This window comes from Dermacentor albipictus, chromosome 2, assembly GCF_038994185.2.
Source record: "Dermacentor albipictus isolate Rhodes 1998 colony chromosome 2, USDA_Dalb.pri_finalv2, whole genome shotgun sequence".
Classification (NCBI taxonomy): domain Eukaryota; kingdom Metazoa; phylum Arthropoda; class Arachnida; order Ixodida; family Ixodidae; genus Dermacentor; species Dermacentor albipictus.
In genome coordinates, this window is record NC_091822.1 from 187,400,605 (window position 1) to 187,472,693 (window position 72,089).

The window sequence follows — 72,089 nt, forward strand, 5'->3', positions numbered from 1 at the left end:
ACTTATAATTTTAATAAATTTAAAATAACTTGTGTAATTGTGAACAAATCAGAATGTGATTACAAGAAGTTACAAAGCTGACTTTAATTTATACTTTCCTATTATCTCCGTTCTTTATCTGATCACTTTGGTTCTCATAAAATTTGTGCTCTATGCACACAGGGGTACGCAGCTGAGCCGTTGTATCCGTGAAATGATTAACTCACTAACAAGCGATCCACATTCATCTCGAACGTAGAAAAATATAGTAAATTCATCCTAACACATCGCGCTGTACTCACTCGACATGTTCCTAGCCTACAAAGACAGACTCAAAGGACTGCCACAATTTTTCCAACACAGATCACGCTGAACGAGTGTTTCAGTTTTCAATTTCGCGACCATGAACAGAACACTATTCGAAAAGTTTGCGACTTACCCGCCGCAATGGCAACACCATAGCGCAACACCGTAGCCGCTAAGGCTATGGTGTTGAGCTGCTAAGCACGAAGTCGTGGAATCAAATGTCGACCGCGACTACCGCATTTCGTTGGGGCAAGAGGCAAAACATGGCCAGTGTCCCAGGCATTGGGGGCGAGTTAAAGATCCCTTGGTGGTCAAAATTAATCCAGAGTACCCCCTTGCTGCACACCTCATAATCAAATCGTGGGTTTAACATGTAAAACCCCAGGATTTAAAATTTTTGGCTTTGTGAGGTCTCTTGCAAAGCTTCTTTTCATAGTCAATTCTTTCTTGTCCTTTGTTATTGGCTCGAAAAAAACCGCGACCCCGTTATCGTTGGGTTAGTTCACTCTTCCAATGTCCAATGACTAGGAATGAACAGAGATCGAAGGAAAGTAACCCTTCAAAAAAGACGGTCCCCCTGACGATCTCAGATCACGTCCTACACTCTTAATCTGGTTACACATAGGTTCCTCTTAGTAAGGGCAACTTTTTTGCAAAAAAGTTCCCCTTATATATGAGTAACACGGGAGCTGGATAAATTTTAAATATGAAGAACATTGTTGCTCTTAAGTTTACAATGATGTAAGAGAAACCACGTTCCACACACTAATGTGTGGAACAATGTTCCTCTTCAGTGAAGAATGGTATAAGTAAAACCATGTTCCGCATATTTATTCCTGGAGTGCCGTTTTGTATAAATTGACTGCTATTTTTCCTGGAACAATACCACATATATATAATATGTGCAACACTATTTCAGCTAGCCAGGTCATCTATGTAGTAATAAATGGCAGGAAGTCCCCCTGTAAAGAATTCTGCTAGAAGTCTTCCCGGAAAATGTTGCCAAAAACAGAGTCCTGCTGTTTTAAAATGGAAATACACTTATTCAGTAGTACGAAACACTACTGTAATAATTACACAGATGCTCTATTTGATATTTTATTACATAAAAACTTTTACATAATCGTTCAGAACCGCAACAATGCAAAAACATCATTGCAAACTAAACAATCAAGAGACCCATACTCAACAGCAATGAACAATGAAGCCTACTGCATGCCATCAATACAATCTGGAATCATTAAAAAGAACGCTAAATAATAAAAAGCAGAGTTCTTCCTGTGCATTAAAAACGATAATAGCATATATAATAATCAAAGTCGCGCCCAACAAAACGTAACATTCTGATAACACAAAATATTCAAACATATCTAGATGTCTTAGCACCACTACTACAACAAGGTAGTGCTAAAGAAATAGATAACTCATAAAGCATTAAAAGGACACAGCTTCCTCCAAATGGACTTTTCTGCCCGACTAGATAAGACGAAACTATAGGGCAGCTTGTAGTCTTAAAAACAGGTACAGACATTGCTTCAAACTAAATGTGCAGGCAGGCATTAACCTTCCAGCATTAGCTATTAGTTATAACAGATTACAATTTACCGCTACTCAGCATTTCCTGCTGTATCATGAATTTTATCAAAACCACTAAAGCAAGCAAGGTAGCTTCCTAAATTGCCATAACAACGCTCACCAGAGCCAAGCAAGCACAAGCACTAAACAGCTATTCCACTGCATCGACCACAGAGAACAAGGAGTAATTCAGAAGGCTACAAAGAGAAAAGAACAAGATGTGTTGCCACTAAAATGAAGGCTGACGGGAATGCTTCATATAAGAGGTCGAAATTCTTTTTTAACCTTTACATGCTTAGAAGGGAAGGGCTGCCTCTGCATCTAAAACTGTTATACAGCAAGAAAACATTCAAAACAGCCGATAGAAACACTAACTTTCAGCAATCACAAAATACTACTCTCATGTTGCAAGCCCTGTATATGAGGACACACTTTTCCTCCAAAAAGCATTTCTCTGACTATAGATAAGACAACTTGCAAGTCATTCACAACTTGTAAACTGAAGGGCAGGTACAGACCTTGCTCAAAAAAACAAAAAACTGCCTACTAGCCTCATGTAGCATTTGACAATGCTTAATTTTTATGCAGGATGTCATATCAAAAAGGTTTGAAATTAAAAACAGCCTTTCGTAGTTTAAAAATTTGTCATAAGAAATGGCATTTCAGTAATGTCAGTTTTCCTGACATCTTAATAATAAGCTCCATTCACAAATTGGCTTGTTCATTTATATTTGTAGCACATATACACTAATTAAAAACTGCAGCTTAACACAATTTCTTGTAGACACAATATTAAGTCTTTATAATCAGAATATCCTGGAACTGTGACACAAGACTTGGTTATTCTAGTTCACCCAACGAATGTGTTATTGGTCGAAATTTGGGCTCGAATGTTCAGGACCAATATTTGAAACAGCGGGTTTGGCAATTCTTAATAAGTGGAAAAGTTATCATTGGTGGATGGCTGCAATTTTGCCATTACAACATACGCACAACAAATAACTACGAATATCAATGTTTAGCTACGAGCTTAGAAAATGACACTGCAAATTTGCTGATATGACAGCTATTTTCTTTTTTAATCTAGAAAAAGTAATGTATTTAATGCGAGCCTCATAAGTGTTGTTATGCCGCACTGTAGCAACACGCATTTTTCTACAAAGTGCAACAGTATCGCTTTGGGTATGCCGCATACACTTGCAAAAAATCACACCTGACATTTGTCGCCCAAAGTCAAAAAAGAAAATAGACCAATAAACAGTTGCCCTAAATGTGGTGACAATGCGTGCACATGCTTAAAGCAAAGCTGTTATGACTGACCACAACTTTAAGCAATGCGTTTTTAGAACTACCAAACCCAACAGCTGTCCTTTAGTTTGTAGGTTTGTGTGAGTCACTGCTACCTCTTTGCATTGTTTGCGCTCAAAGAAAAAAGGAGATCTTACATACAGCATCTCGTCAGCTAACGAGTTCTTGCAGGATGTTTCAACTGTTTTAAACACAGCGTAAGTTTGTGTGACATCAAGCAGCGTGGAAAAGGCTCCCTCTTAGCTGATGCAGTCTGGACCAAACCCAAAGTTTGACCAAATGCATTTGGGTACGTGATATCCAAGATAAAATAAAGTGTTACGCAAATGATTAGAGCATGCTCCAGAGATGATCCCGCAGCCAGATCAATGGTGTGGCCCTTGCAGACGACTTTGTGTCCATCTTGGGCGATGATACAAGGGCCAGGAATAGGCACACCTCGTTCATGTGTCTCCTTGAAAAGAAACTTTGGTTCACTGCACTGCAGCAAAATGCCCTCTAGCATTTGCCAGAACTGGTAGCTACTCAATTCCTTAAATAGGTATCTACAACTTCAGCAAAACTAAACAAAATGGCATCTAAGTTGCAAACTATATTTTTTGCCAAAGCATAAATGTGACTAGATCAATGACTGATTTTTACAAATGTGCTAAAGTATGGACTAGCACGTGAGCGAAGGCGTGTTAGCACGTTGAGCATAAAGAATGCTTACCAATGAGATCAGGGCAAATTCAGCTTTTTTGGCCGAAGGTACTGACCCTGCGGCCAAAGGGGCTGACCCTAAGAGGATATGCATAAACATACAAAACCTCCATATGTCAGGAAGTTTGCTTGTTGGTTACAGGCATGACAGTGTGCTGCCAACCTAAAACAAGGCAGTTGAAATTTTGGGAATTTGTATATCAACTGAGTAATACTTACCTTCTTGTGCACCCTCATAGAGGTTGACGAGAGCTCCATGTGAGACAGGCGAGTGCCCACAGAGAATGCACCAGCCAATAGGTACTTTTTCATGGGCAACTAGATCAACAAGGCGCTGAAAGCCATTGCATTCGCACTCCTTGCAGCGCCCTCTGAGCGCACCGGTGATGTCCTGTGGCACAGTTGAACATGCCATTATTCATGGACGTCTCCACCTGTGAAATTATTAACGCTCTTGTCAACCACACTAATAAACAAAACGCACACGCCCCCACAAAAAGCATGTAAAATTTCTTCTTAGCGCGCGCTATTAAAATCGGCAGACTTTTTCGTCTTCTAAGCCTTGAGCGTAACAAGGCTCAAGCGGCAATAGTGAAACTCACTGATTACACTGTGATTACGATGACAATGGCTTACTTCTTCGTCGCCCCGATAACAACTCCCCCTCTAGGCACCATATGAATTTTTAGGGAAACCGGCATGTCAATTTATTGTTCACACAATAGCGGGCTACGCCGTCGCCCCTTATAAACACTGTGCCAATTCGGCGTTGAAACAGCGTTAGAAAATTACCTGTACAGGTGAGGACACGAAAACAAACCAAAAAAGTGACATGTACAGTCTGTTTCACACTTAGGGGAAAACTCGGAACGTATTGCGTCGCGATGCGGCAGGCAATGGAGTCTTGCGGCGGCAGCAGCTCGAGCAGGCGCATACGCTCGAGGGGCGGAGTCGTGATCTGCGTCGTCTGCTACGGCGGCGCGCGCTGGCCGCATTGTCGGGACGCGTGCTGGCAGTGCACTGATTTCATCGTTACTTCGGGAACTGAGCTGATATTCTTTACTAAATGTTGTGCGACGCCAAACTCTGAGCCCTTCATTGGCGATATTGGAGTTCCACAAACTTCTTTTGACAGCATGCTTCGTTTGTTATTTCGAAAGGCAGGGGTACTGAGCGCGTGCACGTATATTTCTTCACTGTGTGTGCTACCGTAATACGCAGCGACGAGACGCACCAAGATGTGCGCGCAACGTACTCAGTCTTTATTTGACTCGAAAGGAAAATAAAGCACACAACAATGATAACTATGAGGGTCGAACACGATGAAATAAACGGATACGAATAAAGGAATGTTTTAAGACAATGAGCTGAAAGTGATTTTTCTCGACAATCATTCACTACACCAGACAGACTCTGCCCGCCGGCGGGGAATCGGACACGTCACGCTTCGAACTTCAGTTAGTGCCTCGTCATGTCCCCAGCGGCAGCGATGACAGCGCTCATGCTGGAAGGCAGTGCAGTGTAGAGTGACTTGATCAGCGATGTGTTCATTCGCCGCACATCTCCGTCGCTGACAATGGTGGATCGAAGCCTATCCTCGGGCGACTGATAGAGGGAATGGTGCGCCAGCGATACTTTCAACGAGCCCCAGACATATTAAATGATGTTGGCGCCCGGGGATTGAGGCGGCCACTCCAAGAGAGTAACGGCGCGCTCTCCCAGCAGTTCTTGCACAACACGAGCAGTGTGGATCGGCGGCCATCGTGTTAGAATATATAGTCGCGTTCCAGGAATGGGCCGTCAAGAATGTATGGAATCAGTACGTCGTCTATGACTGTCCTGCACCTTTCAGCGATGAACTTACCATCGAGGCGCATCAGGGGGCGTCGCACAACGCTTAGTAAAGAATACCGGCTCATTTCACGCAGTAACGATGACATCGGCGCACTGCCTCTGACAGTAGCACGCTTCCTGACAATGCGGCCAGCGCGCGTTGCCGTAGCAGACGGCGCCGCTCAAGACCCCGCCACTCGAGCACCTACGCCTGCGCGCGCTGCTGCCGTCGCCTGACTCAAGCGCTCGCCGCATCGCGATAGGCGCTCCGAGTTTTTCCCTAAGTGCGAAACAGATTGTACGCCGGAAACAACAAAAGAGCCGGGCATGCGCGAAGATCCTGCTCCAAGAGAGCAAGCCCGGTCTCTACTAGGCCCCCACTGTTCCCTCGGGAAAATCAGTGATATTATTTGAAGGTAGAGCGCCGTAAGGCGCGAGAAATAATACGTCACGACTGACTGAGCACGAGCGCAGCATACGCGAGTAAGTCTCTCCGACGTACACCCAGCAACAACAAAGAAAAAGAAAAAAAAAGCGCCCCGCGACTTCTACAAGAGCAGTCAGAATATAAGCCACGCACGACGGAGTACCATGCTTGAGCGAGAAAACGCAGCGTATGTGTGTAATTACTTTGCTGTCATTCCAGCTAACAGCTCAATAGAAGCTGCGGCGGTGCGGTAACGTTTCGTAAGAACTTCACTTGTTACGCAAACTGATACATATATACAACGAGGAGATTTCGTGTGCTTTGCAATGGCGCAAAAACGTGAGCGCCGTAGGTTTGCATCAAAATTGACATATACAATGACAGTAATAAGTAAAAGTGCTTACCTCTTTGTGAAGTCCGTGACGGATGCTAAAGCCAGGTCTGCTGTGACATCGAAATTTTTGAAACCGAAGAAAAAATCCGCACTTTTCAAAACAGTAACAATGCAGCATGCGAACGAACAAAAACTTGGCCTCTTCGCAGTTGGCGCGGCGCCGCTGGCGCGACGGTGTCCAATTTCGTCGCTTCCCGAGTTTGGCGCTGCGTTCGACAGTGATAAATTCAACATCGGTCGTTGCGGCTGATTTCAACTTGTCATACCCCGAATATACTATAGTTATCAGAGACACTGCCACGTCATATAACGTTTGGACAGTTTGTCCTTTTGAAGGCGGTGTGTGAAGAGTTCTCTTTTATTTAGCGTGCTACTCATGATAAAAAACATAAATGGCGCTGAAAGCTCTAGCGACAAATACTATTTTTGCTTGAGCAATCCGTAAACTTTGTGTCTTGAAAGATTGAAATTCTACGACGTTTATTGCTCACTAGCTTGGGACTTTATTTTTTTTTTACCCGGAGTTGCAGGTATAAACAAACGATGCCGTCGTATACCAGCGTAGCCGCCGAGCCATCATTCTCGTTCTCGAGAACCACGAAGGCTGACCGTCCCACGCTGGCGATCAGACGAAAAATTGCTGCAAATGTCTCATTCATTTCATATTTATCGCGAACGCCCAAACCATTTTCCCCCCTCTCGCGTGCTCAGATCCCACACTTCGCTTACGCTATAAATTCTTTGTTCAGTAAACATGGACGCGGCGCAAGGCGATTTCGTATGCGTTTCTTTTCAGCCACGCTTTGTGGCATACGGCGTAAAACTAATGTGCCTCCGATTGTTAAAAAAGAAAAGGGGGGAAAAAAGCTATCGGGCAGCGTAGCAATGCTATGCCAAGATACTCATATTCGCCCACTTAGAAGCGTCGACACGGTGGCATAGGGACATATGTCATTCGCTCGCGTTTTTCTGAGAGCATTGAATTCTCTTTATTTATTTATCCATGTTTTCAGTGTCAGTAGTCTACCCGGAACCCTCGCGCTAGCTTGTATGGTGTTGTTGCCTTGGACGGTTCAATTCCACACAATTTCAAATAATGTGTGCCTCGTGTGTTGAAGCGTTCTTTCCTGACGAACTAACCACTTTGAGTCGCTCGCTCCTTCTTGCTCGAACCTGGCGATGTTTCTTTTTATAGTTCGATTTTAGTGTGAACGGGCTCGGCAAGTTTCTCGCGGTTTAAGTGCTAGAACAAAATAAATGTGAAGAAGTAGAAAAAGGAAACGACGCTTTCACAAATAGACCTGTGGTGTTGTAAACAAACGTAGACGTTTGCAAGGATCATCCAAATTGCGGCCCCTACGCCATTCCTTTACACTTTGTAGGCTAAAGGGCAGTTGGCCACGAAACATAGCACAGATGAAATCAAACCATAAAATGGTTGCTCATGCGCGGCCTCACAGCATAAATAAGCGAATGTATTATTATAGGACGGATCTTTTGAAAAGGGTAGGTGAGTTTTTGTTTCCCAGTTTGCCACGCGGAATAAGTTGTGCAGCCACGCTTGGTCGCTATATAGTTATAACATTGACACCATAATGTGGCATTTTCGTACTTCGAAATTATTGAGCAGATCGTCATTGTCTCACCATCGCGGGATAACTTCGCCAGTTCTTTCATGGCGAATTATTCCAATCGCATCGTCCTCGAATATTGCCTGTACGTATCACACCACTAACAATAATTGCAATCATTGTGAACAAATTAAAATTTTCAGAGACTATACTGCTCTCTGCTTGCTGCGCTATTTTTGGCGTGGTCGAGAGTTACCCTCTCCGCTTCATGCAATAGCAGGCACCAAATACGATACGAAAATTGATCTAAAATTTAGAAACAAGGGTTCGCGCTTTGAAAAAAGGTTGTGGTGCAATTAATATCCATTGGAAGACGAATTGTAGATGTAATCTTGTCTACTGCCTTTCTTTGTCCTGTGACAAGGTATACATTGGGTACGATGGGAGCTGCCTGAATGTGCGCCTTCGAGAACACCACAGCGCGCTGAAGTCTGCGCCGGGGTTGTATATGTCTGATCATTGTGCAAAATGTGGCTGCGCTTCAAAATTTCCGCACACTTAAGTTGCGCATCGTAATCATGACGCGAAAACTAGGGATATAGATGATGAGTTCACAGTCTACATCACTGTTAAAGTGTGAAATTTCATTTCTAGACGGCACTTTAACTTAGTTGACTTTGTTTCTCTCGGCTACCTTCCCCTTATATTCATATTTTCCCTCGTATACTTATAGCTTGTGCGGATAAATTTGTTTCACTCTGCGACACTTGTGTCTCGCTCTGCCCTGTTGGGTTTGCGTTTCCAGATGAAACGATAAGCCCAATACCCCTTCCGCTTTTCGAAACAGTGCTAATCGACATACTAAGCAAGTAACTGTCGTGAGCTTTGTGCTCCAGCGTAACATCACGTCGGCGTTTTAATGAAGCAAAAAGTAAGGTTAGCAAGACGATTTGGTCTTTAAGTTCGAAATATTTATGCGTTCCTTTTATTCATGGTGACTGCCCGCTGCGATTGCTTGAGTAAAAGAGGGGGATCCGAAGAAAACGTAAGTCGTCACTTAGCTTCTTCGCCACTTGCTTCACTGCAATGCATATGTTTTCAAGTGGAACAGCAGAAAAAAGAAGTATCTCGCTCACAAGGTGTAAGTGGAACGGGAAAATAGTAAGGGCAACAGAGTAAGTGGAACAATTCGTTGATCCACATAACGTTTGCATGTTCCCCTTAGATGAAGAAAAAATAAAGAAAGAATTTAGAGGTTGCAATTCCTGATACCCATATTAATCGCGAGAACAGCCGGATCCACATAAATATGAGGTTCGTTCCAGTAAAAATATGTGGAACGTTGCTTTTAAATGGAACCTATGTGTAACCGGATTAAGAGTGTATAGAAGACACTTGTGGAGAGCAACCGATTACATAATACAGGACGTATGATTACTGTAACCACTCATTAACCTGCCGACCTAAATTGTCACCTTCATTCAAGAATGTTCTGCTTTGGTTCTTTTCTTTTTTTCATGCCATCCCACTTGCAACTGTCACGTTTGGAGCAAATATAATTTAAACTTTGCTTATAGTTTTTCTAAAGCGCCTTTTGAAAAAAAATAAAAGTCTATAAAATTGCTATCGAACTCAACGCACTTTGGAAACGTCACGAGCACTCACTGTTTATAAGAAAGCGTAGAGAGAAATAAAACATCCCAAACGCTCGCAACTTGCACCGCTGAAAGACAAAGCTTCCCCGTCGTGAAGCCCCATGAGATTCCATTGAACGTCTCTCGGATAGCTTGCCGCTTATATATTGGGCGGACAGCTTCCGTGCGAGAATCTCGCGTATTTGGTCGAGAATTACTTTTGTTGGTGCCTGTTTCGCAACCAGACTTGTTCTTCAGATACCACATTACCATGACGTTTGCCTTAGTTTGCTCGTTTGTTTGTATCTTTCGTCCATTGCGATGGTTTAAATATTTTCCTGAGCGCGGGTGTCAGGTGAGCCTGTTTCAAAGACACCATCTATGTAAAAAATACCTTCCGCGTGTGTGCTTATTTTGTTTCTTTTTCCACTTTTGATAACTGTTTCATACAGCGAGTTACGCTGCTTATTTATTAATGTGTTTGTTTGTATGTATGTTTGATACGGGGCTTAGTTTACTTGAACACGCTGCGAATGCAGATTGCACTGGCTTTCTGACGCACTAATGCCGTCCCTAGTGAGTCCAGAGGGAACAGATTTTGATGTCACAGTTTCAGTAACAGAAAAGCATGTCAACGAATGAGCGGACATTTCTAGAAGCTGTGAAGTGTTAGAAAACTAGTCCAGATTGAGAGGATATATTGTACGGAGCTAAATCTTGTAAAAGAAAACTGAATCTTCCTAACACCACTAACCGCTTGCTTTTTCTGCCGAATAGGAGGGCATTAAAACGAAAGCCTCCGATTAAGCTAAACTCAATTCTGCACTGATAAAACGTTCAGAGTCTGCAGAAGCTATTGCTCAATGTAATAGAGGGTGGGAAAGGGGGAGGCATTACAACCTTGAAAGCGTTCGTCAGCGGTTCATGATTTCTCGTACTCTGTGCCCGCGCCAGTCACGATTATAGCAAAGCTACTTCACAGTCTGTGCCTTCGCTTCACTTGAACACCATTATGAATGAAGCGCCTAATTTCCTAACGTCGGCTGCAGCTTCGAAAACAATGCCGGGGCATCAAAGTTGATAGAAAGAGTCGAGGGTATGTCGGAGGATTATAAGGCTGACAGTTGTTCAACGGACACATTTCACCGAGTCCGAGAAACGAACGCACATAAATGAGGAATAGAAAGGAAAGCCCAGGAAAGAAACGAAAACTTGCAGGAGCAGCAAGGCAACCTAATCGGCATCTGTAATTTCCTAAAGAAGCCTTGTTTTCATGGGAAGTGCATACCGCAACTCAATGCGCAGTGTAGGAGCAGAAACTCGTTTCAAAGCCCGGGTGTACGTGTTTTGTTAAGAGCTAGTTCTTGAAGCATGAGACTGGTGGCTGGCACGTTAGATGGAATTGGTGCAGGGCCAGAAAAAGAAAGGTAGACGAGAGGCTTTCTTCGTTGTTCCGTTCTTGCCCTTTTCAGCGAGTCGCATATATGTGGTCAAGAGACATTATACACTCGAATACTTTTGTCTTACATTATCGATTCCCCGAGACATTGACGTTTTAACCAATTATTTCATTCAAGAAGCGCTGTTACCGAGTTGAAAGTGTAGTACGCACGCCGATCGCAGAAAAAAAAACTTATACATTTGCTAGTAATACATTTTGGCATTTTATACTGTGAAAAGATGACTTTATTCGTGCTATGCATATATTTTTTTTCTCATTTTATGCAGGTGACAAGAACCGTCTAGTTATTAACTCTAAGAAAAATGCTGTTTTGTGAACTCCTTCGGTGGCAGGGCAGTATGAATACGAAAATAGCAAGAATGTTTCTAGAGCTCGTGCTTCGAGGTGCGTGTTTAGAAAGCAAAATCAATGGGTAGTGCTTGCAACACTACCCTCTGCCCCCAGCTTTACAATATATTGGGTGTTTTACGTAACTTGTGCCAAGGATCTAAGAGAAGTGGTTAGCCGCAGCTGAATGAACCCAACGGCATATCATTTCCCGTCATTTATTTATTTATTTATTTATTTATTTATTTATTTATTTATTTATTTATTTATTTATTTATTTATTTATTTATTTATTTATTTAATACATACTGCTAGCCTTATATATAAGGCTGTAGCAAGGTTGGGACACAAATACAACTGTGAAAGTGGTCTCAAATATGCTTAACAGTTTCTGTTAATAGCAATTCCAAATATTGTGGACAAAGAATAAAGGGCAGTACAGACACTTTCCTACAAATGAGGTCAATGTATGCAATTCGTATACACAAAGGTAATAATAGCACTATAAACATATTTAAAAGAAAGAAAACTTGCCACGAACTATTACTGACATGGAAAACACCGATACATACATTTATTTTTCAAGCGAATGCAGTAGAGAAATATAATTGGCTAGTCTTGAGAGAAATATATCAGTTGAACTACTACCAACGACGTGTTCAGGTAGTGCATTCCATTCTGTTATTGTCCGTGGGAAAAATGAGAACTCAAATGCATCATTGTGGAATCTATACTCTTTAAAGTGTCTACTATGTTTTGTTCTAGTGGGCCTGGTGTCTGAGAATAATAGGAGTCGTCGGCTATTTCCGTTTACTTCATTATTTATGAGCTGGAATACGAACTTGAGACGTAGAAGCTTTGCACGTTCGTTTATTTTGAAAAGACCTGCTCTTGTAAGGAGTTCAGAAGGCGAATCATGGCGTCGATACGTGTTGTACACAAATCTAATTGCTTTCCTTTCTACTGCTTCTAATTTATCTATACATCTTTTCGTGTGCGGAAACCAACCTATAATACCATATTCAAGAATTGAGCGAACTAATGATGTATATGCTAATAGTTTTGTACTTGGTGAATCAGTCCGAAGTGACCGTTTTAGCGAGCAAAGAGCGGAAAAGGCCTTACCTGAAATATATGACACTTGTTTATCCCATTTTAAGTTTGTGGAAATAATTCCCCCGAGGTACTTGTAATGGTCAACGACTTTTAACGGTACTTGATCTATTACATAGGGGGACGTCAGAGGCTTCTTTTTTCTTGATATTCTCATGCAGACAGACTTATCTAGATTAATATTCATCTGCCATGATCGGCAGAAAAGGGAAAGGAAAGGAAGCTAGAAACGGGAAAGGAAGGCTAGGTTTAAAAACGTAAAAGGAGCTCATTTTTCTTTCCTAATTCTTTACATTTATTATATTTTGAAAGTCTCACGGCTACATGAAAACGACAGCTTTTGGGGAGGCTGTGGTGAAAGCTGACCATGGTGACAGCTTGTGGCGGTTTCGCGAATGCATAACAAATGTCGACATAAGAGCCATAGCTATAAATCGCATTCACTCCGTGAATTTGTTGTCAAAGCGCCGAGGCCAATGAAAATGTACGTCATCACTGTCATCACAATCAACAACATCATCATCACCACTTGTGCTCCGTGATTTTGGTGTCAAATCGACAAGCTCAATGACAATATACGTTCTGCGGATTGTGTTTCACGCATGCAAGTGTCCTTAGGTATCCCGACAGCATTGCTGGTAGCAGCAAGGGTGTCGCGAAGCATATTCGATACTTAGGCAATCCTGTTTCCTCTTTTCACCCATACAGTACCAGGAAACTAGTAAGAAAATAATATGAAACCTTGCGTGACCAGTATTTTGAGCACCCTGGGCCCCAGCGAAAAACGCATCTCAACCTCCTTAGCGAAGGTGGCGCAATTATATGGGGATAAACTTATTGCGTAGCCACTATTGCCTGACCCCTGTCGCAACGTAATACTCTGCACGGGAGGAAAAGGTAGAGATTGGTGCTCGGGTTGTTGACACAATGCGCAACAACAATAGCCTGGACTAATGATCTCAGCGCCGGTCAGTTGGGCGCTTGAAACAATAACAATATCTAGTCGTGCTTGGGTTTATCATTTCTACCCGTAACTCTGTAACTAGTTAGTCAATGGTCTCTCGTGCCCTTGGTGAGTTAATGTGTGTGTTTGAGCTTGCAGATGCAACAGTTCTGTCTCTTTGAGCAACGGAATATAATGATTGAGGCTACGAAAATTCACGCATTCCAAAAAGAAACATCCTAAGTTCTGCAGCTGCACTTGACCGCACCAATTAGATCAAGCGTGTACAACGAAATGTTTTCATTATTAGCTCCAGGTTACTCATTATGGATTTGCACTACTAGTGCTGCCAGCAAACTGAAGGCCGAGACAATGGCGCAAGAGGTGAACGAGGACATTTCGGGACCTAAATGTGATCGTTGAAACTTGAAATATGATTGTGTTTTAAAATGGTAGAATAAGTGGAATGTTCTTGTTTTCTTCAGTCTGCGTTACGTTGCTGTTTGTGGATAAGTATGCTATTTCTTTTTACGATAGATGCACCGAAGGCACGCAGACGTTAACACTGCCCAGGTAATTCTTGTTATATGGTTTACAGCCCACTAAACCGCGCTTGCAGAATCACAAATTGAAATAGATTATTTGGTTTTACGCGGCAAAACCGCGGTATGGGTATGAGGGTCTCCATTTTGTGGGATTCCAGAATAATTATTACGACCCTGTGTTCTTTCACATCCGATTACATCTGAGTAAACGCGCGCTTTTGCATTGCGCCCTCACGCATATGTGGCCACCAAAGCCGCTAAGCTGCCGTAAAGGATGGTATCATGATTCAACAAGTTTGTTTACATGCCGGCTTTGCAGTCTAGGTTAAGTTACTAGGCCGCGGTAACTCTGACAGAGTAATCTGGCTTGAAATGTTGGGGGATTCGGGGAAGACAAGCTTTGCTTAAGCTATGCTAACACAATTACAGCCAGCGCTCAACTTCTAATGCTGTAGTTTCCCGGCGTTGCCAATAAAGTAAATGTACATGTTTCTTAACGGCAGTGTTTATAGATAACGAAAGACGGATGTTCCACATTTACAGTAACAGGATTACCTTGCTGCATCATTTTTTAAGAGATACCAAAGAAGGACGTTCAGCAAAACCGCATTGGTAAGTTATATCTAGCTTATACTGTAGGAACGTTAGTGTTACCGTGAGTGCATGGACCCAAAATTGCAGAACAAGGTTCAAGATTACCCACTACCTCCTGGTGTCGTTATGACACTTGGGCAGCGTCTGCTTGGAACTCTTTAACAGTGTCTCGATAAACAACAATAGAATTGCGTTTAAAAAAACAAAGGCTATACTTACTGAATTTATAAAATTTCACTGAAGAAAAACTGCCTTAGCATGCGAAAATACCTTGACGTGATCAACGCCATACGAACGTGTGCCGACGCAACAGTTCAGACGTGAAATTCAAGAAAGGTTTCCCCCACCAATCAACTACTCGTACATCCGGTCTAGAGGGAAGCACTTAGGAATGCGCAAAACGAGGGGTCATATGGCTGCTACCAGCGCATTATATCACAGGCTGCGGTGAGAAGAACCATTCCTTGCCGCGGTGGCAGCATTATGATGGAGCTAAGTGTAAAGTAGGCTATGCGGCTCAGCCTGGTTAACCTCGCCGCCTTTATCTTATGACCTTTCTCTCTCTGAGGAGCTAGGCAAAATGCAAAAGTGCTCGTGCATGTAAATTTAGGAGCACGTTAAAGAACCCTTGAAGTCGAAATTAATTCGGATTATTCCACTACGGTGTCGCTGGTACTCTAAATGTGTTCATTTAGAATCTTAATCCCGGTAATAAAGTTGATCAATTTTCAGTGAGGGCAGTATGACTTCCGTAAAGTCTGTCTACGTACAGTTTATTCCAATGATAAGAAGAAACGTCACACAAAACACAAGCCGGTATAGTTTGAGAGGGCAGAAGGTGAACACAGAAAAATACCTTGCAGCTACTTTGCGAAATCATATAGGTGCTAATACAATAAACATTGCATATGGAAGAGAGAAGCTGTTTGGTTTAGGAGAAATGTCAATAGTGGTTACGGCATAGCATCACGGAGAGCAGTACGAGGAAATGTGCTGGCAACAAGGAGGACAAACATAGACAGCGCGACCATAAACATGCGTGTGCAATATTTCGCCGACATCCCCGGAAATTATCTTTCCTGTAGACAGCCAGCAATTGCGGCAATCCAAGTGGGGCTGACACGTACTGGCACACGTGCTTCGTGTCGTCATATTGTTATTGTCACTAGGTCTGGAACTTGTGGCTGGTTGCGATGGTGACCGTTCTCTCTTTCTTTTCTTTTCTTTAACAGAAAGACGCAAATGTTTGTCCTCCTGCGCAAGTTTCTTGCCGTTATGATTGGTCCTTATTGCAGCTTTGAATTATCTTTCGATATTGCGTAATCATCATGAAACCGTGCCGCAGTTTTTGCAGATATTTGATTGCATGTCTTACCTTGGAATCGTGGGTGCACCGTTACTAATAGCATGCCTTCTTTGAAGTAGAATGCTTATGAGACCTTTGCGATTCTTTCACACTAAAGTACGTCACTAGATGTCATGGGAGAGGGCGTTTCATGCTCCGCTGAAATTAATTGGTTGCATGACATGGTCGCTCCGCAGGAAGAGAACGTAGAGGAGGGGTGTTGGCTGCAGGTGGTCAGAGCCTTGCAAAAGCTGCCAGTCATCGCTTCGCCTGAGTGCCACTTATCAAGTGCGGTAGGTCTTGAAGCCCGTCATCACGTACCTGTTAATAGGAGGCATCTTCTAACACAAAAGGATCGGGTAACACTTTAGGGATGGCTAATGACGAGGGCGTATTTTAACCGAGCCATAGCAGGCTGCACGCCTTCCCTGCTGTTCTACACGGATGACTTACTACTTACTCTGTCTCTGTGTAACGGAAAATTTGAGCAAGAGCCGATAACCCCTCCGTCTTAGATGACCAGTGTATTTGGGGGACCAAAATGTCGAGTAATGGCGGACGTCCCCAATTGATTAGGATATATATATATTCTCCGATTAATATAAATATATATAAATCGGAAATCGGAGAAGACCACACAGCCAGGCTGCTGATACTCTTGTGTGCACAATGCTGGCATTGAGGATAACGAAGAAGGCTCCTTAGTACGCAAGAAAACGAGTCATGAAACAGGTCATTCTAAGCCACTTCCGTTCGTTGTGGTCTCCATAGCACGAACATTGTGTCAGTAAGAAAATATGCAGAATTGAAGTCGGCCTTCTTTATTGCATACGCATAGGCTCGGCGCAAACTTCAGCGTTCTGGTTCAAGACAGGACTTGGCGCCTCACCATAGTGTGCGCAAATACTGAGACATTTGTACTTTTCCTACGTGTTTGGCTGGACGAAGTATTTTAACTAGACATAAGTTTTATTGCTTGCGACATCAAAACGCAAGCGAAATGCACCTTTTTCACGCCGTTTTAAGCAATGAAGTTATTAGTTTTGTCTCCTTTTAACTGTTATTTATGACTATGTTACATAATTGACGGCACTGGCACTTTGCAGATTTCTTCCTGGGTGTAAAACACAACTTTTCTCAGCATTAACCTATCTCATCCTGCACACGAGAACGCTTTGTTGTACGCACTTTCAGCGTCAACGTAAAGTGCGATTTTACGGACGCTTAAAGTAGGTTTCCTGTGTTGTAACTGCCTTCTCGCTTAAACAAGGCACTTCCCGGAGAGTATTGTTGGCTTCAGCGTCCTTTGTCCAAACAAGCTTAGCCGTGTCTATTTTCGAAATAAACGAAACAGCGATTTTCGCAGAAGGCTTTACTAAGACTTCAAAGCTTTGTTCGTCCGCAACATCAAGTTGTACAGATCTTATTAACCTAATTCATCTATCGTTGTCTGACTGTATTAAATTATCATCTAACAAGACAACTGAAGGAAACGCTTGTGCGCACAAGTTATAGGAACACGAATGGGTTCAATCATTTCCGCACTACTTTGTCCTGCGGAGCAAATAAGTTTGAGCTTTTGCAGCAGTGCTGCTCGGTATATCTTTGAACAGTCAGAAGGGTTAGTAAGTAGCAGAAACCATGCGCTTTATTGTTGGCCGGTGCCGCGCTAATTTATTCGGCAGGACTTCTTCTTCCTTCTGCTTGTGCAACGGTCCTAAATGAACGCCTGAAGTAGCATGTCGGGAATTTGGCCTATGGTCTAACATCGCGAACTCTCTTTAAGATGTCCCTCTCGCTCTCGTTCAAAGAAGTAGTATAGGAACCTATGCGACACAAACGAGTCCGCCTTCTTGTTCGAATCGGACAAACCGTAGGTGACGAGTGCGACTATTTGTCCTGTCCTTGTTCTTTCACGCAGATTGGCTTGCTTGCTATACAATAGGTGGCCGTATGCCTGCTTTTTATTAGGTGACAGCGGAGAAACTGTTCTTTCTCTTCTCGGTGCAAAGGTCGTCTCTGTCAAATGACATCCTTGCTCTCTTCCTCAGCAAGAGCGCTGCTCATCAGGGGGACCCAGGCCTTTGCCGTGTTTTCCTTCCATTCCGTCCTTCTTTCTTTATGAACTTTGCCGGTCTAATTTGTTAGGCAGCTCCACGTGAAAGAATCAAAAGAACAACATGAGAAGGAAGGTACCTGCTCTGTGAATGTTGGTGTCATCCTCGTCGTCGTTGTTGCATGCAAATGCATAACACACTTTGATCCTAGCCAAAAGGCCGAGAAACGTGTAGTGCTTGTATCCTGCAAGTGGCAACCTATAGTGGACTCTCTATTTCGGCCACTCATGGTTGACTGAAGCAGTACTAGCGGGAAAGGGACAGGCTGGAGGCGTCTGCCTCGTTCTAGCTCGTACTCCATCCCAACCAATCCGCGGCCGATATGCATTTTTAAATTACATTTTAAATTATTTTATCATTTCTTACTTTAAATAGTACCAATATTGGGTAGCCTTCGGGAAACCGGCCCTATATAGAGGCTGTAATTCAAATTTTTCATGTATTAATAAAGCTTGTGCGAATCCAACGCACATGTTGGAACGTTTGCGAAGTGAAGCCTTAATCGTGAGGAGGTCAAATCGATGCTCTAAAAATCACACGCGCACAACTGTCTTTATTTCCATCCCATGCAACGCATAATGTCATGCAAAGTTTGCGTTTAGTCACTACACTTTTTACAAGTTATTAGGAAATGCAAGAGACAGTTCATGCGGATGCGCGCAAAGTAAAGTCGTTGCGAGGGCGAAGACGCTATTTGACGTTTGTTGGAGCAATTCTGAGAATAAGTGTAAGTGGAGGGAAGGGCCACATACGATGGAGGACCCAAACATAACCGGAATTTCCTTTCCGTCCCCTTTTCCCTTTCCCCAGTGTAGGGTAGCCAACCGGGCTCAGTCCTGGGTAATCTCCCTACCTTTCCTTTATCATTTGCTCTCTCTCTCTCCTGAAAAAAATCATGAATGGATGGATGCAAAGCTTTAATGAATGTCCTGAGGTACGCGACTCAACGCGCTGTGGGCCGCTCCCACGTTGGGACAGTCAAGCCATGCCCGACCGCATCATCGTGGGCCCTCTGGACAGCCCATAGTTGCGCCCTGGCACCGGGGCTCTTGATAGCGGAGAGCCACTTCTCTTCATTGATTTGTTCTGTGCCTCGCAACGAGGGGCAACGGACATTTTTTTTTCAAATAGAACTTTAATCACCCTCAAAATACTCTCAATTAGAACTAATGCCCTTGTCCGAACGTTCATTCCATTTTGGAAGCACATTGCAAATTCGAGCTCTTTTATAGCTGCTAGCGCCGTCGTAACATCGCTATTGGCTTCGTCGACATTGTCAAAAGGCGTCCCTTTCAACTACGTTTTCATCTGATGGACCAGGAAGTAGTCCCCAGGAGCCAAATCTGGCGAATCGGGTACATGAGTCAGGGTAGCCTGCGTTGAGACGAAAGACCGGCGAACACTGAGAGCCGTGCGCGCAGGAGCATTGTAACGATGCAGGAATCACTTGTCGAAATTCCACAAGGGCAGACGTTTTCGGGCATCCGCTGTGGCTGCTTAGTGGCTATGGTGTTCGGCTGCTAAGGACGAGGTCGCGGGATCGAATCCCGGCCACGGCGGCCGTATTGCGATGGAGGCGAAAACACCCGTGTACTTAGATTTATGTGCAAGTTAAAGAATCCCAGGTGGTTCAAGTTTCCCAAGTCTACCACTACTGCGCGCCTTATAATCAGGAAGTGGTTTTGGCACACAAAATGCCATAATTTTATTTTTAAAGTTTTTGTGCCACATTTCTGCGGAGCCATTTCAATACCTTAAAATAGAATTGGTGGTTGGCGGTGTTGTTTCTAGGGACGACTTCTGGGTTTAAGATCGCTTTGATGTCAACAAAGCAGATCAGTGTCGTCTTCAAATTCAATTGAACTTGACAAGCTTCTTTTTCGACGATGGGAGTCAGGTGACTGCCACTGAGTTCTCTGTTGTTTACTTTCGGAACCGAACCCATAGCATCATGACTTGTCGCCTGTGAGGATTTTGTTGAAAAACTGCGGATCATCTGCGATTGCATCTTTCATTGCACGACAGGCTTCCACACGACGATCGCTTCGCTCTTCGGTGAGAAGTCTGTGCACCAAGAGGTCACTCGCCGCATTTGCAAATCGTCATGCGAAATGCGCTGAATGGAGCTTCACGATAACCCGGATAGGTCTTAGAGTTTTTCGATTGTTCTGTATCGATATTCTCTGATTAGATGATGGATTTCGGCGATGTTATCCTCGGTTCACGCACTTCAAGAACGACGCTAACGGGACTGATCTTTATTGGTCATTTTCCCCATTTTAGACCAAGCAAACCATTCGTACACTAGCACTTTACCGAGAGTGGGTTCTTTATAAGCTCTTTGCATCGTCATTACAGTTCCTGCTGCATTCTTGCCGTCTAAAAAATTTACTTCAAAGCTGGATGTTGTTTTTCAGAATCTGCCTATCCGTCGTCTCACCAGTGCACTACAGACAGATACACAGAAAGGCCAGAGAAAACCACGCGCCTGGTTGTGGGTTGACGCCGCTTGGCATAGACTCAAGAGAGGTCCTCCCACAGCGGCCGGGCAGCGGAACCTCGTACTACAAGTACAGGATGTCCGGTTAATTTTGGGTGCACCTTTGTATATGTACATTTAAATACATGCTTATATATATATATATATATATATATATATATATATATATATATATATATATATATATATATATATATATATATATATATATATATATATATATATACATTGGCTTTGCAGACCGGCTTCACACTCAGCACCTACACGTTTTCACTTTGACAACCTTAATGCGAACGCATTAAAACAGTAATGGATGCTCCTGGCAAATCTTTTGTATTTGTCGTCGCGCAGCACGGTGTCATCCTGTTTGGCTGCTTCACTGCATAGTCTTCAGGTGACTATTCGCATACCGCGGGGCCGCCTTGTTGTTGGAGCGATGGTGTGAGGAGGCGTCACACATTTTCAGCATATGCTCGTTAATTTATTCATGACGCACATCTTCATTTTTTCTGACTCGATCTGTGAATTAACTGCTCTTATCGTATCGTATGATACTCCTTGGATCTACTTACGCATTTTCGCCTTACGAAGGCATTCAGAAGCGCGAAATAACTCATTTTATTATCCTTACTGTCCTCTCTTTCAAAGTCTTACTTCTCCTAGATGTGACTCGAGCTCGCTACAAAGCTTTGAAGCTTTGAAGCCCGGAGAAAGCTTTTCTTCATTGTGATACCATCACTGAGCTGGTTATAAGGTTAGGGGGTTTGCCGCCGCGGTGATGAATAATATATGAACCCAGGAAGAGGGTGCCAAATAAGCAGCACACTAGGAAGCGAAGCGCCTAATAAGAACGTTCTTTGTGACCAGCACCACGCTTACGCTGCTCCAGCGGCTCATATAAGAAAAGTGATGAATGAAACCACGTTTATTCCACATTAGAATGCGCCGAGGGTGCTGCGGTGGAAAGGGAAAGAAAAGTGATCGATGATATATTTCCCCGAGCTGTGCCGGAATGACGAGCACCGTATGAGAAAGCTACATTCCATTACAGATAAGCGTCGACGAATAAGTGCTATGCTAAGAGATCTTCTTATTCAGCGCTGCTATGTTTAGTACAAAATGTGTACGTGCTAGTACTATAGCTGTGACACGAACCCACACATAATAAACAGGCGGAATGCTCTTCATCATGCCACCTCTTTCTTCTACTTTGCTTTGCATCGTCCCCACTCCCCCCTTCTTTCTATCCCTACTCCATGCTCTACTTAGGATTCTGCAGTTTCGACTTATTTTTCAGTGTGCAAGCACGCATGAATAGTGTGGCAAAACTATGGCATGTAAATTTGTTTCCAAGTGCTTCAATAAATCCTTTTGGCTGTCTGGGTTACCAGATAGTGAATTATTGTACAACGCGCCCGAGTATATAACTTTTAGGAGGAGTGGGAAGCAACCTGTCATAATTAAACACTCTATGTAAAAATTAGACGCATCTCTCAGACGAATAATAAAGTTCATTCGTCCGTATGAAGTCCTTTCGATATCGGCGTCAATGTTCCATTGTTCTCAAAGATGAACTCCTTCTAAGTTTTAATGGTTACTGGTAGCGTCCACGGGGCTAGGCAAGAAGGGATAATTCCCAGCCGGTTAGTTCATTTAGCGAATGCATTAATTTTTTTTCGGCTGCGACGCTTTAGCTTAGTTTGGGACGGCGTTGCAGCGGCATTAGTACTGAGCATGATCCCGAGACTGTCTGTAACTTTGTCAGATGAAAGCACACAATGACGCTTCCTGCTCCGCAAGGATTCCGCATCTCGAATATAGCGTTTAATACCTTACACTTGTTCGGAGTCTCTCTTTCTCACACACACACACGCACACGCACACAAAGACAATGTTGCGTTTCTTTTCTGTGTTCACACAACACCTACATCAGTCTTTTTGTGATGGTCCCTAGTTTCTTGGAGGATACTGGTGGAAACAAACGTGCTTTTGAACATGGTTCTCTTCATGCACTAACCTCAAATCACCTCATAATTTCGTTACAGGTGGACACATAAAAAAGAAATTGAATTTTAAAGGTTACAGTGGATCGAACCCTAATTTCGCTGGTACGTTGAATTCTTTATACAACGAGTTTGCGCCGGAAAGGGTGCAAAATTGCTTAAAATTGAAATATTGGAGCGCATCAATAAGTTCTGTTAATTGACTCCGGGACCGAGTAAGAGTTACAACGACGGCATCTAGCGCGGCTATGTCTCTTGCTCACAAGACATCAAGAGACGTAAATACTCTCCACGATTGGCCATTGTCGTCAAATCCCCGTACTGATCGGTATAGTGAGTAGCCGTCACCAGAGAGCCGGCCAATAAGGAAATGCTATTCGTAAAATATGTTTTCTGAACACGACCCCTGATATGAAACGTAGCAGTGTGTATTATCACGAAACCCATTTTACTCATGCGTTGCCAAACAAACTCGGTGTAGTATAGAGCAAGAGAACGCAGGCAAGGAGAACTACAAATAATGACACATATAGTATATTACTCTTTTGCCAACAAGTCGCCGTTCCAAATGTCGTTTGTCGTTTTTTTGTGTTTTTCTTTCTTTATTTGCTCAGCACGCAGTTCGATATTTTGGAACCTCTCGAGCACTTAGTCAGAAACTTTATTAGTAAACATGAAACCCAGGAAAATACTTGTATCATGGGAAATGAATGATCGCGCTGAATATAGAACATATTCAGATGTGCATAAAAGATGTTTACATGAGAAAATACTAAATATGGTTAAATGACCACATTTTTCTTCTTACACTCATGCAGCTTTGGTTGCCCTTGAAGCCGGAGCAGCAATGGCCATTAATAAATAACCCAAATCAATATGGTGCAAGGTCCGAAAAAGATAAAGAACTGCTGGTAGTTCCGGAACTGCCCTTTGTAAACTGGCATCATTTATACGCCATCCTATTTGCTTTCTTTTCGGTGGCAAGTCTTCTCGGAATGTGCTATTTTTAGCAGACGTAACATCCGCACGAGAATGATGATCGAGCATCCGGCGCTCCCGCGCTCCAGTGGCTTCATCTGTCGTTCTTTGCTTTTGTTTTCTTGACGTTTCCATTGTGTTACTCCGTATTTGTTCTTCAACCATTTGTCTTACTTGAACAAGGACCTAACTGCTATCTACCCAATTTGAGCTCGTCATTTATTTCCTTGTGTATAACACATTAAAGGCTACGCACATAGCACGAAATGTTAGAATCGATATCATGATATGCATGAGCACTGAGGACGCGAGACCACGCTACTCCCCGGCGGCCAGATCACAATACAATTAAGCCGCACCAACCGAGCCATATTTCCGAGTTTCTTGGACCGTATATGAATAGTTCCTAGCAACGACCATCCACTCCAGATGAACACAGGGGAGGTGTTCATCTTCAGAGAACTTTGACAGCAATATCGATACGCATCGCAGGTGTTTCTCTTTATGCGAAATACTTTCCTTCTTTAAAGAAAGGAACCGTCCTATCTCGATCCCTGCCCTTGATTTTTTATAATTATGAAAAGTTTGCAAAACTTATCGGCGTCTCAAACAAGAGAGAACGACGGAAGTGAGGACTGCTCAGAATTATTCGTCTGCAAGGCAGCTTGGCTCACTGCGCATGCGCACCAGTTCACGAGCAAATGCACGGGGCATATACCTTCTGCGCTATAATTTTTGGTCATTCATTGCCAGTGCTGCTCTTTTAGCCACCTGCTTATTAATTTGCCATCTGCACCGCGTTTTCACAATTTAAAGCAATTTACGGTACTCTATAGCGTCACACTTCTTGCCTTCAGCAAACTCAGCACTACTTGCACTTCGTGACTTACTGTTTGCTTTTTTTCATTACTGTCATCGTCATGTTGAACCGGATAACCGGAATAAGCAATTTCTTACTTACATAAGCCTAATTTCACAGAACGCCGGTTTGCGAACAGGAGTACATGCCGTTAAGTAAATAACGTATGTGTATTAATAACAAGCCTGCTTCCTACCAAGAGGACTATAGAGAATTTTTTTATGACTTTCTATAGATATGTAATATTCGATACTCAACTCCCTATTCGGAGGCCCCTTACCTCGAATTTCCGTATTTATTCGGAAATTTTACCACTCGAACAAACCTAATAATTAACGGGAATGTGATAAATAACTTTATAATTACTTACGTTATGCACATGTTGTAACTGCGAAACTGAAGTCAAGAAGAAGTCCTTTCTGCTTCACAGAAATTCAAAAACTAGCACGACCTTTCAGGCATGCGACCCTTAAAATCAGCTACAAAATATCGTGACGTTCCAAATAAATCGTCTTGCAAAGCGTTCCCTAATGAGGACGATGTTAAGCGGAACGCTTGCATTGTTCTTGCGGTATTATAACCTTTTTTTCTTCTCTGTATTTTATCCGTAATGCATGAACTTGCTCTCCTTCTGTCGGTGATGAATGGACGAAAGGAGAGAAAGAGTTGGACAGAGAAAGCACTGCCTGTAGCTCGACATATCTCTGCAACCTTGTGCGCGCATAACTATAAATGGTTATTTAAAGTACACCACCTGACATTAGAGAGTTTCAGCTTGTCGGTATAACGTACTGCCCTTAATTCACGGAGTAACGGAAGCGACAACTCTGAAAGCGACCTCTTGTGGCGCTATGTTAACCAGAACGCGTTAGACGCACTTTTACAGCGAAGCTGTTAACGGCTAGGTTCTGGCGGATCTCGTCTCCGGGGAGATAGACCAACAACTCACGCTCCTCACCACCACCAACGCCTCCTTCCTAAGTTGGGTTAGATCTCGCCACGATCGTTGTCTCTCTCCAGACATTGCGCGATACCGCAGCGCGCGCTCTTCAGCGGCCACCCGTGCCGCGAACTAGAGCGCGCGCCGTGATTGGCGTAGCCGGGCTGTAATAAACTGCCTCTGGCCGCCAATCTCTGGCCAATCTCTGGCCGCCAATCGTGTGTGACCGTATTTGGTTCACCAAAGACATGGCCACGATCGGCGGCGTGCATGACGTGCAACAGCGTGAAGTGACCGCGTCTGCTTTGCGGACGTGTCGCGACGGAAAGGTTTATGGCGCGTGTCTTCGGGAAGGTCTGTGCCCGCCGACAATACATTCATCTTCAGCGTGGTAGGTTTCCATGTCGATGTGAGCAGACCCGGCGAGGCTTGGATACTTACTTTAATCTCGGAGCCCTTTCGCCTCAAGTGTTTCCCCGATACCACCGTACCCGGCACTCGTCACCCATCGTGCGTCGATCTAACCTTCGGGAAGAGCATTACCGCAGTGAAAGTACAACAACTTTCCGTGTACCACAGTGATCACAAGGCAAGATTTACAATGGTCACGAAATAAATGATGACAACCGGGATCTTTGAGTAAATGTCTTCTTATTCGCCCAATACTAAACTCATAATAGTGAAATTCACCATAGCAAATCCCCACCATAGGAAAACCCCAAAATAGCACAACCAACCATAGCTCCAGATTCGCTGGACTTCCCCCTTCACAGGGTGGAAAAGCTCTGAATTTTTCGGCTAGGTGGGTGTTTTAGTCGAAGGAAGACCAAGAAAACGGCTGCATGGTAACGATTACGTCACTGCCGATGCTTTGCACCGCCAACCAAGTATGGCTGCTCATACCCGCAAAAATTTTCTGTACTGTCTTGTTAAACTGTGCGCCCCGCGATCCACGTCCTTCGCGATCATGAACGCAATGCATTGGCGTGACGCTACGAAACCCGAACGGAGAGGCCGTTTATTCCGGAGTATTTATCCGCTGTCCCGCAGTGCAGCTCGATCGGCTAGCGACAAACGGAGCAAAGCGCGTCCTGCTCCATAGTACCTACGCTTGAAAGGCAGATTTAGAGGAGCAAAAGACCCCAAGTATCTCCCTCGTAACCCACGCATGCGCACGAGTCTCGGACAAGTAGGAGAAAGAGTCGCGTAGAAATGCTGTGTAGCGTCACTGAAGCGCATGGCTGCTTCGGTTGAGGGGCAGCGCTGCCAACAACTTTCTTGAGTCGAGGTGGAATGTCCAATGGAGGAATATTCTAAAACACGGGAGTATGAAGTTTCCCACCATCGTAAAACCCTTCAATAATTTACCATATGTTTTGACCTATTTTTCTATATCCTGTCTGTAATCTTGTTCGCGCAATATATGTGCCTATGATGCATGTACATGCATGAAGTGACCCCCTGAAGCCTATTTTGTGCAGCCACATGACCGGGAAGCACCACGTGGCTACTGCGAGGGGTATTAAAGACAAATGTGAGGCGGCGCTGGGACTCTTGTTCTAAATATAACAGCTGAAAGGCAGGCACTGTTGCTGTAAACGCGAGGCAGCTCTGAACGCTGCATCGCATTCGATGGCGAAGAGAAGAGCACAAAGATATGGCTGAAGAAAACGCACGAACGGCGGCGCACGTCGGCGTCGAACAGCGGTGTAGCGGACGTGATTTGGCCTTGTTTCACAATACTGGAATTTCTTTTCTTACCCCGCAGGCTAAACAAAACACGCTTTCACCGACGGAATCTCTCGAATCGCCGAAATGGAAATATTGAGCAAGGAAAGAATGTCCCGCGGATGGACTGTGATATCAGAAAAGGGACGGCTGGCGGGAACGCCCCAACAAGTAAAAAAAAGATAATAATATTGGCGCATAAATAAACCAAATTCTTAGGATATACAAGCAAACACAATGAGTTGAAAAGTCGACGTGACACGCTCAGATGCAATCTCGGTATGCAGGCCTCAGCGCCCGTTCCAGCCGTATAATGTTTGCCGAATGCTTGCACAAGCTATGTTCTCGCCGCAGACGGCGGCCTTGGCGGCGAGATCCGTGTGCGATGCGTGAGACGTCGCATGGCACGATCTTGGCGTGCCCTGCAGGAATGCCAATGTGCTTGCAACAAGAGCGAGCCGGCCACGTGTTCGTTCCGGCCCGTACTGTCGTGCTCTCGTTTCCAGCAGTGGTTGCGCATCCACGATCGCTTTCCTGTGGTCCCTCTGCCACCGACAAAGGCGAATGCTCTATCGTTATACCGGAGAATTTCCTTTCGGCGTTGCTGTTGGGCGGCTTCAGTTTACCTAGTTCTTGTTGGCAAAGAGTCAGCTACGCGAACAGATGTACAACAAAAAGAGCGAACAGCGATATCGAAACCTTTCGAAACGCACCAGAGTCTGCCACACATTCCAATATTTAATTTTACTCTGTCGTTTCCTTATTTGGCATTTCAGTGGGGATGGAAAGTGAACTTCAATATATGTGTTTCTTTATATGGATGTTTCGTTTTTTTTCCTTTCATAGTAAAAAATAACTCTCAGTGTCACTAAGCCCCCGTGGCAAGCATATCCGTTCCAGACAGTATTGTCAAAGCACTCAACGCGCTCAAGGACGTGCAAGAGCATGTAATAAGCCGATCGCATCTCGGATGCCTGTGGCTTTTACCACGACTGTGACGCGAATGTGCACGACAGCTTTCTTTCACGTAGCCATATACCGCAAGCATGCGTCGCCTAAGAAGAAACGCAAATGACGCTTCCTGCTATATAGTCAAGGAATCAACCAGTTTATTCGGACATGAACACGTCTACACAGAATATGCCCACTTGGAGAGGTAAGAGAAAGAAGCTAACAGCATACTTCCTGACGAGGCCTCACCCCGGCGCACACGTCAATGGCAAAATGGTGAACATGTTCATTCAAAACTTTTGCTCTTAGACCTACATGCCGGGGTCGAAAAAGCATAAGGGAAAGGGCGGGCATTGTGGTCACAGTAGAAGGCAACACGATACCGATAGTGGAGAGCCTGAGGATACTGGGACTACGCATATCCGAAAACGGCCATAACGGAGAAACCATTAGACTACTTGACAATGGTGTTCAACAAACAATAAGACTAATAAAACGGATATCCAACAGGCACTATGGCAAGAAAGAGCACAATCTCATCCGATTAATAGAAACATTCGTAATCAGTCGTATTATATATGTGGTCCTTACCTCAAGCTCTACGCTGCGAAGAAAGCCAAGATAGATTGCAATATTAGAAGGGTTTATAAACAAGCCTTGGGACTTCTAGCAAATACGTCAAACCAGAAATTCTTGGCGTTCGGAGTCACAACCCACTAGACGAACTTACTGAGGCCCCGAGAGTAGCGTAGTATGAAAGGCTTACACAGAGTTTGACGGGGAGACACATGTTAGGTGACATCGGAATAACCTACGAAGCACAGCATGGAGCGTGGATAAACATCCTAAGTAAAATAAGGGAACATCTATCAATACCCCCAATCGCCAGAAACACGCACCCGGAGTTTCACCAAGGTCGAAGAAACGCAAGAGCGAGAGTTCTCCACAAAAGATTCCGTAGTGCCAGGGACGTGGTCTATGTGGACGCGGTGCACTACGCAAATAGACAGAGTATATCGACAGCTGCGACGAGTCTAAAGGGTGACTGCAGAGTTAGTGGGAGGGTAAAAACAGGGAAGGCGGAGGTGGCGGAGGAGGCTGCATTAGCACTGGCAATAGCCTCCACGGATGCTAACATCGTAGTAAGCGACTGCAAGACAGCCGTCAAGAACTATGCAAAAGGAAGAATCTCTGCGGAAGCGCTGAGAATTTTAAACAACTTTCGTGAAGATCGCGACATTCACATTATATGAGCACCCGCACACTCCTCCCTTCCCGGGAACGAAACAGCGCACAACCTGGCTCGAGAACTGACAGGCCGAGCAGGTGACACGCAACAAATACTGGGAACGGAAAGAGACCGGATGACCAGCTTTACCGATATCACCAAAGACTATAAATTGGGGGGGCCGGTTTCCCCCCGGCACACTCCTCACTGAGTAGACGCCAAGCGACGGCATGGTGCCTCTTACAAACAGATACGTATCGGAACCCGGTGGCCTACCATCGCTACTACCTGGACCTTTACACGGATAGATGTAGATTCTGTCAAGAAAGTGCGGACCTACAACATATGGTTTGGGCTTGTCCTCGGGCACCCACACAGAATAAAATAAACAAGACCAGAGATCAGTGGGAAACCGCGTTGCTCAGCTGTGCACCGGAAGACCAACTCAAGGCAATCCAGCAGGCCGGAGATGCCGCCATGGCCCAAGGGCTTGAGGCCGTCATCTAGGTAGAGAGGCCTAGGTCTCAAATCTGCTGTGCACAAATAAAGTTTATTCCTATTCCTGTTTAGTTTTGGCATGGTAGTAAATTGATCAAGACACTATAGAAGAAAGAAAACAGACCATTAACGCTGCATTTCACGATAAAAAGAGATAATAGCAATAGGTTCACGCTACAATCGATACATATCGCAAGTGTTTGGTGCATCAGTATTAAGTGAAAATAGCATCCTCATTTTCTTTTAAACTGAAAAAGTAGTGTTACAGGTTACAGAGTCATCAGTTATTGAAGGCTACACATTGGAAACTGTTGAAAATTGATTATATATGCATATATGCCTTGTACTCCGTAGTTAGTCCGGGCGCGAGTGGAAAGAAGAGAGGTCACTCGTATACTGAAATTATATTTCTGATCACGCTTGTGTTTAGAAAAGTTGTGATGTCATGTATAATTATGGTATAGATATGAACAGCAATAGGATACTTATGGCACAGCGGGAATGGAGGAACATGAAAGGCCTGAAATAAACGGTATACCATGGAAGGCTTTGGAGAACATGCGTGCAAAGCTCGTTTTTAAAGGGAAAACAATCTTGCTGAATCAGTTTTTTTTATATGTGCACCCGATTAAATTACAGTATACCAGTTGTGAATGTATTAGAAGAAAATATGTCTGCTTTTTATTCTCCATGGGCAACAGGCACCTGATGCGATGAATTACACCAATAGATTGGGCTACATGTGAACGGACCTGATCTACATGTTCACCTCACCTAGGTCACTACGACAAAATGCACCTAAGAATTTACAAGAGTTTACGGATTCAAGAAGTGCGTTGTTGAAGTGGAGCTGTAGGGGATAATCTGTAGATTTACTTTAGGAAGGAAAAGCTTAAATTTTATTTTCTTAACATTCAATTTCACTTTGTTCATCGCAAGCCACAGCATCAGTTCATGTAGCCAGGAGTTGCAACAATACTCGGTTTCACGAAACCCGAAATGTCGTGTTACATAACTGAAGTGTGCGATGCGTTTCATATTGACAGCTGTGCCTAATGGAGGATTGATATAGCATGGCGCTAAAGGACACTGGGAACTATGTTCATGCCGCGAATAACCACATGTGAAAATTTCCTCCTCTATACGATGACCTCATATGGCTGTTAGAGACATTCCTGAATGTTTACTAATGAACGGTGTCGTTACATGCCTTCAGCGTTCTAGGTTATTGAAATATCCTAATTAGACACACACTAAGTCTTATAGACCTTCTTTCGAATAGCATTGTCTACCGCGTTAGCTTTTCCTTATCTAATTGGCTGACCAGAAGCGAGGAGTGCGCTGGAGAGGAGAGGGTTTCGGTAGGGCCGCGCTAACGCAGCCAAAGTGGATAACCAGATGAAGAAAGCGGTGCCGGCGCCTTCGATTGGTCCGCTTACCATTGTTCAGCTTGCGATGGCTCATCAGCGATCACTGCGGCGTGCAATGTGGCGTTCAAAAATGCCGCTATAACGAATGCTCGGTGAAGAAGGTTTCGCAGAGCGATGCCGCATAGGTGCCGAAAGGGCTCGGCAACGTTATAACGTCACCCAAAAGTTTTATCATACACAAAGAAATTAATTCTCGCCGGCAGCTGCCAGTATAGTCAGCACCGGAACGATCAGGTAACAGCAATCTCCTATTCCTTTCGGAACAGGGACAGTCCTTGGCTACTAAAAATAAAAAAAGAACCATTTTTTTCGATATATTAATTATTGAACTTTTAGTGCGTAAATGTTACTTGGGCGTGGTGAGTTGACGTCACGTGGCGGACTCGCAAACTACGGTTGGCCCGAAAACATTCTCGCTAATCACGGAAGGCTAGTGGTGACAAAAGCGTAGAATTGAATAAAAAGTTTTTTTCTTTGTTTGGTCTAATCATGCATAATAATTCCGTGCACATCATATTGAGATGGGGAGTTGTGGTGTTTTTCGTGACGTCTAGACAGGCGAAGTGGGTGTGCCCCCAAAATGTCTGAGCAGTCGCGGAAGGGTAACAGAGGGCACAGAATAGAAGCAGGTTAGCATAGCTTTATGTTATAACATCCCTGGAGGGTTGGCCAATCACCGTCGGTATAATCCCATTTACCCAGTCCCAATAAGTTCGAGGCTGATCTTGCGATGGTATAGCTGCTAGCATGCTCCGCCATTTTAGTTCAAAAAGCACGGATTAACATATTACGTGTTCTGCAGTTCGTGACATTCCGCACTGCTTTGCAAAGAAAAGAAAAAAGAAAATAACTTTTCTCTCTGAAAAGAAAAAGCTTTTACGAGGGTGACTTAATGGAACGAATACACACCATCATGCGCAGACGAGCCTACAACTCGTTCATTCTCGGGCGGCGGCTGTACCATTTAGCGTTTGCCAAATCTATAGGAAGACTAATGGCAATTCCATTTACCGATGGCGCCGTCGTCATTAACCAAGGAAAACCAATAGTTAATGGAGCTTAACGCAACGCGGCTGGCGCTTATGCACTCATAGATTGAGCAATGCAACAGAAACCTGACGCAACATCACAGCGCAGGATTGCTTAATCCGCAAGAAGCAGTGCTCGCCGCATTTTCGCTCAAGTGACACGAGTTGAAGGAAACGGCGCCGATATCTGCGTAGCACTAGCTTAGCATGCATTCTGAAATATGAATTGTAACTTATTGTGTCTGAGGGTCCTGTTGCTGAGGGCCCCGTTGCAGTCATTGACTTTGGGAAACTCGTCTGCATACTATCTGCACTTAATAGTTGCTTGTTTAACTGATAATAAACTGTAACTGTTCATAAACAGAAACTGAAACTTCCCAAAGTTGCAAAGAGTTCGTTCGTACAGAAATTACGAATAGATCAAGCCAGCTGCCAGGACTAACTTGAGAGACCTGAAGAATGCTGTCATTCGGAAATCTGTGGAAGGCAATTTTCTATGGGTGGACTCTTTATACCTGCTTCTCCAGTTTCAATGAAACACGGCGCACAAACACGATTCTGCATGCGCAATTTATTATAATATTGTTTCTGGCGTACTCCTACAGGGATAAACGCTTTCTTTCCTTTTTTTGCTGTAATATCAAGAAATATTTCATTAAATGCTTCAAAGCGGCACTTAAAGGTAATTTTTCTTAAATGTAACTATCTCGGTAACTGCTCTAGCATTTCTCTATTATGTTCGCGGATTCAATTCTCTTGGAGAAAGTGGCCCAGCGTGATAAACAAACACAAACAGTGTCCCGTTTCACCGCGGCTTGTTGTCTTTCTATGATGGTGATGATTTCCAACATTCAGTAATGATAAAACGAGAGAACAAAATTAACCCAGCTCTGAAACCTTGTCTGTCTTTTTTTTCTTCTCGCTTTTTTTCACACGGCGCGTCATGCTCGATGAGATTGGATCGCCGTTAACACAGAGATCATGATGTGCGTTTTGAGCAAGCTAATAAAATTGCGAATGCCCGGAGCTTGTTTAGTCAAACTTCATCCAATCTAAACCAAGTTTCAAGTAACCGCTTTTAACAGAAACGTCGCTCTCTGCCTCTAGCCCATACACGTACGCTATAGTCGTTGCTATAGAGACGTTCTTCTGAAATCAATTAAAGCCTGCGTTCACAATCTTTTCCAATGCACGTAAACAGATTCCCGTTATTTATAACTGCAGTAAATACATATAGCACGACTTACTGAAGTTGAGTTTTGTTTACGTGTAAGATAAATCGGCATTTTCTACACCTATTGTTGCCTTACCAACCAGCGTCCATATAATCTGCAAAGTTCAAGGGAGAGTAAGTTATGAGCTGCTTCTTCGTGCTCATCGCTAGTTGCAATTATTCATGCAGCGAATTAATTGCTTTCGCAGACCACGCTTTTGCAATTACTTTGGTGGACGCAAAGCTGCCAGTCGCCTAACCAAATGTTGGAAGCGCAACAGCGGCCCCTTCAACTGCTTCACTATTTCTCCTTATTCACCTGCCGAAGGCAGTTCTCAAGAATATTTTAATATTTCATCAATCTACACGACTTAACTCGATCAAAGAAATATTAAACGGAAGCCGGAAAGCATGGTAGAGTACCAGACGAGATTTGCCTGCTCGGCGAAAGCAACTTGTGTTAGCGTGTTGTCTATTCATTGGCTGGTAAATAATGTTACATCGAGATATACTGCAAAGATAACATTTATAAAGGCCGAATGAAAAAGTGTACACCAATGGTATAACTCGAGATGCATGGTGGCCTTTAGTTGATTTCGTTTGCTTTTCTTAAAACTGCATACTGATGGAAGTGATTGTGTGCCAAGTCTGACAGAAGATAAACGATTATTACCGTAGATAAAAATCCGCCTCCATTCCACCCTGTGAAAGTGGATGTATACACAGGGAAGCTGTTGCCGACACTAGGCAAGCACAAGCGTCAATACGACGTGAAACAAGCACCACCACCACCGCCAGCGAGACGTCGCGCTCGCACGCATGTGTGCGGAAGTGCAGCATACATCCTCATTCTTCGAGGGCCTCAGCCAAGCGCAAGTGCATTGTTGAACTAAATACATGTTTAAAGGTAAACTGCGTCAGAAAATGCGTACGGTACGACTTACGCACAAACTACAGACATGACAGCTTCGGATTGCAATTCGAATATATGAGAAAACATAATGTTTTTTACGCGTAAACTCAAACGCAAAGCCTTCCAGCTGCCGTTTCCTTTTAGGTGAGCACAGACCAAAAAATCCCGACCAATTAGAGACTAGCAGCTTAGCTGTAAAACGTGTATTACCCGCTGTGGTTGTCGATTCGACTTGATAGTACTTTTTCCCTCATCTTTTTTTCTCCTTCGCTCACTTTTATTACGCCAGACGTAAAAAAGGTAGTGAATAACATTAACCTTCTCTTTATTAATGCTGTCTTGTAATTAATATTGCATTAGTTGTCAGCTGTGGCTGTTCGCTTCTTGTTTTGTTATAGTCCAAGGCTTCAGAAATTGTCTGGATTTACGTGCCAAAACCATGACATGAATAATGAGGCATACCGTAGTGGGGGACTCCAGATCAATTTTGACAAACTGGATTTCCTTTAGCGTCTACCTGAATGTATGTACACACACGAGCGTTTTCGCATTTCACCCTTCTGTAGGAATGCGGTTACCGCGAGGCCGCCATTAAACCCGCCACCTGGAGACCAGTAGTGCAATGACATCGCCACCGGGTAAGTGCGGTGGGTCAAAACTGAGGCTGGGCCATCTCTCTTGAACTTTGTGCACATCACAAGCGCAAATCGAGTTAGCGAGTCTAGAAGGTACGAATGCGCGTGTCCTGAACTCAAGCGCTCTAAAAGAAACAGCAAGTCTTAAGTAGAAGAGCTGTTTCGTAATGTATGTGCTCTCCTAAAAACGAGTACACGGACGAATCTTCTTCTCCGCCTATTGATGCAACATGAAATAGAGGCCTGCTGCCGAAACTTGGAATTGTGAGCTTTCCTGTGCACTCATTAAATTAGGTGTTTGCGTCTGAATTACAAGTATATTCAGTTTATTAGGCATCCCTGTGGGCCACATATATGCTTTTGATCACATGCCTACAGCGGCATAAGGCGTAGCCTAGAAAAAACCACTAGAATTTTTTTAAGGACTGCATAAGCTAATGAAAGACTAAAGATTTCACCTTAGTTCTTCTTATTTTTTAATGGCGCTGACCATGGGTACTCGACGTCGTAGCCCAGTGGATATGGCGTTGCGCTGCATGCTGAGCTAGATGTCACGGGTTATATGCCTGTAGAAGAGGCAGCTTTCTGATAGTGTTCAAATGCAGGAACACTAGTGTACAAATATTTAGGTGCACGCTCAAGAACCCCAGGGGGTCAAAATCCATCCGGAGTCCACCACTACGCCATGCCTCGTAATCAGACCGATGTTTTGGAACGTACGACCACAAAATTTAAATAAAAAATTATTCACGTGCACAACGCGGAGGTATTGTGTAGAGAGATGCTTGCTAGGTTTTCATCGAGAGGGAAACATCAAGATGTGCGCGAAGATTGACAAACAAACAGCGAACGCACGTTTTTACGCAACTATGAGGTCCGGCGGCGGTTAACAGGGTCGTCGGTTCAATTCCCGGCTACGGCATTCTCATTAGAATTAAGAAGAACAGCAAAGACGCCTGTGCAGTCAGAATGTGATGCATACTGAAGGTTACGAGGTGCTTGAACTCATACACAGAGTTTCCTGCATAAATTACTATAAGAAAGTCCCCCGCCACGATTATTTCGGCACCCTGCAAATGATTGTTAGTACATGAATTTGGTGAAATGTTTGTGGTTGTGGCCCTTGTCGCTTCAGATGTAACTTACCGATACTTCAGAGTAGCTTACCGATAGCGCCTGTACTCAGCGATTTATATTTAGCCAAATGCGATAAAAATCTTAACATACAGTTGCATGCTTTAAACGTTGTTCATATTTTTAGGTACATCGACGATTTTTAGTTCTTGATGTTCGAAATAGCGATGAATTGATTGTGGCAGTAGAGCGTGTGCTCGATGTTTTTTATAGATGTTTTAAGCACGTTAACTGTGACGCATGAGCCTTCTGAAGAAAATAACATTCGGTTTCTAGACCTGCGCCTTCGGTTTTCGACACAACACGTGTGCTGGACGTTTGAGCTAAAGGCGAACAAGCCTTTACTTCCATTCGGGTCTGTACACTCTAAACTCGTGAAGTATTGTTGTCTCTTGCCGTACAAATGCCTTCAAGACATCTTGTGTCCACAAGGCTGAAAGAAGATTTCGGTCACAGGTATCCCGCCTCACCGCAGCTGGATACGTCTTTTGTTTCCAGATTGGTGTCGCCGAAGGTATACTTAAGAAAGTTGAAACCGCTGGTCGCGCACGGACACAGCCCACAGAAGGACAAAGTGGTGACAACGCAAAGAAGGCAGTTATTCCTTATTTTCGTGGAATCTCACACGCCCTTGAGGTTCGCCGGAATGCAAATGTTGACGATGTTTTTTTTTTTTCCGCGCCTAGAAAACTGGCGTCACTGCGAAAGCAAACTTGCGCTGTTTTCCAAGAGAAGGCCCAAAGCAAAACTAATCACAGATAGCGCTTCACACAATGTGCTCAATGTGTCGTATATGAGATACCTAGCTCATTTGGTAAAGTCTACACCGGGCAAACTGGCCGATGCATTAACGATCGGCTTAGGAAACACCATAACAATGTTAACAACACTATGCAAGGGCACCTTAACAATACTATTAACAATACTATGCAAGGTCATCGAGGCGTGCTCTGTTGCGACTGTGGGTGCGAACCTCTCTTCTATAAATGCAAGATTCTATATAGGAGCAAATCAATCCTTCCTAGATAAATTATCGAGGCTGCCGCAATTTCAGGTGCGGCAAATAACTATGTCAGTTGTCCCTCGATAGCCTTGTGTGAAAAAGAGATGACTTACCTTAGTTCAAATGCCAGAGTGCGATAGTGGTATGAGAAGCTTCTGTGCTCATGTGTGATCTTTTCTGTTGCCGTTTTTTTTTTGCCAAGTTTTCGCGTTAAATTTAGCTGCGCACCGGCAAAATAAACTCTTTTATTGAAAGTCAGTGCTGTGTCTGCGTACTTTGCGCGCCTCCTTTGTCTACGTCGGTTCTCGCGCTGCAACGTTCCAGTGCCTGAGTTGTTTAATTTGAATACTTGCCCTGAGACGCCAAACGGATGACGCGTGTTCTTTTACATGTGTAACTAGTTTTCTACGGTAAAATCCGGGAATGTGATTGTCAAAAAACCTTTCGGAAATAAAGAGAAAAAAAAACGCGACAGAACAAATGAAGTATAGACGGTCATATAGAAGGTTACAGAGCCAGTTTGGCGGCGACAACCTGCAATCCCGCAAGTCATAAGGACGATCGATGGAACGTCATCTTCAGCCGCAAATCTTCTAACGGAACCATAATGACGCGAGCTGAAAGGGAGAAGGACGTGAGCGGGAGGCTGAAATCACGAACTCCTACAGCTTCCATCATCACTCACACGCAGCCGACGCCTTCGCAGTACTGACTTCTTTTTTGTTTCTTAATGCTGTAGCTGCCGATCGAGCATCTTCAAAGGCGGAGACATCATACTTCGACTTCGCAGCCTCGTTTATGTCTCTTCACTTATATATTTTTACCTATAAACTAGGCGATGTTCGCTCGAGTAGACAACGCAGCACGGAGATGGGCTATAGCGAAGTGGCTTCGATAGAAAATTCAGTCCTTGTGTGATCTTCACTCGAAGTATGTTTCCGGAACGGAAATTTTACAAGGTAACGCAGATAATATTTTGTACTTCTCTTGAAGGCCCGACGCTCAATATGCGGGACAAATATGATGCCCGGTTATTACCGCTCCAACTTCCAAGCAATCGGTCTGGCGTTGAGTGAAATCACACGCCATTTAAGAGAGCTAAGAAAAGCAAGGGCTGCACACAGGCAAACGGCCTCTCCCACGTAGACGAATGAAGTTAGAGCTAACGTCGCACACTTTGTCGCTGCAGCGAATGAGAAAAACGTTGAGCAAGAGTGGATAGCAATCTCGTTGGTATTCTATAACTGTAATAAACTTGAAGTGGAAATGAGAAATCAGTGACTTCTGAACGACCACGGACAAGAGCTAACCAAGCTTTTTTTATGTTCCTTCTACGTTTTCTCTTACGTCAGCACAAGTACCCCTTAACTTGTTTGGGAAAGAAAAAAAAAGTCGTTTTTGGCGTGCAGCAAACGGCTACGTCCTTCAGAATGTTAGAAAGCGCATGCGCATGGGAAGCTTTGACTATACAACTTCATTAAAAATTTTCAACCATATGGTTTTGTATGTCCCCTCTTCATGCCTAATTTAAACGATCTCACATCTCCATAACCTTCTCATAGGTACTAAATGATGAACTTAAAGTGCGAAGGAGAAAGCTTTGACATGCATTCAAGTAAAAGTGACAACAACGGTAAATATGAACTTTAAACCTTAATTACAGTTTGTCAATGGAAACGGATAACGTGATTTAATTGTACCGCACTGATGATGTTATCTCCAGCACAGCCCGCAAGTACAAAGAACGCAACAAGAGAAGGAACACGTTTAGAAAATTCCTAACGATCTGCACAGTGAAAGCATGTGGTAGAAAAGGTAGAACACAATGGCGGAATAAGTTCTGATAGTGTTCAGTCTATGCTCTCTCCTTAGTGATGCAAGTGTGTGCCGGAAGCACCGTATGGCCGTCCTTAACGTGCACGAAAATTTTTAACGTGCACAATACTGTGCACAAAAATTCGCCTTGGCGTAGAGGGCCACTAGAGTGAACTTGATTACTTCTAGTCACTTGGGGCTCTGTAACGTAAAACTATTCCAATATGTTTTTATTCCAATCTCCTGACGTCAAATTTGCGTAACCACCAACGCAAGCATGGGGTGGTCACCCACAGGGTTGTCTGAACAGACCAATCAAACGCTCCCCTCGCTCATAGGAGGTCACTTTTGTTTGCTACACTGAGCTACACATTGCCTACACTGAGCGGCTTGTTTTATCTATTTGGCTCACAAGAGGCGAGGAGCACGCTCAAGTGGAAAAGGATTCGATGGGGCCGAGCCACTGCACTGAAAATTGATAACCCGATGACGAGGGTGGTAACGTAGTCTGCGATTGGTCCGCTTTCCCTTACTTGCATTATCTTGTCGACAATCGCAGAGGCATGCAACGGAAGCTCAAGAATGACGCTAAAACGGATCCTCCACAAAGAATAGTTGGTAGAACGAGGTTGTAAACGTGCCGAAAGTGCTCTAAAACGTTACACGGCCACGCAAGAAGATTTATTACACGCAAATAAACCCATACTCTCCAGCAGGTGAGAGTAGGCAGTGCTTGAGCGATCGGTGGCAGCCATCTTTTATTTCTTTAGGAAAAGGGCAGCCTCGACTATTCAGAAGAAAATTCAGTTTCGTTCGGCATATTAATGCGTCTTTAAAGCATACACGTCATTTTGACGTGGTTAGTTCTTGTGGTTTTGTGATGTCACGTGAGAGACAGTTGAAATGGGTGCAGCCTGAAAACTTATGACCAATAGCCGAGGGCTAATGGCGAAAAGGCGTCGAATCAGAAATAACTATTTTTTCTTTTGTTCGGTCAAATCATGCATAATCAGTGTGTACACGTCACATAAGATGGGGAGCTATCGCCATTTTCGTGACGTCGCCTGACATACAGGTGAAGTGGGGGTGGTTCAAAAAAGTTTTGGGCCAATCGCGGAGGGCTGATTGCAGATTGGAATTGAAAAGTTTGTAATGGTTTTACGTTTTAGCGCCCTTGATTCGTTTAAAATTTGGTGAGCAGCTACGTTAACTAAAGAAGAAGTGCGTCGCTCGCCAAAAATGCCCTCTGCGAAGCTTTTGTGTCCATTATTATTCTTTTTAGAAAACACTGTCTTCAAGACGCATTCTAAACTATATTTCTTCGAATAAAATTAGAGGAATCGTTTTCGAGAAATATATGTTTAAGAGCATTGTACGATATCGTTTAGGCAAGGAAATGTGTGTAAGCGAATCAGAACAACATGTAAGGCCTGTGCCATAGCAGAGAGTTTTAGCAGTGCCATGTGAACGTATAGTGGGTGCGGTAATACCGCACCGGCCGAGTACTTCCATGCGCACATTTTCCCGCCCGGTAAACTGGTAAAGTAAACGGTAAAGTAGGCGGTCAGGAGTCTACACGGCGTACGCTGTCTTGCCCACCGAGTTCTACAAGCCGAGCTGAACCAAGCCTAGGCATAGCGGGAAAATGGCGTTGGCCGCTAAGTCCACACCGCGCAGGCCCGCATCTCGCGAACGTTTTTCATCAGGGTGGCCGAAGGACGAGTTAACTTTGTTTTGCCTTCTGCGACGCAACGAAGTGGAAGCAACTATAGGCGGCACTTCTAACCAGGGGCGTAAACTTGAGCTGAACTTAACTTGTGGTCTAGTGTCCGTACCCTTCGTAACAAGCGAGTAATATATTCCGGCCGCATAATAAAAAATATTAAAAAAAAGAAAATTGCGTAAACGAAGGAACAGGGTAAAACAATGGGTGATAGTGGCGCAATGTTGTGGCAGAGAGTTTAAATAGAGTGGGCGCAGAGTTGTTAGTGCAGTAGTTGACAATATTCTACTCATTTGTTGGTGTGAAGCATCGGCAGCGATGCATTCTGCAAAAAAAAAAAGAGAGACAATCCTGTTTTATATATCGCTTCGAAGAGAACACATTCGTAACAAAAAAAAAAAAGTTGCAGTCTCGCCCAAAAACGAAACATTGGTTGTGACCGTAAATTTTTTGGCAGCTATGCGCAGTAAGGTTAGTAGTTTTATTAACGGTATAGAGTGCTGTAGACATTCGCTTAGTAGCTAAAAAGCACGCTGTCACGCGCGCACAGGCAAACACGAGTACATCTCACTCCATGACCTTCGACACTCGCTGTATAAGAATGCAGGCGTGACGAAGAGCGGCAGCATTGGCGAATGATTCCCCTTTGTGTTGCCTCTCGCTTCCACGCGAATGAGGTGTGTGAGAACACCGCGCATGCGAAGTCATCATCTGTCTCGTGTTGTCTAGCTTTCTAACCCACTCTGCAAATCAACTCGAACGAAGGATTCGCACAGGCAGCTCAGCCACGCCGTTAGCAGCCAGGGCCGGAATAGAAGCGATGTCACGGGGCACAGACGCTTGTGAGGAAATCTTATTTATGTGCCAGTTTGTTGGCGTTATTTTGTCAACGAACACTTTGAAACTTGTAACAATCAGAATGGAATGTTCACAAATACCGTAGCAGATCTTCGCCAGGATTTTTGATAGTGTTGTGAAAGCCACGCGTTGCTATAAAAAGATTCGGTTTTTAAGTGACCGTGGTGCCATAATACGGCATAGCTGATCTATAGATCTGCTAAAAGATAAATAAGGGTATATAATGATGTTACACTAATGAGGGTGCCTCGAGCACGTAATTTCACAGAAGTAGACGGTGTTTCTAGTTTACGTCATCGACAGAAGTAATTTATACGGCATTATCATAAATCACACGTCCTACTACATCTGTCGTAATTTCATCAGGGCTGCTCGATGCCATAGCACAGGCGCTAATCGGTTCCTTGAGAGATCTTATCGATGATCTGCAACTAGGAGCAGACATTAGCGCAATGAACTCAGACTGAAAAGGACAAAAATAATGAATTCATGATATTGAGGGAACCCGTGCAACGTCGTTAGTTACAACAGTACATGTAGGCACCACGGCATGCGAGCCATTCAGAAGACAGCAGTGTTAATTACGTTGATTGATAGCCAAGCCTTCGTCATTTTGAAACTGCTCATACTTATGCTGAAAAGGAATGCATCTGTGTAAATAGGAAAAGAAAGCTAATCAAGAGTGGCCTTGCCAATGGTCTCAAGCCGACTAAAGAGCGTTCAAATGTTTTGTTTTTGCTAACACCCCTTATTTTTTTTTTTACCTTGAAGCCCAGAGACAATGATGCCAAAGAAAACGCGGGAGAACATACCAGCTTTTTCATGAAAAAGTATAAAACGTATAAATAGTGATGACTAAGGGCTTAATTTTTGGTTAGTTTCATAATTTTAATAAAAGAAAACAGAAACGAGAGGAAATACACCCTACCGCCGGTGATAGCCGAATTTGTAACATCCGCAGGCATGTGCGAAGCTCTGCAAATTCAGATACGGTGATAGCTGTCCCCTTGTCCGCGTTTTAGGGTGCTTGTATGAACTATGCAAATTATTTGCTTGTATAATGTCTATATTATATGTTGCCTCAGAAATTTTAGCCAGTGCCACTGATGGTCATGGCTTGACGTGTGGAACCCTTTTTAAAGAGCTTGGAGCTTGTGTCCCGTGTTGTGCGCGATATAATAAGAAAGCAACTTTATAAACACGTTGGTGGGCTAGTCGGTTAGAATCCATGGTAGAGAGTAGAAGCGCAACTGAACGAGGACGTAGAAAGAAGCAGAAACACAGACACAGCGCTGTGTCTGGGTTTCTGTTTCTTTCTACGTCCTCGTTCAGTCGCGCTTATACACTCTTCCATGGCAACTATATAATAATAGATTGTAGATAATCTACAACCGTCGTTCTCCACACCGTATTTCTCCCCTTCAGTCAATGCGGTGCCGAATTATGGATCATTCTTGTAGCGCACGAAAGCCTGCAGTACTACTATGGAGAAGTGTCATTGCGAGATCCAGAGTATAGCATATAGGGAGTATGAAGGCAATTAACATCAATACGAGATCTTCTTTGCAGGCATAATTACTAATTTCAGAGTGCGTTCCAATAATTGTTTCCTGTAGAGAAGTCGAAGCGAGCAACTCCGTTTCCTGAAAGTGCTTTACTGCAGGCATGGCTTTTCAAAGAAAATGAATGAATTCTTGGGTTTTACGTGTCAAAATTACTATTTGATTATGAAGCACCCCTCATTGGGGGACCCCACATTAATTTCGACCCCCCAATGCATCTTCAACGTTCCCCCAATGGAAGAGACGCAGGCGTTCTTGAATTTCGCCCCCATCAAAATACCGAGATTTGATCCTGCGACCTCGTGCTTAGCAGCGCAACAGCATAGCCGCCAAGCCACCGGAGCGGGCTCATGGAAAAATTAAAGTGCTCAAAATGAGAACTAAATTGAGAAACGCAGAAGTTTTACAGCTGTTTATCTCTCAGCTGAGAAGCGCACTTCACAGGGTCGTTCAAGTTCGGCCATTTCCCGCCATCCCCCTCACCCCTTTCAATGAAGTTTATCACCACCACCACAGCGTCGTTTGCAAAGTCATGTAGCAGGGCCACGTGAGATAAAAACAAGCTAATACTGGACCCCAGGCTACGGCTACAACTGCCATCTAGCCTTTCCCGAGGCGAAGCCACCTTGTTGTGTCGCTTGTGGCTGGGAGTGGCGTTCACGAACGCATACTCCTACCGTATGGGAATGGCCGAGAGCCCGATGTGCGACTCCTGTGGGTGCGAGGAGACCATCGAGCACCTATTGTGTACCTGCTCTCGCTACGATGTCCAACGCCTCTCTCTGCGGGCAACTTTATGCAGACTGGACTCGAGACCGTTCACCGAGTCAAAGATACTCGGACCGTGGCGACACCCTTCACTGGCTCGAAAAGCGATTCGTGCGCTAGTGCGGTACTTGAAGTGCACGGGCCCAAATGACCGCTTATAGTGTCGTTGTGTATGGTGTCCCTCCCACACATACTCAGTGCTTACTCTCTCCCTTTCTTCCTCTTTCTATTCCCCTTTTCCCAACCCCCAGTGTAGGGTAGCAAACCGGATGCTGTTCTGGTTGACCTGCCTGCCTTTCCTACCCTTGTTTTCTCTCTCTAATGCGAAAAAGAAAACAGTGCACTTATAAAGTAAACGTGACATGACGAAAAATTAACCATACGTTCAGGAACTATATTGCTGGTGAGTATTTACCGGAGCCTTTTGAAGGTATTGATGAAGTGAAACAACTCCGATAATGAATGGATGGAGAGGCGCAAAACACGTGCTCGACAAGTGAGCGGGCACTTGAGCTTGCGGTATTTGTCAGCTGGATGTGGGAAAAAAGTATATGGGACAGGTTAGCGAATATGAGGCTGCGACAAAAATAATAAAAAAAAAGAAGAAAGGGTGCTCACGCAAAGGGTTAGCGAATAATGTGCGGAAATTATAAAAGGAAACGTACTTATGGCACAATGTACGCTCGTGCTTGAGTCATAACATTGCGGCGAAGTTTGTAACACATCTTCGCTAATCACACACGATGCCAGGGGTAACTGAAAGAAACGAGTAACGCCTTGGCCTTCACGGGTGGTTTCCTCTTAGCGTTCTCCGCTGATGAGCGATATGATTAGCGCAGTGAGCGATGGAGACTCCGGTATACCCTGAAGCAAAAAGAAGTGAAGCCGTTGTGAGCAAATTTGCTGACAATGCGCGAAGAAATCAAAACGGGAATGCTGTTGAAACGTAAGAGGCCATTTAAAACCTCCGCGCACCGCAACACGAGGTGGGATGGGGGGGGGGGGGGGGATTCGCTTCTCTGAGGACGACTGAAGAAGTGCATCAAAGTGCATCAAAAGCATGACCTTTGAGATTACGCGCCGCGCTGGCTGCAACGGCGCAGTGATGTTCCTATCTCGGAGCCCAGGAAACACTGAAGAACACGCCCAAATTATACACCTTGCCATGACGTTGGACAAAGGCTTGCGAAAAGGTAATGAATGTATGGTCCAATTATCTAAGAAAGAATTAAACGCGCAATCTTATCTATATCGCTTTTTGCCCTCCTTTCAATGGTGAATGACCCATTGGTTTCAGTAATTCTGCGGATAGAAAGACAGAGAGAGACGAATAGCCCGCGAGACACTCTCTTAGTTTGTTTTACTTGAGCACAACACTTGGTTATATTTTGCAGTATGTTGATGATTACTTGGCACATCTTGCATAAAAAGCGAATGACAAGTTTTATTGCAGTGAGGACCAAGAAATTCAAATAAAGCAATGTTTAACGGAAGTGACAGCGATAAATTCTGTGCGCGCGCCTTCATCAGCAAATTTTCTCCTGCTATGCGCTGAGTCAACGTAGTGGAGCGATTCTAAGAAAAAGGTTATTTAGCAAAAAATCACATAGTATAGATCGAAGCCTCGCCTACGCACAAAGTACCTTTCACAGTATTTTACTTTCGCATCTTATCTCATATTCCGCCTGCCTTTTCTCGTCCAGTGGTAGTTCGTTACTGTAAGTCAAGAAGGAGCAAAGCAGAGAATACAGGGCCCATGCATGTTTTCTTTTCATTCATTTGTTCTGCCAAGAGAAGACTTAAAGAAACCGAACGTATTTCGTGGTCGTTACAGTTACGGGAAACTAATTTTAATCTGTTGCCTGGCTTTACGAAAGAAAATTGAGTTTCCTTTGGAATCGACTACAGTCGTTATAGAAAAAAAAAGAACATGCCAACCGCGGACGTAAACCACGAGCTAAGGAGGCTGGTAGGAATATCACAAGCGATTTAAAAGCGCTCTGAGTTTGAAAAGGCGTGGGAATAACTCTTAAAACCAATGTGAGCTCGCGGGCCTTCTTATTTGCACTTAGGATAGCAGGTTATACTTTTGTCCGCACTGTCTTGAGAAGCCTGCATGTTGTTTTTGGGCGCTAAGCTCCGTAATTTGATTTTTCGGGAAGCATCTTGTTTTCAAGTCTTTAGCATGTTATATATGTAGCTACGAGAAGTGCGTTCAGTGGGCGTTGAACATGCAATAGCAAGCTACGTATGCTTGGCGTTGGCTCTGGTTCCTTTTATATTGTCTGAGCTTCGTTTATGCCATAAACTAAAGAAAACACCAAAGAAAGAATGAAACAAACGAACAAAAGTAAGCTGCACAATGAAAAAGAAAACAAAGATGTGCACCGAAATATTCATCAATATCCAATATGCGATATCTAATAATAAGCCACATTCGTCATTAGCCGAGTACGTGCTAAGTGGCGCCGGTAGTCAATAAGACGAGCAAGAATAAAATATGATCATTTTCTCGCGCGAATTTGAGGCCTTAAAGAAAAGTAAAGCAGAAATAATTTGGCGTTGGCGATTGCATAAAGCGAGTTTGGCGGTCGGTAAATGCTTATGCTTGCGTTTGAGCCTTTTTATACATGCGTCATTCAGTCCTCAATCACTTGATAGCGTGTTTGCAAACAAATGCGATTAGTCGCGTCTTTCCGAAAAAAGAAATAAAAAACTACGACGATCCAGGCTCATAGGTTATCCGAGATCTCGAGCGCGTTCTCCCATGATAGCAGAAACACATCAACAAAGCCTCGCAGAAGTAGCGAATGATCGAGAGTCAATGAAACACACGTGGCCCATATCGCACCGCTACAAACAGACACGTTTCACTAATGTGGACAAGGATCAAGACCCGTGTTCACTATATCCTCTTACGCTCGAATTGTTCATAAGAGTAAATCCCAGCCAATGCTGATGTTGGACATATTCTTAGCGAAGGCATATGACTAACGGCAAAGAGAACATACGGACAAAAGGCTTTGTGAATCTGAAGCAAAACTTTTGAGCGCTTGTAGGTGGCCGCCATCATTTGCTGGGGATTGCGGTAATAAGCGAACGAACGGCAGCGATAGGGCTCAGCCTGTTCTTATCGCACGAGTGCGTGCTCATTATCAGTCCTTGCTCGGACTGGGCTAATAGTTGTTGACCTGGGTCTAGGATATGTACGCATAAAATTCTGGTCTATAGCATCAGCGCCTTTTTAGTGGATGTTCATCAACATACACCTGAAACGGCGATCGATGTGCAAGAGTACGTACAGCTTTTGTCAGAAGTGTAGAGGCCAATTGACGCCTCTGCACTTCTACAAGACAGAGCTGCTCTGACTTGCAAGGATTTTGCGCAGAGACGTACCTCTGCCCAGATACGAGACCGGATATTTCAAGGTATTTTCTTATACTTATACTTCGAGGGTTTAGCCTCAAGAAGTGTCCCTAGGTTTACCCTTCGGTTCTCTCAGAAGGAAATTAAAGTTTTAAGTCATAGCTGCCTGTTATTGCAGGACAAAGCCTACTACCGAGCACCATTGAAGAGTAGACGGTTTTCGGCGCGTATGGAAGCGACATAATTTCATAGTGAAGCTGCCACCCGAACAAACAACAAAACCTCGTAAATACACTATCAGAAATGCTCTTTTGTCTTCAGTGTCATTGTTGCCTCTGCCTGCTCCACTGTGTAGTGCACTCGAGAGCTAAAGCTTAAAAAGCCAATGACGCCTCGAAAAAAAAAAATTCTTCGCTGCATTTGCGTGCCGACTGAAACCAAGTAGTACAGCCACTGAGCGTACGTTGCGACCCGTATTGAAGCAAGTCCAAGTTGTGGAATAGTGCTAAAAAAAGGGAAAAAAAAGTAACTTCAAATCGTTCTGCTGATGCCATGGTTTCAAGCCCTTCAGCTCGGCTAACGACCAAATCGCCCGAACGCGTCAATTGTGTTGAAAAAACTGTCATTTATTTTGCGTGCTGCGTTCCCTTAACGCTGGTAACAGAGCGGCTTGGAATGGAAAGAGCCACCTGGTGATCCCCATCACAACATGTCGCTGTTCCTGTCCCGCCAGACCACTGCACTCTAATTACGCGAAGCTCTGGGGCAATCATGGCAGGGCGCTCGTTATGCCGCTACGGTAGGCGTCGCGTTCCACATAAGCGAACGGAAGCCAGCAGCTGGCGCAGCTGTTTCCCGTACCATGAAGCAGGGTAGTTTCCTTCCTAACACCGCCCGCGTATCTGAGAGTCATGCACGATGAGCGGGTAATCAGATCTCTCTGCCTCAGAGCCGAGCAAAGTGCGAGATTAATCAGGGACTGCAGTATCACCGGGATCGGGTGACGGCTGCTTGCCTTCGAGTTAGGTCGAACGACGCAATTATTGCGAGCCTCAGTAGCTTGTTCAGACGCGCGTTTTTTGCACAGCTGTGGCTTCTGAGTTTTCAGGGCACGGCAGCACCTTCACCATACGCTTCCCTAACCACTTCGTTTTCCTTGTGCAGTTTCTACTTGGTATACCACATCGGTCGTGCACTGGCGCTAGAGGGAAGCCATTTGCTGTAACCGATCCGGAAGGACAAAGTGCAACGAATAGCCACGTGCCAAAGATAGTATAGATGTTCTCCGACAATTAACGCCATCAGCCATCGTCAATAGACTCGGATCACCCACGGTCGCCCCTGCTGAAGCCACCTATAAGTTCGCCTCTCAGGACCATGACGGCCACAGGGCATAGCAGCACCTTCACCATGCGGTTCCCTAACCACTTCGTCTTCCTTGTGCGGGGGGGAAACGTTACAGCAAATGTATCCGCTCTAGTGACCGCTGTCGTATGGCGCTGCCGTGCCTGCGGCTGATTGACTTAACGTTCGAATGTGCATTGTTACTGGAAAAAAATTTGTTGCTAGGCGGTGACGTTGAGAATAACCCTGAACCGGACCTCGCTAAAATTTCCAACCAACTGAAAGAAATTTCCGCTGACAATAAAGCAATTAAGGACAAAAGATTTGTAGATATGGACAACAGACTGGACGCTCTAGACACACTCGAAGAAAAACTTCTCTGCCAAGATCAGATTTATTCTATGAACACCACAATCCAATCGCTTGAGCAGAGAATTGAGGAACATGATAATCGCAGGCGTCGGTTAAACCTAATTATTCATGGCCTAGAAGAAATGAAAGGAGAATCATGTTAAAAAGCTGAACACGCCAGCTGTCAGCAAGGACATTATAGAAAGTATTCTTGAGCTGGAGCCATCTCAAATTGAACGAATTCATATATTGGGTAGATACGCCCGAAACAGAACAAGGCTAGTCATTCTGAAGCTTCTTGATTTTACGCAGAAGGGGGGAATTCTGAAAAATGGCTTCAAGCTCAAGGATACTAAGCTGGCTATCAGTAACCACCGTACTACCATCAGTAATCACTGTACGAAATTTAGATAAAGCTGATGATGCTAGCATTTGACCTACTTAGCTGACAAATTCGAACTCCTTTCAAACATCGCTAATGATCCGACGACTCATGTTAACAGCCTAAGGTCGAGGTTCAATGCTGCTATTGCTAATACTGCGTGACGCATTTCGTACAATAATGCTGAAAGGGGGGGTAGTTGGTTTGACTTCATTGTGGAAATTTTTGCGCACACTGAACGAAGACAACAAGAAAGGCACACAAAGACGCACACAAAGCGCACACAAAGACTGTGCTGGTCTTTGTGTGTTTTTCTTGTTGTCGTCGTTCAGTGTGCGCAAAACTTTCCTCAGTGCACTTCGTACCACACAAGACTAACAGGCCACAAGAACGTCGTACGGTAGCTAGCTTGGTGAGTCGGTATATCTGCATTATGATTACTTACAGCGCTCCTGTTTCGTCTGTCTTTTTTGTCCAATGCGCGCTGTAAGCAAGTCGCGAAGTCGTAAGTCTTCGCTTTCCGCCTCATGGTTACGCTGCACCCTCCTCCTCCACTTTTCTTCGTCCCCCGCTGCGCTCGGCCTTCGCTCTTTCATCCTTCGCTGTACTCATTCGCTCGGTCACACCGAGGGCGCCGACAGTCAAGGCAGGAACGGCCGCCTAAGAGCTGCGCTGTAATAGAAACATAACATTGAAGAACGCCATCAAGCGTGAGCGTGGGAACCGGTACAGCATGAGTCACACATCGCTTTTAAAATTCGCACCGCGTAGTCTTCGCAACATGCACATACACAAAAAAAACAAGACGCAGAAACTTAGCGGAGTTAACGATTTTTTCGAACTGTCTGGAGTGGTTCTCGCTTTATCGCGGGTGCGCAGATATGACGTCGATAAATCGATAAGCGAACAGGAAGGCGCTTCAAAGAAAGCCCGCCGGAACGTACCAGGTGCAACTCATGAAGCTTCGACCGCTAAAAAGCAGTCTACTGCGCATTGCTCTGTCGCTTTTTGCAGCTTTGCTGGCTAAATCAACCTACTCTACGTTCAACCACTCTTGCTTTTATTCCTTCATTTACTGACTCTCTTGCAGTTTTTGACACATAAATCATTTTTAGGTGCTTATATAAAAAAGAAGACAGTTATAAAAATCAGATGCAGCCTTATATAAAATCTTTCTTCTTTTTGTGGAGGGCTTGGATATATGCTGCAAAGAAATAATAAGCTATGACTTCCATGAAAGCCGATGCTAGAGTTCGTCAGCAGTAACAACATGGTTAGTCCACCTCGTCCACAGGCATTTACATGAATGCGACGGAAGCGTATGATATTTTTTAAGCATCCCAGTAACACTGGGCGACAACGCTTACATGCAGTGCATCCCCTTTCGTCCGAAACGAACCAGAACCTGTTTCCGCCAAGCATCTCTCCCCAGATAATGGAGGAGAGCACAACCGGGCACCCTTCTCACTTTTTCTCGCTCATTCAGTGCGATACCTGTAAGCAAGCGTTTATATATACCACCTCAGAAGGCTTACCCTCTCCTGTCGCATTGATGCGATTCGCCTTCCTAGAGCGTTTACATAGATGCCACGATCTATCTAAAAACGCTATACGATGCGCTGCTATCGCATTCTGGTAAACCCGGCTCTATATTCACCAAAAAAAAATATTCGACCTATTGCTGATAGGAAGCGGCAGTCAATCTTTGTTTCTGAAGTATCATTAGCACACATGGTTGGATATATAGCAAGCAGCACTTATGGATACTGCACATCATATTGACCGAAAATAAAAAGGGGGACAGCGGTTTATGTGTTCTCTTCCGCTGTCCCCGTCTTTATTTGCGGTCAATATGATATGCAGTAAACACCAACTAGGCCAAACTGAAGTTCTTCTGGAGCACTTATGGACTTGTGATTTCAGCTCCTAAACCGATGGCCACCAATAAACTTTGACGATTGGCCGCACCTGGTGTCTAGAAATTCTTCGTAATGCTTAAAAACAGCGCTAACGACACAGGACACAGAGAAGAGGATGGGACACCTACGGCGCCGACCTACAACTGTGTTTATTGGAGAAACACGTTTGCTTTTTGAACCATAAAATCAAGCATGCGCGCATGCTCAATGTCAATAAAAGCACTTGTCATTCCCAAAACATTGCCTTGTGGTCGCGAGTGGGATAAAGACCTCCGTTCACCCTGGCTCAACAAACCCATTTCTTTCGAAGATAAGGCTATGGAAGGCGGACTAGCACAGCCACTACCTTTACTCATTATGCGAAATGCTTCTGCCACTTCTCTTTTACTGCTATCAGTGTGCACAATCACGATTTTTGTGTTAGCAAACAATGACTTACATTCGAGGCAGTGCTTTGCAAGGTTTGTAGATTTATTGTCTAAAGAATTCTGTTACTTCGATAGCCTGACATTAATGCATCAGCCTGTATGCCCGATGTGTCGCAGGACAAGGGGATTTGATAACCAACAAAAACCTTATAGGGGACGGACTTTTTTCGGTGGTTTATTTGACAGCCTGTGTTCTTTACTATTCCTTCTCTCTTTCATTGCACAGCTGCTCCCACTTTACCAACTTTATTAGGAGCTGCAAACTAAACTTCCACACCATATCTGGCCCCTACATTTTAAATCTGTGTGCGAGAGAATGAACGTATGGCATTACGGCTACTTTTTTACTCCTTTCAATGAGTAAAAGAAGAGGAGAGTTGGCGCATGTTCCTTTCAAGGAACGTGCACGCACTCTTAATGTAAGGCTTCAAAAAGGAAACGTGTTTCTCCAATAAACGGAGTTGTAAGTCAGCGCCGTGTATGTCCGATCCTCTTCTCTGGGCCTGTGTCGTTAGCGTCGTTTTTAAATATTATGAAAAATTCCCAAGTCGCCCAATCTGTCATTCTTCTCTGAAATTCTTGCCTGCCCTTTAGCATGTTTGGTACGCCCATCTTTTGCCTTTCCTGTTAAGCCAAGGTGCCACAGACTGTGTCGCTGACGCAGAAATTGGTAGAATAACACTTGGTCCATGCGTGTTCGAACTTTACTGAAATGTCATTTTGTTTAGAGTAATAACTGTCATCAATACAGAGAAAGAGGTCCCGTTGTCTGCCCAAAAACGAATTCTGTTACCATAGTTCTTTTTTCTATCAGACGCGTTCAACTTGAGGCCGATTTTGGCAGCCTTCCATGTTGCACTGATTTCTGTAAAGGAAGATGCCGCAAAGGCTGTTTACTGAAACACATTTTTCTTGTGCTTTCAAAAACAATTGCATCTTTACATACGCACCTTTTCAGACAGTCAGCAAAGGGTAAAATTCCAATCACTAGAAACATTATTGTCACAGTGGAGTGGCGCATGCTTTGATGCGGCGGCCGGTGTGTCGAACCAGGTATCGACAAAAACTGCGGGTTTCAGCGAGGTTTCATCAACCTCAAGCACAGAGCTTATCTTGCGTCATCAAATTGGAGGCAACACAAAGATCACCTCGGAGAGGGACAACCACCGCTGAAAGGAGGCTATATAAGGGACCTGTTGGTAGCCTTACGACACGCTTTGTTTAACGGAAATAAACGGACATTACAAAAATAATGCTGTCCCAGAGACATTCAATGTTCAGACATTCAATGTTCAGCGCCATTTCAATGGTTGTGGCACAGCGAAATTACGGAACAGCTCTGAGAACGCAAGGAATCTGATATGGACAGCTTATGTTGCAATGTCCTGACCCCACGTGTTATCTCCCGTTTTCGAGGACCACTTGGATCCACATCGTTACTTGTTCTTCGTTGAGCTGCTCCTCGCCTTCTCCATCTGGCGAAGACACGAGTTCTAAAGAATAGAAAGGAAAAATAAAAAAAACGAAAACACACTGCCGTGCACTTCTCTGTCGAGCGTGAGGAAGCAAAGTTATTGAGCTTGTGCCGGCTGCTGACCGCGCCAGCCTGTGCTTCTGAAATGCATTATCCAGGTCCTCGCCGTAGAGAAAATTGCCTGACCGATCAAGCGTTATACAGGGCAAAACGCAGTCGCTCCTTCACGGTAGGTTCAATCGCCCATTTTCTGTTACGTCACGCGTAAAGAAAATTGCTGTTCTCGTTTGCCCCGAGGTTAATTCAACTGTTTTCGAAAGAATACGTCTTGGTTACCACACAGGTGGAAAGAGAACGATACCAGCTGTGCAGATATTTCACGTTATGCTCTAAGTATTCATACCATCTAGCAGTACTAAGCTAGCTTTATTGCATCTCTAGATATAAACGAGGTAAAAGACCACTACCAGAAGCTATAGACCATTTTTACAAGTATTTTTTACCTGACAAATATTTATTGTAGGTGAGTGCACGTGTCCTTTATTTGTGGAGTAAACATCGAAAACTAGCCCACTATGTTGCTTATACATGGCTGGTTGGAACCTATCTACATTTGTACCCCAATGTTGGCTGCTGTAGTGCGACGTTCATTTCGGCTTGGTGGAATCACGCTGGTTTATTGCCTATGAGCTGCATCGCTGCTACTACTGCCTCCGTGCAGTTTGCTTGGTGTAGGCTTTGCATCAACGCGCTCACAAAGAAGTCTGTGCTGTTCTAAAAATGAGTGGCGTTCAGGTCATGACGATGATATGTGTTTAGCCTTCATATATGCAATCGCTCTATTTACCAGTTGCTGCATGGGTGAGAACACGATCCCTTTCAGGCGATCGCTGACGTTGGCCGTCGCGAGCTACAGGCGCGTTTCTCAACATTCCCGTCAGCGTGTGGGCAAGCTGCCTGAGAGGGATGACATCTATCGACACCGTTTTCTTTCAGGCTTTAAATTAAGATCGGGAATTTCATCAGGAGCACCGCGTATGGTAAAAGACGATAATTATACTGTTGTTTTGGCAAAATAAATGTATATTAGCGCTGAGAAAACGACGTAGAAGGAGTCGCCATGGCACTGAGCACCTAGCCGAGCCTACAATTACAAGCTTTCGTTTTTTGCATATTTGTACCAGGCACATTGGCGTGTGGCACTGAAAATAAATCAGCGAAGGGCGTCTATAATGAGTCACAGTATACCCCATGTTTTCAAAACGGCAGTTTTAGTGTCGGCTGCAGACAAAGTGAACTCCTAAAACGGACTGATGACGATATAGCAGTATCGTGTCACTGAAGCACACGAAAAGTCGCATTTTTCAGTGCAGCCTGATGCACAAGAGTATTGTCAATGTAGGCGACTTAAATTATTAAGCGCAAGCCTTATAATCAATTCAGGCGACATACGCTGGCAGTGCAGTTCTTTTCTACTTCCTGAATGAGTGGTGGGCTTGGGTAATCTAAAATAGTAAGCATACAGCCCCTCCAGGAAAATAAAAAAATGCGACATGCAACTGAGAATGTCTTAGCATCTTTGCATCTTAGCATCTTAGAATCTTTTAGCATGTTATCTTTGTTACCAGGCCTGTAATACTAATGCATACGCAGAGTGTGTGTTTTATGTATGGCGATTTTATCTATTATGAGGTTGCTTTCTTCATTTCTTAGTTTCTTTCTCCATGCATGTATGGATGATTGCATCAGTACTGCACGTTTATGCTAGTTCGATGCTATAGTGTAAAAGACGCAACATAAGGATATACACCTCATGGCCTTGACGGCTGATGTTTAACATCCCTTCTGCCACAGGCGTCACGAGTACGTGATATTGTTGGTGGAAGGAAACTGGTCAATAAACCCGCACATGCTACCTGAAGGCATCACTGTAGCCGGATTCGAGACCCTCGTTATGTAACGTTCATAACTTCTCGTTATGAACGAGAAGAAAGGGGTGTTAGCTTAGAGGCCCGGTTTTTATTAATCATGTCATAAGCCAATAAACAACAACGTCATGAACACAGGGGAAATTACTTCTACTTACTCATTGGATTAAAGAAATGATAAATTAATGGAAATGAAAGGGGCACGTTGTATTTTCATCCACTTTCGCTTCCTTTAATTTATAATTTCTTTAATTCAGTTATTAAGTACAAGTAATTTCCCCTGTGTTGTCTTTGGTGTCTTTGTTTGTTGGCTTGTTATGACAGGATTAATAAAAATCGGGCCCCTCGGTTAACCCCCCTTCTTCTCATTCATAATTAAATCAGGTGTGTTTCATTTTGAGGCAACATCTTAGTATGCATAATTCTGCACCCAGCGCCTGATGGAACTATTGCTGGCTTCAACACTGCGCCAGTCCCAGGGTGCGAAAACATGCCAGAAACTTCGTCTCCATAACGAGCTGCATCAACGTTTCTTTCGCCTAAACACAAAAGTCGCTCGTCAAAGGGTGTTGTTGGCTCAAATTAGCTATTATCGAGCGTCCAACTTTTGGAGGCGTGCTATAGGCACGTCATTAGCGTTCGACTGCCGAAACCCTGCAATAAACACAAAAGAAGTTATAATGTGCGTCCTTGACTAACTTCGTACCCGGGTTGCTAGGAGGCGCTGATGGGCGTACATTGTTTGGCTTAGCTATTAGAGCGAGACCTTTCTTTCGAAGTGCACTAAAGCCACTTACTCTGGCCACCAGCTCCTCTTTCGTTGTAATGCCCTCATTAGGTCGTTGATTCGAGGCTTCAGGTACCACAAATACATGTAAATAGTTTCGTGTGGCTCGCCACGTGCTCAAGGGCAGCATATTCATGTGTGCAAAGCAAAGTTAGCAGAATTATAGGTACAGTTGTGGCTTGCTCTTGTAACTTCCTTTGTTTTTTTGCAGACGGCATTTTGGGTCTCCACATTATTCCCAAACCCATTTCTTCTGCGTCCCTGTCAAATTCTCAAATCTTTGCATCTCTATGTAGCGGTCTTAATCGCAATTACTGCATATGGTATCACAGTATACATAACGGTTAATCTACTAAAGGGCCCCTCACCAGGTCACATAGAAAACTGTGTTTATACGCTGGAAGTTGTTACGTGCCCTTTGAGGAGTGTTCTACCGCAAGGATTTTTCAAATTAGTTCATTAATAGCAGAGATATAAATATTTGAAGGGTCGCGAATCCACGATTAGAGGAGACGAGCGTCATTGCCAACGTAGACATAGATCGCGCACGGGAAAACAATAGAAAATCACATAGTTTCGTTTTCTGCGAGCGTAACTCTATGCCCGGGAGAACAAGCAGACGATACGGAAGTATGTCCGCCTTTCTAGGACACGAATTAAAAAAAAAAAGACTTGCAGACATTCGGTTGGTAGCTTTTATTTCTTTAAACTTTAAATCGTGTGTTGAAGCAACAGATAAAACAATTAAGTGCTGTTACTTTGAACAACTCTCGTAGTGACATGTCACTGTGAGCGACATCTCACCACTGTAACATTCCTGTGCACATTTGCGCGATCGACGTCGACTCTCCGGCTGGGCGCGCGGCGCCAGCAAGGCATAGGCGCATGGCGGTCGGTTTGAAATTTCAACTCATTTCGCCGCGCGCTGTGCTCTAATAGTCAGCACATACGTTCGTTAGCGCGCATTGTATGCGCATTGTGCTTGTCAGCTCGAAATGGTCATTCCTAGTGAGAGGCCCTTTAGGATATGTATTTGCCTGTGACGCCATCAATACCACTTACATGTGTGCTTATTACTGCGCTCAACAAAGTGTTTCTTACTCATTTTTGCTCCAAAACTGACAAGTGGTTGCTGTTTCTTTCTTCCACGCTTCGGTTGAAAGAACCAGTGTCCTCAGTGGAAGTGATGACGACGACAATGTCAGTAGCAGCACACAACAATATCGTTGCTGCTGACGCAAGTACTATGATTTCTTTAGGGTCTGTTCTGTTTGCATTGTTTGTTGATTACAGAGAAAACATTTCTTCGCAGAGGTATACGAATCTGAGTAAATAATATCTCAATGACAGAGAAACTATCTGAGCGGTGTATATACTGGCTGTCCTTGCTGAAGATTCATCACCGACGCCTAGTTCATAAAGCCGCTTCGGGGCTACCAGGCGCACTGAACTGCTTTCTGCGCTTCACCGCCGCAGTCGCAAAAGTTTCCAGCTGTCCTTCAACGTGGAGCCAGCAAAACAGGACGTGAAAAACAAAGATTATGAATGACTGCCAAAAAATGCACGAAAGGAAGATGTTTTTTTCGGGTGACGTGCACGCAAGATAACTGTACTTTTATAAGCATCGATAACTACATTTCAAAAGAGAAATTTTAGACTGTAACGCACATTGTCTAGATGATTGATATAGAGCAGGGCGCAGCGCGAATATGCTAGCGGAACTCTGCGTAACAGCTGCGCTGTCAAACAAGTGATATTGCGCATTGCATCAGTTGTACAATAAACAGTGGGTTTATTGCATTGATTAGTTAAATGCTTGGACGAAATTGTTTCATTGTTTAGGCCAGTTTTGCGAAAGTTCTGCTCATAAACTAGTGCTATATTCAGGACAGGGTGCAAATTATCAATTTTTTCTGCTTCAGCTTTTACAGTAAGTATAGTGTATAGAACAGGGACACCATATCTTTTTGCCGAGTTTCTCGGATTGGAAACTTCATGCCCAGATTTCTCGTTATTCATCGTCTTCTTCGCGAAGTGCCGTAATAAGTCCAAAGACGATAACATCCTATGGCGGCCCGTGCGCCATTTGCTGTGGATGAAAAAAGAAGGGATGTGAGGCTACGCTGAGAAGTGTGGTCACTTGATGCAAGTCCAATGATGGAGGTCACGGGATAAAGCGCGTGTAAGGCGGTGGGGAAAAGGGAGAGGTGAGCGCGCGCCTCCTCTACTAGCACAGCCGTGTCTGCTCATGGTTTGTTCCTGCAGCCGAGCGCTTACAATCTTTGCGGCAATCTCATGCGGGTGCAAATAATGAGTAAGCCGAGATGGTATGCCAACATGACTGAACTGGGCAATATGGTGGAAGTTGGCAGTGATCAAAATAGGGGCCATGTAGGCGTTGGTTCTTTGCCTTGAACTTGGCGCTGCAGTCACAGAGTCTGAAAATTCTGTGCATGAAAGCTCCAAACATCGAGCTTGAGGTGAAATTGGAGAACAAGCCTTAAGCAACCATAAATATTACTTAAACCCAATGTGCCTGTGAATTCGGTGACTAAGTGTTTAGTTCGGTGTCTTCAGGCGTACCAAGTGCTTCTCACAATATACTGTTCTTGAGAGTGGCTTGTTGGGCTAGTTGGTACATGGTTATAATAGGAAAATGCCAGCAAACTTGAAAGTAAAAAAAATCGAGAAGAAGACATAGACAAAGCGACAGGAAGTTGACTGTTCTATTTGGATTATTTCGCTTTTCCTAATTGGTCATATCGCATAAAGCTGGAATTCTGAGAAGACGTGAAAGCGGTGCATACAAGACGGTGTTCCAAGTCAGCGTGTCGGTCGCTTGTGGAAGCAATCTGTGATGACAAATTACAAATCGCCTGCCGCGGTGTGCATCAAAGGAAATGGACCCGAGAGTGTCGTCTGCTAATATGAATGGGAGCTGCATTTATTCTTGTAATTTTCTTTGAAAATTTCGCACTCACTCTTTATTGCAGTTTCAAAAACTGTTGAGAAGGGACTGCGAGCCCCGAATCTCTGGAACTGAATTCACATACACGGAAGGGAAAAAAAAGTTAGATGAGTCGAATGGCTGTTTTGGGACGCTAAAGTATCAAATGCTGAAAGTGTGGTATTGGGGATGCGGCGATGAGAGCCATAAAAACAAAAATACTCGCTTCGTGAAAGTAAAACAAATTGAAATGTCCAAGGCGCTTTTCAGAAGCGATGAAACGAGAGTTCGAGAGCTCTCAACGAACTTCCCAATCAGTACAGTAAAAAATATATATATTTGGGTAAAAGTAGGTTTCAGAAGTCTTTGAAGTAAAGGCGCGTGTATTTTTTTCTTACTTTGTTCCCTTGGGACGTTCTAGAGGAAGTCTGCGAGGCCCTTAATATCTTCTTTCAATCGTAAACAAAATATCTTTTACGTGTCATAAAAAAAACGCTGTAATTCTGCTACAGTTCATAGGGTACAAAGAATTTGCTGAACTAACTCGCAAATATTTGTATAGCTCACAACTGTACAACCAAGATGATATACAAAAGCGTCATAGAAACATAGCAAGGTATTAGAGAAGGAAGGCTTCCTTTCTTTGTACTTTGCAGCTCTATGTCTCTACAGAAGTGGCAGGCTCCTAGCATGTTTTTAAGGCATTTTTATATCTTTGCATCACTTACCATCAATATACTGAGCGTGTCTTTTCGGAACTACTTCGTTATTTATTCGGTTGCTCAACTGCTAGCTTTTCGATGTCTCGCCGAAGAGACGTGAAGTTCCCTAATACGATCATCTCTATACGCAGTCGCTAAATGCGTAGAGTGCGTCTTTTGCAAGGAAGTTTATTACAAATTTTATAGCAAGTCAAAAGATACCTCTGCCTGATTCCACATTTTGGTGTTAACAGTGGCGGTTCTGGCGTGCGACAGCAATATCGGAAGCGCCCTAATGGAAATCAATTCGGTGTCGGATGAGTTCCTAGATGAACTTCCCGTGTAAGAGCACGTACGTACTGCGAAGGTTTATATTTTTACAAGCAAATGGCTTTTATTGCTATTGCTAAGTATTGCCATGAAAAAAGTTGACAGTCACTTAAGTATCCTTACGTGAGTTGAAGGCTAACACATGAAGGCTCACCTAAGCTATCACCTTAAATTTAATCTCCACCCCAATTCACCATAATCCACGTTGCTCTAATTTTTACCAATCTCAATCCGCCTTAAAGGGCCCCTAAAACGGCTCGGACAAATTTTGTAGACGCCTAGGGTTCAGCTTAAGTAGAACATTCGCAACACAACTTAAGTGAAGCGTTAAGTATTAATGGAGCTACAAGCGATTACAAGTTACCCTCCTCCCTAGCCATGCTTTTCCTCCTCATCTCGTTCGCCGAGTGATCGGGGCTAAGCTCCGCCTTCACTGCTTCTGCGTCACGATGCGACGTCACATCGTCGACTTCCGGATGTTTTGGAGCACGCCCCCTCCCGCGTGAGACCTCTCCGTTATCCGCTTGGCCGTCGACCGAGAGCTATCGAAGCAGCGTGCGTTGCGAGCATTCTGTCGCAGTGCCGAACGTGTCTGGTATTCCGGTAATCACACACTAGCAGAACGTTTCGACGGAACGATGAAGGCATAAACTCAAGCTGATGAAGGAACTTTAGCGTAGACGTACGTGAGCGGCCTGATCGGTCTCCACGGTCCAGCCACCGGTTGACGCAGAGCTTAACCAGCCAAAAAAAGAGTTAACATAGCTCTAATGAAATGTAAAACATTTTAAACATTTACAAAAATAACGTGTTCACGATTACACTCCTGCGAAAAATTTACACCATCAGCAAAGAAGAATACATTTTGTTACTGCTACTGTGTGTGGTTGAGCTCTATGCCACCAGGTGGCTGCACCGTGCAGACCATTCACATTTGCGCTTCTGTTCATCCCCTGAAACTACACGCAAGGGGACACGGCCAGGCCCTGTCCCCTCGCGCTTGCGTTTCCCCTAATACCAAACTCGCGAAACGCTATTGCATTAGTAATCTTCCGGTGTAAAGTGACGGCCGCAATCGCGCAAATCCTGGCGCCCATCGAATAGCGGCTGTCCAATGCGCTGCAGCGAGTCCGCTCGTCTACTGGCTTGCTGAAGGACACGATATCGCAGCTTGACATATTGCCAGTCGCTACGTTTGCAGTCCACAACGCAACAATGTCGCATCATAGCGCTCACGAAAAGACAGACCGACACTGACTGCGGAGCTCTCGTCAAAGACGGAGCACATTGTAACACAAGCAGACGACACTTGCTGTGTGCCGGAAGTGCTTAAGTGTACTGAAAAAGTGTTCCTGTGCATTCTCTTTATGTGTGCCGGAAGTGCTTAAGTGTACTGAAAAATTGTTCTTGTGCATTCTCTTTACGTTACGTTCTTTCTATAAAAACAAATTAACTAACATTCCGACTATTACAAACATCATTTGTTTACCATAAAGCTGGAAACGTTATCGATCACGCGCCCTGGTCAGCCATTCGGATAGCTCGCTCCAATGACGTCATATGGGTGATTTCCGTCATATGGGCAGGGGCGGCTTAAAATCCCGCCGAGCAGTGCGCTGCGATAGGCAGCGATGTGCATTTTGAAAACTTTATAATAAATTGCACGCTTTACGCGGAGCCCTTAGATGTGTCAATTAATGATCAGAAGGACCTACTATAACGACTCAGTACGTTTGTAGAAAATCGTCAATATTGTTTCAGGGTCCCTTTAATCCGCCTTAATCTACCTTAATGTTTAATGCACAATAAGCTAAATTAATCCACTTTAATTCAACCATGTCCAATTTTGGTAAGGGGAAAGGTTCGAAGCCTAGCCTGTTTCTCATGAGATTTCGCTGTGCGAGCCCCAGCAGGCCCAGCGCCGGGAACATGACGTCATCGCTTGGTCACGTGGGTTTTGGTACCATCGGATGATAGCGCCGGACGCCGGATCTTTTTGCTTCGTGGGGCATATAAAGCTTTCGCCTTGAAAAGAAAGCCTACAACAATACAGCTAGGTGCACTCTCAGTGCCGGTGAATCTAAGGCATACTTACGCGTATAATTTACTATTTCTTTCGCGCCAACAAAGACTACACCACAGAAAAAAAAATCAGGACAAGCGCGAACTCGCAAACACATTTTTTTCACGATCACCGGAAATTTAGGCTGGAAGCAGAATGTGCAGAAACCACATTAAACATGAGGGGAGATAGCAAGGAAACACAATGAAAGGAGTTCGGTTGCGTATAACTGATTAAGTATGTTGACGGATCCTCTTCAAAAATACGGTATTCACCACTCCGATGTGTCACTATTGGCAACAATTTGCGCTCTTTCGAATATGGTGGACCTCCACCAATTATCATGCGAGCACGGCACCATTCTTGCCCATATCGCAAATAATATGTAGTAATCACTCACACTTGGAGGCTCTACAGCGTACCGCTGAATGCCACGTGGCATTGCTCCTAATCTAACATTCATCTTCCCGTTATCGATTATAGATTCATCTGCCAGTCTGGCCGACATAAACACATACATAGTCAGAGCTTGCGTGATCACAGAAGATATGACACGAGTCGGAAAGGAACTTGAAAAGGCTAGCAATGAAGTGCACGCTTCTTACTTGAGGAAACAGAGAGGCGCTAGTAAGATTTCGGGTCAAAAGAATACTCAGAATGTGAGACTCTCAAAATTGTAACTAATAATATTTTACTGATAGTGCACGGATTCAGCTCCGTTCGGCATACTTCGTTGACCTCCATTTTACTTTATTTTGTCAATTATATGCACCACGTGCTTGGCCGCGGGAAGTGCGTGGTTCGACCGCCACAAACGAACGCCCACCGGTTCATATGAACCGTACAAACATCTCCCAGGCCAGATGTCGAGCTTACCAGGAGTGTGTTGCTCGGGAGAGGTTTGTACAGCTCGCAATGCGTTCTATGCAACAATCAAGATAAACAAGACATCACGCTACTTGCCAAAAAAAGTAATATGGTACTCCCATGCCGCCCCGTTTCCCAATAGGGCGGGTGTCATTCCAAGTGTCTGAAGCTCCCGAGTTGCCGAGCGCCTGGCCGGGAACGCGCCTCTAACTTTTTCACTGGTAGGGACACCACGACATCACTTGTCTGCATCCAACAGCAGCGGTGAGTGCTTGACTATTTCACCGAAGCTGTGGTGGGAGACAGGGCGCCCAAGGAGAGAGAGAGCAAAAAGAGGAAGGGCAGGCAGGTCAACCAGACGAGCGTCCGGTTTGCTACTCTACACTGAGGGTAAGGGAGGATAACAACAGGTCTTTGCTAATCTGTGTAAGGCCCCTCTTTGAGTTAACAGCCCATATGCCTCCCGCTCACGAGGCAGATGCTTTACCATTTTACTGCCATTGCGGTTCTGTGATGTTTTGTTCGTCTCGGTTTTTGCAGAGCAAGCATGGCGGACTGTGCCAACCTCTCTCAAGCAACACACTCCTGGAAGGTCGCACGCCTGGCCGGGAAGATGCTTCTACTATTCTTATAAACCAGTGGGTGTCGGGAGGTGGGGACTGAATCATCCATCTCCCGCAGCCGAACCGGCGTCCTACTAACTGGGCCACGATTTAGGTCTCTTTACTGTAGCTGCCTTTACAAGCTGAGCGCCATCACCTTTTACTTAAGATGTAATCTGCGCATGGCGTCAGCATATTGCGTATAAGTTATCGCATCAATAGCCTCCACTTCAGCTACAATTCTTCAAACGTCTCATATTGGTTGAGCCGAGCCTTACGTTCGAAATGTCATTAAACGCGTAAGTGCCAACGTAGAGAATACGGGCCGCAGTGCCGACACTAATAATTTCACGACTGACGTTTCAATCTGTCGCAACCACACAGCGAAGATTTCCTCTTGCCCTAGGTAAGATCTTTTCTTAAATTGCGGATCTTCTAACCCTAGGATTTGAGCCTATTACATGCCGCAAGAATTTTCAATTTTGGTCTTTCTTCCTTCATCTCGCCATTCATTTTCCTCGCCTCTTAACATCACCGTCCTTCTCCACTGCGAAATGATTAAACTAGTTCCCTCCGGTGGAGTCAGGAGTAGTTCTCGTAGTTGGCGAGGCTTTCCCGGTAGTCTGAACCTGTTGGATAGGGCGGGAGATCTCTGTTGTAATAAGCAGGTCGCAGGGATTTTGCGAAACCGCAAAGCGTGGCAACTATCTTGAACGCATACCGTTGGTTGCACAAGCGACTGATGGTCTTGACATTTTGTCAGCTACGTTCCCGTTTCACTTGAAGCCGCTATTTCTTGGCCACTTTCTCGAATTTCTCTTTATCGCTTACTTTTTTAAACAGCTTTTTAGCAATAAGGTACTGCTCAATAGCAAACCGCACCTTTTAAGGTAGACCACACAAGAAACCCTTAGAAAACGAGGGAAGTGTAGAATAAGGACTTATTTATTGGTGCAATAACAGGCGCCCACTAGACACCACCAGTACGCGAAGCTTTTTCCATTCTTTTTTGTCAGTAGACCGAGCGACATCATCATCCTTGTCACAACCATCAGCCAGCCATGAGCGAAGGATGACAAGACACGAATAGAATCGAGTGAAAGGGATTGGGACGCCACATCGTCTACACCAGGGACAAGGGGTGAGCTTTACTCATCGGTCATGTGGTTATCGGCGTAGCATGGCTGCGGTATATTTGCAGGAAAGAAATGACTAGGAGGCTGCACTGCGCGACACGATTGAAGCAAGACGAATCGGTCCAACATGTGATCATGCGATTAGAGCGCCCGGTAGGTTCTAGAGCTCGCGCTCTGCAACCGGGGCTACGACAGGGCTACCGAAAAAAAAACGCGCATCCATTAGAAACTGCCAGGAAACAAACAATGTCCACAGGCCCTGGTGTCGACCATCGCTATACGCAATGCGTAGGCATTGGCAAACACGACGTTCAATCATAGTCAACAGGAAAGGCTCGCGTCTCTTCGGGGAAGTCTTTATGCAACGTGAAAGCTTAAGTTATGATCCAGGAAATATAATCGAGCATGCCTGAAGTGTGGGTCACCCCATTCAGATTCCAATACTTGGTTCGTCTGTAGGGGGTCCCTTCGTTATCAGCTGGTTTCTTCGAATTTTGTCTGCTTCCCGATATTGTTGATGGCGAAGTTTGCCAATATTGGTTTCTATGGCTACTTCAGCTCGCTATATATAGGGTCTCCAAGCTAACTTTAGCCAGAGTATGGTGGCTAGAAGTAGAGGTGGCGCCAACGCCCATATGTTCGTGGCGAAAGCGCGCTCCTTCGATTCATGCCGCGATCACAGTGGCCGTGGTGGCGCTGCGGTCAGCATTGAGATGCCTCTTTTTAGCCCCCCCGCCTCTTTCCCCCGCTATCTGTGCATGGGCATGTGTGATTGTCGTCTTCTCGGTTCGACATGGCGCGCATGAGATTTTCGCGGTGTTTTCTTTGTGACGAAAGATTGCTCGTGAGCATGTAGGCTTGAGTTTTGTGCCTTGTTCCAGCCAAATGAATCATCGTGCAATGAAGTCGAAACAAACGCACTGATTTGCGCCTCACTGCACACCAAATTACGTATCGTCAAGGAAGAGAGGAAGCGTGTCACTTTGTTTTCAGTGTCAAAGGACCACGAACGTTTTGGAACATGTCGGTGGGTTGTCTCCCGCGCTGACAAATTTCTCGACGAAAAATCAGCCCTCTGTGATTTTCACTTCCACGAACATGTATGGTACTTTACGCACGTGGTCGACGGAGAAACAGTCAAGATTCCCCGTACTCGACCAGTGTTACAAGCGACGCAGTGGCAACAATTTACCCAAATGCTCCATCGCACCTCTCCAAGAAAGCAGACCTCACCACTACTGTTGACAGGGGAGGACTTTTATATCCGTCGGATCATCTTAATGCACTAGTGACGTCACTAGAAAACACTTTCACCCACTGCTTCAGTGCGAAGCAAGTAAGAAACGACAGCTTTATGGATCTGGTATCTTTTCTCCAGCTTATGAGCTTGAACCTCGTTGGCTGCCCTAAACAAAAGACAGCACTTGGGATTACAATCATAAAGTTTGTGCTCACAAGGCTCCATTTCTACGTCATCTCTGAGCGCGAAATGGGATGAAACGCTGGAGCAAACGAAGATACTAAAACCGTGTCGACTGCTCTGAATTGTTCCTTTAGAACCTTGCTACAAACCTTTTCTTTAATCAGATACTTTTAGTGTCAGTTATGTGCAAGTTGTCTGTAATTTGTGTTGAGGAAGGTCATATTTCCTGAATACAGTGTGCAATAAATGTCGTTTCGGCACCCTCGATTTAGTTGCTGAGGTTCGTGACTGTTTCTGCTGTGCTCCTTCATAGTAGGAGCTGGCCATCGGGAGCTCGGAAATCGTATGAGAATCACGAGTTTCCTTCCTATGGAGTGTGGTGTGGTAATGAATTGCTCTCACGACCTGAAATGCATGCGTCCGTGGCTTAAGGGTTTCAATATCAGGATTCTGTGATAGAGGCTCTGTGTTCGAATCCTGCCATCGGACAATTTAAGTGATGTTTATTTAATTATTTATTATGCAGTACAATGTTGAAAATGACTAGTTTACAAAGTCACAAAGCTGTTTGAAGCCAGAATGACGAAGTTTAGGCAAATCCGTGTACTTCCCATAATTACCATGCTGGCACAACCACTCCCATTGCACTTCCCGTAGACACTAGCTCCACAGTTCCTTCTAGCAATTATTGTATGAAATTATGATTCCCACCATACGCCGCGGTGGCTTAGCAACTATGGTGTTGGGCTGCTAAGTACAAGGTCATGGTATCAGATCCCGGCCGCGGCGGCCGCCTTTCGATGAGGGCGAAAAGCAAAGGCACCTCTGTCCCATGCATTTGGGGCATGCTAACGATTCCCTGGTGGTCAAAATTAATCCGGAGTCCTCCACAATGGCGCATCTCATAATTAAATCATGAATTTGGCACTTAAAGCCCCATAATTTATTCAATCCGATTCCTACTATACGCATCAAGTGAGTCCCACTACGCCGGATGTGTGCAAGGCAAGAAGCGGGCTATCAATGAGAAGAAGCTCGTCGGTTGTGGGAAGAATATCGCCGTAGTTGGCCACACTCTGTGCAGCCATTTCGTTTTAGTTAAAAAAGATAACAAAGAACACCATGCCAAAATTATTTCGCCTTCCGTAACCAAAAAACGCGTTCGCGCCATTAATTTTTGGTGATTTCACGTAGCCAAGCACCGCCCTTTCACGTATATTAGGCAATTTTTGACACCAGATTGAAATGTTTGAACATAGTGTCTGCCCGACCTCGCTGGATGCACACTGCAAGAAGGAGGAGCAGAAGAGTGAAGGAAAAGGAGGATAGGTCAGCCTGTTGATCTATGCTGCTACTCCTGGCAGGGGTAAGGAGAAGTGCGAGACACCGGGAAATACAACATAGTGACACCTACACCGACTTTGAATTATACATTGCCACATTGCAAAGAAACCATGATTGCATTGCATCACACCAGCGGTCTGTCTTCCCTTCTCTCCACCTCAGTGTTATCTTCTGCAAATCTTTCCTTGAAATAATTGGTCAGCCAATTCGAGAACAGTGTCATGAAATTCATTAGGTCGGCATTGCGTTTAGCCTCTTCCCTAAAGCACTGCATCCCAAACCGGTTCCGAGAAAATCGAGGGCACGCCGCATTGAAACCTTCTGGTGTCTCCGTTCCTCTCGTCGTCAGGCTGTTCAAGCCCGATGCACGTCATCTCACTGCAATCATCGATCTGGACCAGAGCACAGCCTGTGAGCTTGCGCAATACGTCCCTGCGAGGCCCCTTTATACCGTGACTGGTAGACAGCCCACTTCATCATACACGCCATGCAGCGCACAAAAGCGAAACCCGGTCTCCGCCGGCTGCCAGCGCGGTCACCACCGCGTCGGAGAAGCGAAACTCGTCACGGTCACGCTGCTCTTTTGGATTTTGCTTCGTGCGTGTATAGCAAACCCCTCCTCCCTCTTCCCTGCTGCCTTTTGCTGCGGTGGCGCGCGCAATGGCAACGTCTGCACTGACCTTGGGGGCGAGGTGAGCAGCGTCGATGCTCCACAGAGCGCGCAGTGCATCGACCAGGAACCGGGAAAATGCACGCCAAGGTCGAATGCGCAAAAATAAACAAAGAGAAAAAAAAAGAAAGTTAAAGCGCTCTGCGTGATCAATACGGGAACACTGGAGCGAATAATATACCGTCTGTCATTTTTGCAATGAAACAGAGATAGCAATACTTTATCGCGAAAGGCGCATGTACATATTGCACGTGACCAGAAAAAGAAAACATACAAAAAGTACTTTTGCTGGTCATGAAAGCTGCCTAGTACGTGTCTGGAGATATTGAGGGTTGTGAGCCAACATATGGTAGCCATGGTAATATTCCAGTAGAGAAAGTGAATGCGGGCATAGAGAAAAGGAAAACCTTCACTGGTTCCACATTGCAGTATGACGCGCAGTTATTATGGCAGTTGCAGTCGTCCCTCTAGGCTCCATGTGTTCCATACATTTAAGATACAGTGACTGGAGAAAAGCATGTATGTCTACAAATGGTCGCGTCACCAAAAATTAGTATAAAGCGTCACTTTCCACCACCTCATCAAGAGAAAAAAGGACAGGAAGTACGGCAGATTTCTGAATAATTTCCAACCACCGCTATTCCATTCTGATGCTAAAAAAAAGAAATAATAGGTTTTATTCCAAGCTCAAGGTATTAAATTTTACACTTGACCAAAAATCTAAATGCTTAAATCAGGCTTGTAGTAGATTCTTTCTTGCATGAATATTGTTACAATATTCTGATCCGCCAAACGCGAATAGCAGTCATAAAGTATTTTGCTTGACCCGTTTGTCATTTAAGTGGAATTGTCTGGTTCCCCACAGTAGAAGCTACAAAAAAAGGAGTCTGAGTCTTACGTCAACCCTTGTGGCAGATGTAGGCGTAAGAGCATTCGTTTCCTTCTTGTTTGTTTGTATTGCGCCCAAAGTAAGACAATGCGCCTTGCAGAGGCAGTGAGAACGTTTTAGTGCTAAATTAATGAGCTTTTGCCATCATTTGCAGATCTTAAGTCGGCAACCATACCAATGCAACCTAAGAAGATCTTCAGGACAGGCGCTTGTGCCTGGTATAGCTTTTTCTAGCACAAGTGCAAAACAGGGTACGTTATCGCCGACGACAAAAGCCGCATTCTGGCAATATCTCCAATATGTTTGGGAAAGGAAAAATCACGGGACTGAATTCACCTTCCCATTCTTAATGTTCTCTCATGCACTTGCTTTTCTTGGGTAATCTGTCATAAGCAGAGGCGGAAAAGCTCGAAATTTATGGAATGACTTTTCAAAAAGTTGGGTGTTTCTTGACCAGACGGCATTGGAAAACCTGGAAAGTTCAAGGAAAGCTCTTCGGAAAGTTGTGTGTTATAAGTCAGTAAAATAACGCACGCACGCAAGTGCGCATATTCAATAACTTTTTTTTTTAAGTAAGCCTAGCGTAAGCATATGAACTTTAGCTCTGGTTATGCTAATCTGCTAGGATAACAAGAGCTGTTGCATTTGATACTTGTTGGTTGTTTCGTGCATGGGGCAGCCGATCTGCAAACATGCCTGACAACTTCAAAACTTTGTTTGTTGCGCTTGTAAATGGAGAAATATGGCTTCATACATGCAGTACGAATAAGAAGGAAAAGTCAGAAATTTGGAACATCAAGCTGCAACAGACCAGCCACTTCATTACGTAACTGTAAATGTTTTTTTTTTCTTTAAAAAATATATAAAAATCGTGATTTCAATGCTTGTCATTGCAACTATAGGATGCAGTTACACGAAACTTATTTCGCTCTTCGGTTGTCTCGTTCTGTCATCACAAAGACAAAAAAGCCCGTGCGAAAGGAAAATGAGAAAACTGCGAGGTCGACTGTGCGGGGGCCGATTGAACCGAATTGTTTTTTTCCGGTGCGCACCGTGTTCCAGTCGATATACGTTTTATTTTTCATTTAGCAAAACTGATTTGCCTTGCTGAAATCAGCGTTCTGACTCTAATCATTTCTATGTATAACCAACATTAGAAGCGGAAACCAGCTGTGTTTCATTTTAAAGCTGCTTCTTAGAGGTTTACAATACTTTCAGAGTCATGTTATAGCCATTTCATCCCTTCGCTCCGACGACAAAACGGGAGAATAGAATATACTTTCATTTATTAGAAATTAGTTCTGTACAATATTGCCCAACAACTCTTACAGCAAAGCCTTCCGAGAAATCGATGGATTGAATTTTATTGCTCACGTCGTTTATACGTATGACGTGCAAATCACTTAGCCCTAGGCAAGGTTCGTGTCTGTCGGTACAGATTATAGGAAACAAAGTCTATTAAAATGTTTCATACAATAAAAGGGATCATTAGCGTAGCTAAATTACGAGGCAGTTATACATGCACAACACTAAAACAAAGCACAATATGCAGGTAGATGCTGCGATTAGGCAAAGGCAGCTACGTAGTCAACATAAATATCCGTTTGGTTGGCAAATAATGTGACATGCCGAGAATACTTACCCCGGAAAGTGGATGGCAAGATGGCGCCGCGGTAGCTTAATTGGTAGAGCATCGCACGCGTAATGCGAATACGTGAGATTGTTCCCTACCTGCGGCAAGTTGTTTGTTTGTTCATCTTCTTTCATTGCCATTTTTTCCCATTTTCTTTAATTCAAATATTAAGTACCTGTAATTTCCCCTGTGTTGTCCTTGGTGTCTTTGCTCGTTGGCTTCGTATGCCGAGAATTAAGTCACTTCCAGCTGCTCAGCATAATATCCAGTGAATTAGAAAAAGTCACACAATATGTTTATTGCAAAGTTTATTGCCTTTAAGTCTCTTACGTAACTTAAAATTCGAAAACGCTCTAGCTTGTACGTGGCTGCCGACTACGATTGGCTAGACAGTTAATTGTTGTAAAATGTTGTGTCGCTGAGGTAGACGTTCGCCGTGGAGGAGGTGATCGATCTATCGGAAATGTCAGCCACTTAACATTTCATCCCAAATTGAATTTAATTCTGGAATCTTACGTGCGAAAACCATAATTCTTTTATTTTTAGGCACGTCGTAGTGAGGGACTCCAGATAAATTTTCACCTTTTGGGGGTTTTTAACGTGAACTTTATGCACGGTACACGGACATTTTTGCATCCCCCATCGAAAGGCGGCCGCTGCAGCCGGGATTCGATCTCGCACGCTCGGGTGTAATAGCGCATTGTCATAACCATTACGCCATCACTGCGGGTAGTAATATTTTTACAAATAGTGAAAATACTGTGGGAGTACAATGTGAAAACTTGGCGGCGCCTTCACAGGCGTTAAGGCAGAATTCCAAGCGTCCTTGCAGCAACGTCGAGGCAGAGAACGGATGTTCCTGACACTTCAAAAGGAAGTACTTAGGCTGAGAATTTCCCTCAGAATAAAGTCCTTGTGTATTTTCACAAGCGTTACGTTTGCCTCTCAGATGAGCTATGGTTTTTTTTAATGATCTCGCTGTCTGAAGAGAAACGCGTGTGTTAGTTCATAAAAATAAAGAAAGGAGGCATACAGTATATGCGCAGACGGCACTTACACAGTGAGACATAAGCAACCATAAAACACAAACACCGCGAATTCAAGGAATGTTTCGACGAATGAGAAAAATTAACAGGATTTCTTTCTGTGACATGTATGACAGGACTCTTTCTATGAACGAAATAAACGAACAAGCAAAAACAAGCAATTTTCCAGGGAGGAAACTTCAGCTAGCTGGTTCGACATTGCAAAGCAGCCCGAAAGGCACAGACGAAAAAGGAAAGTCGGCAAAAAGACAAAAGATGCAACGTCTGTAGCACCTTTTACGTGTGCTGCGTCTTCTTTGTTTTCTGTCATTGCAGCCGATTTACAATTTTCAAAAGCAATGTTTATCTGTCGAAAACACATCTGCAGTATGTCGTCGTGGAAATTAACGCTCGAAAAAAAAAAAGAAGCTGCCTTTATCCCCCAAAAAGATCCTTTATTTTTTGCATGCTATTTGTGCCATGACATCACTTGTCCAAGTAGCAATGCCGTCTGGCGAATCGTTCTCGAAGTTTCGCTG